Raw genomic sequence first — 72,089 nt, forward strand, 5'->3', positions numbered from 1 at the left:
CATGTTCTGCCATGAGCCTGGCTACAGGCTGGAACCATAACATTCCCCTCGCGGGTTACAACGGGGGGGATCGCGCATCGCGCATGACCTGACCGTTTTTCCCCACAGGAAACAGATTCGGAGATATAGGCGTTTCAAAGTAGGAAATAGACAGGAAGCGGATGGGGGGGAAAAAAGTGTTTCCGGTGAGTGATCTGGCACTTCCTTCGCAGGATTACAATGGGTGCTCCCAGAGCTGCTCTAGCCCCGCCCGCGCGGAGAAAAACGAAAAAAAAACAAAAAGACTGAAATCACGGTTCAGACCGTGTTCGGCACCGAAGCTTCGGAACCGCCACTATGTAAACACACGGTTCAGACCGTGTTTGGCACCCGATGTGTTAGTTAACATTGAAAAATTCACATCATTTTGGCATTTAACTACAGTAGGTCTGGGACTTGAACATGGAAACCCAGTGCAGTGAGTTTGAGCATTGTCCACTACACCATTACATCTTCAATGAATAGCAGTTGTCTTCTAGTTCTTTTAGATTGACCAGCAAAACCCAGCTTACCAGCTTGGCTTTGCTGGTCATTTCAGCCAACCAGCTTGCTGACCAGCTTGACCAGCAGAATCCAGCTTGGTGACCAGCTGACCAACTATACTGACAAACCAGCAAGACCAGCCTGACCAGTTTGACCAGCCTGGTAAACCAGCTAAACCAATGTAAGAGCAGCTAAAACCAGCTGAACCAGTGTCCTTGACCAGTACTTCTCTTACAAAGAGTCCCAATTGCTTTGGTGATAACTAAAATAATAATAATGTTGATATCTATGGCCTCTATTTGCTCTAAAAAAAAACATAATACATTATAATTTAATTATAACTAAAATAAAACATTAAAAACACCTTCAATATTGCATTTATTTTAGAAACGGTTCATCTTTTACTCAAGAGGGACAATGCCCGTCACGTTGATGATGTATTTGTCCACATGTGTGGTCCAGCCCAATGGAATGTATGGAATGCATGTGCAAATAAAACATATTTAAAATATTGATTTGATGCTCATATTAACCTTAGGAAGTATTAAGTTGGTTGGCAAATACTTTGAGCGCACACATCACCGGGTGTGGACTAGTTACTATGTGTTTAAGGGGGTGGCTTAGAATGTGTTCAGAATGGGAGGTCTGTTGTAATATACTGTAGCTGTACCTACAGTACAGTATGTTTAGCAAATACGTATCATACTTAGATCATTGAATAAATATGTAAATGTGGAAAAATAAGATGCTTGGTCACATAAAACTAATATATAGGAAAAATATATATATTTCAATCTCTGCTGACCTCTGATCTGCTGTCTAATAGACAATAATTTGTTGTTATTTAGTGCCCACTAGTTCAGTTTGCCCATTCACAACTTTTTACCCAATATTTGCTAAGTCGAATGTGTGAACATGCAAACTCATACAGGTTGTATTCAGCTAAAGCAGGGGTCTTCAACAGGGGGTCCGGGACCCCTAGGGGGTCCTCAGAGTTACTACAGGGGGTCCGCCAAATCTTTGTGTGATATGATTTTTTGTTTCACATTAACCACTTGAACCCTAGAATTCCTTTTCTGAGGGGAACTTTAGCCAAAAATAGCAGATCTACAAGCTCACAACGCCTCGCGCTGCGAGGCGTTGTGAGCTTGTAGATCGGCTATTTTTGGCAAAGAGGTATAGGTGTAGAGGGAAAAAAGAACAGTAAACGTAAACAAAAAAAGTTGAATCCAAAACACAATTTTATACAATATAGAGGGGGTCCCTGCTTCATCTCTCTCTCAGCTAGGGGGTCCTTGGCCTGAAAACGTTGAAGACCCCTGAGCTAAAACAAATAGCAATTCTGCACTGGACTACACATACTGTTATATTTGAAATAATATTTATAGCCCTGAGGGACCGTGACAAGGGCGTTGAACTTTGAGGTGTCAAGTGTGGCTGTTGCCATCACTCACACTGCTGAACAATGAGGTGTAATCTGACCTTGCTTACTGCACATGGTGTCCTTCCCTTTGTCCTTGAATACAAAGATAACTTGCTGGGCGCCTTTTCTAACATGCTGCCCGCCTGGCATGCCCACTGGGTGCCTCTCTCTCTGTTTGCGGTTATAACAGATATGTAGGGTAAACATGCACACACGCATTCACTGCAATTCACAGCACAAATCTCTGGGGCATATGATGACAATGTTTTGTGTGTGTGTGTGTGTGTGTGTGTGTGTGTGTGTGTGTGTGTGTGTGTGTGTGTGTGTGTGTGTGTGTGTGTGTGTGTGTGTGTGTGTGTGCGTGTGTGCGCGTGCGTGCGTGCGTGCGTGCGTGTGTGTGTGTGAAAAGGCATGGGGCAATTGGGATTTAATAAATAACTGTCATCATTACATCATTACCGCACAAACACAGTGACAGGCAGTATGGAGACAAATCTTTGGACAGTAAAAACATCGAAAAGTAGTGTATGTCTCTCACTCATCACTATGACAAACATGATGTTGCAATGTTATTGCCTAATGTCTCACATCCCATTTACAGTTATACATGTGTAACACCAGGGATTCAAACCCAGGTCTCCCGCGTGGGAAACCAAACATCTGCCACGAGGCCAGGTGGGAATTCCCCAAGGGGAGGATATTAGGCTTTTGGGCTTCAGGCTTATCAGGCCCTCTGAATTTTGTTGGAACGAGGTCTGATGAGCTCCCTCTGGTGTTATATGCCCATGGGCATAACTCACTCAGAGAAGTGGGCACGGATCCTCTGAGTATCTTAAAGACCAGACCCATTGAAAGATAGTGCACTCTGTCTTCTACCCTGAGCCAACCAGTGTTGTAAAGTAAATAAGTTTACTCAAGCACTGTACTTAACTCATTCAGTGCCAAAAATATTTCTGGCTATATCACCCCTGTGCCAGAGCCAAAAATACATTGTAAAAAAAAAAGTGCTTAGGAAGCGAGATACAGCTTTTTTCAGTAAGATGTTAAACAAGAAGTGAATGGAGCAGCAAATCTTCAAACCATGATATCTTGGGTTCTGAACATTTTTTTTCAAAAAAAAAAAAAAAAAATGACGTCTCAGACGTCATTGGCACTCTGGGCTTATGAAAAACGTGACGTCTCAGACGTCATAGGCACTAAATGAGTTAAGTACAATTTTGAGGTATTTTTTACTTTCCTGGAGTATTTCCAGATCTGCTATTTTCAAACATTTTAGTACTATTACTTTTGGTACTTTAAGTATATTTTGAAGCCAATCCTTTTGTACTTTTACACAAGTAACATTTTGAGCACAGGCCTTTTACTTGTAACAGAGGTATTTCTATATTGTGGTATTGCTACTTTTACTTGAGTAAAATATCTGAGTACTTCTTCCACCACAGGAGCCAACCCAGACTGGCTGGCAAAGTGAGCTGGGATTAGGGGTGCTGGGGGGGGGGGGGGGGTGAGGTCTAGTAGTAGTCAAATGACATTGAATGAGAAATCCTCCTCAGTGCACTCTTGTTGATAAAAGAGGAGATCCGGCCCCAAAACCTTGTTCTTTGGTTGACTTTCACTTGTGTAGTCATTCTTTCACCTTGTATATACCTTATGTACTATATTTAATACATTCAAATATTTTATATCATACTAATTTGTCTTTTTTACAAAATATTTATTTTACTGGATGCATTTATGTGAAGGCAGCACCTCGATTCTGGCCGTTTGAGTGCAAACCTCTGGAACCATGATATCAGACAACATAACATGCCACTGTTTTCTTATCCAGTTTTATTTTCCATTAAACCAGGCTATAGTATTATTAACATAATTGCATCACTGTCATCATTTAATGGATCATCAGTGTTGTCAGACATCATATTACTATGGTCAAGTACTTACAATAATTAACAGTGTTAAGTATTAAGACTGGTCAAGTGCATTGTACAGAAAAAAAACTACCAAAGGCTTGACGTAAGGGGAAAGTCATCGGTGACAGCATTCCTCCATTGACCTTTCCTCTTCAAATGACACAAACTCACCTACCCTCAGCTCACTGTGGACTTTTGTGATTAGGAGAGGTCTGAACAGTTTGTAAACCCTGGCCAAAGTATTACCCAAGCACATTCTCATTCTGGAAAATGTTTTTTTTTAACGTGCTTGAGTAATTCGAAACCAAGTTTTAATGTCCTTTATAATGAATGCAATAGGATCCTAGGTTCCAGAATTGGATGTCAAAACGTTTTAATTTCTCTCCCATCACACCCAGTGCCACCAGTAGGAGACAGAGATGATCATATGGAGCTCTGGGGCCCTCTTCAGCTACGATTAAGTCTAAATTACCCCATTTACACTGAATTCACACCAACAGCAGAAAGTGGAATTCCACTAACTGGGCGTGTCTGAGTTATGAGTGACGCCCTTGTAAATAAGCGAGTTGTGGCTCCAGGAGGCTCAATCCAGCAGCTGTGCCCGGTAGGAGAGCTCACAGGCAGGAAGGGGAAGTACAGACCTGGCATCTTATTTGTAAATTATAGGCAAGAAATAGGCCATGCAGTTGCTCAAACTTGATTCATTTCACGTTGACAAATTTGTGAGTTTAAAACTTGGTTCAAATAGTCACTACTGTCCATACAGTATATATGCCTAGTCCACGCCTATTACGCCTATACCACAGCACGTTTCTGGTTGAATGCCACTCTTATCTCACCACACTGCCCCCTGCCACAGTGGGAGTAGAGGCAGGACCTCGCAATAAACAATGCATTGAACATCACATGTTTTCACTTTAAGCGGAATGCAGCTGCTGGTGTGAATTCAGCGTTCCACATACTGTAATATTCTCATGCAATCTGTATCTGGATGAGCGATCTAATCACACACTTGAGCTTTACACCTATGCAATCTTTCTGTCTGCGTTACAAGATCGAAATAGTGTTTGGCACTGTGTTATTTAAAGGCCCCCCAATGTGTGATAAATGTTTGGGGCAGATTGGATCGGTTCATGATTTGTGACAGGCCCGCCTGCAAATGTAGGAAATTAATTATTGAAAATCGGAATGGAATATGAAAAATCTGACTGATACATCTTGATCACATGACTCCAGAGATAATGAGTACCGATTTGTGTGAGCTGGAGGAGTAGTTGCAAAGTGTTGTTGGAAGAAAAAGCATGGAAAATCTAGCCAGGCACAAATGGGTGGGGTCTACATGGGGAGCTGCATCATGATCCAAATAAATTCTTTGAAAGAATCCAGGGAAAACTAATTTTGAATGTGCGGAAATTGGGCATGACGGTTCTTCCTTTACTGGGTGTGTGCGTGCAAAGTTTCACATCAATTGGTCCAACGGTGCTTAGCTGTTCACAGTCACACCGACAGAGAAACAAACAGACGGACAGGGACAAAAACATAATCTACGGCCTTCGGCTGTCCAGCCTGCCGGAGATTTTGGTTAAAAGAAAGTGTATAAAAATCTCATCAGCTTCAAGTATGGTCTGGTAGGTCCAATCATAGATATATATAAAGGCTAGATGACTCACCCGCGCTGCTGGCCAATGGAGTACGACGTCGCCACATGGCGGCCATCTTGGGACGGTCATTCATAACATTATGTCTATGGTGCATATACTTTGAAATAACCATAGCGTGCTCAATTTTCATCCGATTTTCAAACGGTTTGGTATTTTGTAAACACCAATGATGTAGTTATGATATTATTGTATTAAAAAAAAAAACATGATTATAATTATAAGTATGCAGTATCATAACTACATCTTTGGTGTTTACAAAACGTTTGAAAATCGGATGAAAATTGAGCACGCTATGGTTATTTCAAAGTATATGCACCATAGACATAATGTTATGAGTGACCGTCGCAAGATGGCCGCGGTTGAGCTACGCTTGCGCCGCCCCCTTGAGCCATCTAGCCTTTATATATATCTATGGGTCCAATAGGCTCTATGCACAGCAGCCATATTATCATTTATTTTACAGGTGTTACCAATGATACTAATGAAGGCTCTGTTCCATTTAGTCTACAGTGATTTCCACGACCCCCATAACTCTGAGAGAGTACAAATGGAACCAATTTGGTTCCATTTGTACACTCTCAGAGTTACACACCTGTAAGGGGCCATTTGGAAGCCCATGAGGGTCCCTGGACCCCAACTGTAGACCCACTGGTGTAACAGAGTGTTTCCAGTGGGCCAACATGCACAATATCAGCACCCTGACTCTGTTTGACCAGAATGGAACAGAGCCTTCATTAGTATCATTGGTAACACCTGTGAATGTTTTCATAATATGGCTGCTGTGAATAGAGCCTATCACGTAACATCTGGAGACAGATCGCATGTTAATACCAGGGGTAAATGGGGCCTATCATACCCTCATTCATGGTGGCTAATCATAGGGCCCTGTCTCTATCAATAACCTCTCAGTTGACTCCTGTTAAATGTGTAAATAGCACACACCAAATCCTGAAAACAACATAGGCATTTGGTTAGGTAAGTCACAATTTCTACTACATTAAGACCACTAACTCATCTAGTCTCTCTCAGTGGAGATTGGTCTTCTAGTGAGTGTTGTGTATCTATAAGCTTCTCAGGAGATACACAAATGCAAGATTTTTTCTGCTTCCACACATGCAGGGATTAGCAGAAAGGAATGTTGTGACAGTCAATATTATTCGCTCCCCAGATTGCTTTCTATCTGCTATTGCAACCGTATTTAATATCACTCAATTTAATACTTTAAAAGTGAGGTCTCTAACTAGAGGGCCTCTAGTTAGGCAGATCTGGCAGACCAGACAATTATGCTTAATTATGACATAAATAGGACATAAATAATGCTGGCTCCAGGCCAGATTTAGTAACATATTGCACATGAACACTTTACCACATTTCAAGGCTATTCTGTGTTTTGTTTTGTTTTGTTTTTCTCTCCTTTAACTGAATTAACAGAGGGTTCACTAATTGCAAAATGAGAATAAGAATATCTAATATAATCAAACAACTCTGTCCTGTGTGTTTTCTAGAAAGATACATTTGAAGTGTTATGTCATGTCAACTTTGCACCATACACTTGCACTTAATTCATACTTCATCATACTGTACGACAATGTTGCCCAGAGAACAGATCAGTTATTTTCTGTGAGCAGACCCTGTCATACAACGAAGTATAATTTAGGCTTTACACAACATAGCGTACCTTTTATTCTGCCTCAGAGTCAGCTTTAACAACACTCCTCTTATCACCCCAAACGATCCCCTCACAAGTTAAAGAAGTCTAAGTCTAAAGTATTTACAATACAAAGTCCCACTCAAATAAACCCTTACGTCTCTGTGCATGTCTTCTTCTAGGGGTATCTGTCACATCAGTGACAAAACACCTGTTTTAACAGAGGGCATCTGGAGCAGACCTGGATCAAATACTAACTGTAGTGTTTGCTTTAAATCTCTTGGACTGCCAGAGGGTTGGGGTTTACCACACCGTGTGAGCTAAGCTTACTTTCACATGCTTGCCGTGCTTGCATTCTCTAAACTTTCTCACAATCAATTCATTTCTCTTTGTGTTAGGAAGCCCCAAGCCTCCCAGCACTCCAAACGAGCTAAAAACATTCACTATGAATTTGTTAATCTTCATATTTAACCCCAAGTTTGGCCTGCTGTGTAGTAAGCAGCTGGTGTCTTATCAGACGGACACACTGGGACCAGCAGGACAGGGCGCGGCAATGCTGGTGTTTTGCATGTCTCTAAGTGTGTGGGGGCACCCGCCACCTGATCCTGACGAGATGACGCAACAAAATGTCACTGCACTTGGTAGTGCACACATACTGTACGTTTGAACGACAAAATGGAAACCTACGACGTCAAAAGGCCCTATGCACAGCAGCCATATTGTAAGACATTCACAGGTGTTATCAATGATACTAATGAAGGCTCTGTTCCATTCTGGTCAGACGGAGTCAGGGGGCTGATATTGTGCATGTTGGCTCACTCGAAACACTCCAAAATGGCCCTTTACGGGTGTGTAACTCTGAGAGTGTACAAATGGAACCAAATGGACCCGTAAGGGTCCATTTGGTTCCATTTGTACACTCAGAGTTATGGGTGTTGTGGAAATCTGAAATTCAAAAATCTGAGAACTACTGTGCTACACTAAATGGAACAGAGCCTTCATTAGTATCACTGGTAACACCTGTGAAGGAAGTGATAATGGAAGTGATAATATGGCTGCTGTGCATAGAGCCTAATGGCGGGCAACCAAGCCTGCTGCGTTAGGAATGACTGGAGGGTGATTATGCTCAGGAAAGCTGCGTGTCGTCACCTTGCTTCTTTTGTCTCTACACAACCAGTCGGACTGTTTTTCCTCCTCCCTCTCGCTCTCTTTCTCTCTCTCTGCCCACCTTTCTTTAGAGTCTGCTTCGTCTCTCCATCAATCTGTGTTTATGATCTCGGCTGAATGGACATGAATAGGCTCTATGCACAGCAGCCATATTGGAAAGAAATTGGGCCTCTTCTTACTTCCTTCACAGGTGTTACCAATGATACTAATGAAGGCTCTGTTCCATTCTGGTCAGGGTGCTGATATCGTGCATGTTGGCTCACTAGAAACACTCCATTTTGGTTCCCAAATGGCCCCTTATGGTGGGTGTGTAACTTACAGGTAACCTTACGGGTCCATTTGGTTCTATTTGTACACTCTCAGAGTTATGGGGGTCCTTGAAAATAAGACAACCACTATGCCACACTAAATGGAACAGAGCCTTGATTAGTATCATTGGTAACACCTGTGAAGGAAGTAAGGGGCCCAATTCATTCCCAATATGGCTGCTGTGCATAGAGCCTATTGATGGTGCGGCTCTGGCTGTGCGGCAGGTCGAACAGGTTAGGGGGAGTGACATCATAATGATTCGAAACGCATGACCCCAGCCAGCCCTTTTAAGGTCGCCGGGGGGTCCTTTACGTCTCTGGGTTGGGCGTGGCCAGCAGGGGCACGTTGTCCCGCCTCCTCCGGCCCAGCGGGGGGCGTCGGTACTGCTCCCCATCGGCCAGCGTCTGGGGCAGCGGCTTCCTCTTGCTCTCCGGGAGCAGCAGGATGGAGAGAACGGCCAGCAGGGCCAGGGACGAGTAGACCACATGGTGCAGGAAGTAGCCGTAGTGGTTCCTCAGGTCCATGATGGGAGAGCTGAGGCGTCCGACGCATCCCAGGGCCAGCACCACCCCCACACCACTGCCCCTGAAGAGACGGAGACGTTCACCTCAGTTTATAACAGTGGTTCTCAAACGTTTTCATGTCAAGGACCCCCAAAATTATATGTATTTGGCCGCGGACCCCCATCTCAAATATTTTGTTCTGGGGACCCCCAGCAAAGATTTGAGTTACAAATGTTCGCTTTAAAAATAATATATTCAAAGGTTTGCACAAATCTTCACGATTTTTCAAAAATAGCAGATCTACAAGCTCATACTCGGTGCCGCGCTATGAGCTTGTATATCTGCTATTTTTGAATAGCCAAAGTATAAAATATGGTTAAAAGTGGTTAAAATGATTGTGACAGTATATTAACACATTTTGCTGGGGACCCCCTGGAACGCCCCCACGGACCCCTGGGGGTCCCCGGATCCCACTTTGAGAACCAAAGGTTTATGACCTGTAGTCTCTGGAGACAGACTGTTGACTCACTGTACAATACAACAGACGCACTGAAACGGTTCAAGGCTGTAAAAAGTGCAGTCCCGTAAAAAAAAAGTCCTACTGTAAATCAAATTAGTTTAAGCTTATCTATAAGTTGCTCCTTAGTAGAAATGGCCATTTTCCTGAATGGAAATGAGGAACGATGACTTCCTTTGTACCACTTTCAGGGGGGGGAGTAATTCCAGACTATAACATTCGGGCAAGCATATATATAGCAGGCTGGACATTTTAGCAGAAGCTGTTCTGATGGGTAAACACAGCTGATGGTAATAACGTTAATTGTGGTTGTGTTTCACTTCCACAGTTAATGGGTTACTGGTCAAAATGTCTGCTGTGAAAAGGATAAAAGGAATAATAAACATTGTTTTAACCCCCTTACATGTCCAGTTTGACCTCTACCTAATGCCGTGCTGTAGTTATGCAGTTTATTACATCACGTGGACCATCTTGCAAAATTACGTGAGCTGCACCCACCCCTGTTACACCATATACCATTCAGTACTACACCTGGGTCCTGGTACGTATACCATTTATTACTACTCCTGGTACCATTTAATCCTGGTACACTGGACACCAGCACTCATTACTTGTTACATAAATTCTGAAATAATTCAAATGAACAAAACCGCTGTATAGGAGGAACTGTGATGTCGACTCCCATTCATTACTTATGAAGATTGATGGATTCCTCTTCTGCCCCTCCTCCATCAAGTCCTGCATTTTTCATGTTGTTCTGATTCCTTTGGGTAAAGTTGTGCTTCCTTTTTCTAAACGCAAATTGTTAATCCCACCGTATCAGCATGAATGTGAAAGAGGGGAGAGCGGCCGGTTACCCTCAGGCTGTACAGGTGTTATCTTACCTGACAATGGTGGGCATGATCTCAGCGGTGAAGAGGATGCAGAGGGAGGCAGTAGCCTGCGAGGAGAAGAGGCCCATGACGGAGAACACCGTGATGGCTGCTTCGCTTAGATCTAGAGGGGAGGAAGGCAGCACGGTAAAGCCTTATTGCAGCACATGCGCAATTCTTTTTAAATGATTTATTTTTACCGACAGCAGCTGAAGTCCTTGTCATGTCTTGTCTGTCTAGCAGTCCCTCCTGGTACACACGACAACACCACTGACCACTTTCTTAACACACTGAGGAAGGCTTGACGCCGAAACGCTATTAACCCATTAAGACCTGAAGCCAATTCTACATGTCTCCTAAATCCCAACAGTATTCTGAAAAACGTATGTTTCTATATCAGTGGTGCTCAATATTTTTCATGTCAAGGACCCCCAGAATTATATGTATTTGGCCGCAGACCCCCATCTCAAAATGTTTTGCTCCAGGGACCCCCAGAAACAAAGATTTTAGTTAAAATGTTTGCTTTAAAAATATATATATTCAAAGATTTGCACACATTTGCACTATTTTTCAAAAATAGCCAAAGTGTAAAATAATGCTTTTTAGCTCAAATAAAAAAACGACAGAGGCGTTCCAGGTCTTAATGGGTTAATTAAAAAAGCACCAGAAGGTTCGTTTTTTTTACTCTTGACGGAGGGGGAGAGATGGTCCGGTTGAGGGGGGCACCACCCCCCCCAAGAACACATTGACGTGACGCGTTATTAGCTTGTAGATCAGGTATTTTTGGCAAACGACACCCTCGTGCGATGGAGGATATAAATTCAGATATGAGTATGACACATTAACAGTGTATTCGTCTTTTTCTGATGTCATGCCCCCTTAGTGATAATTTGTAAACAAGGTAACATAATGACTACAGTTCCTACAGAGCCATCTTAGCACTGCCTACAGTTGCTGCCAACAGTCTTTGGTGCTGGATTAAAGTTTACTACCTGACACGGCTTTGACTTTACTGCCACTGCAGTGCCCTATATAAAGTGGGGTGCCATACCCAGTTTCAGCCACAAGAGGGACTCAGTGACACGGACAACAGCAGGGCAGAGGTAGGCAAGGTTGCTTATGGGCAGAAAGTTGCCTGTTTCATCCCCCGGACTGGTGGGGGAGTGAACACATCATTCCCTGAGCAAGGCACAATATCAGCACCCTGACTCTGTTTGACCAGAATGGAACAGAGCCTTCATTAGTATCATTGGTAACACCTGTGAATGTCTTCATAATAATATGCACCTATTTTTGCCAAATGTTCATTCATTTTTGCTGAATGTTCTGCCTATTACGACATACCCAAATCAGTTAAAGAATGTCAGCTTCATGTCAACAAACTCAGTTTGGACAATATTCTCTCAGAGTCAGCATTAACGGTCAAATCGTAGCCCTAACATAAACTAATTGGTGAGTAATCTTTGTGAGATCAACAATGTTATTCTGTGACCCTTTGTCCATAAAGTTAACCTCCACAATACTGAATTCTAACATACATACGGACACAAATGAGTGAACTAGCCTTGTAATCATCCACCAGGCTTCCACAACAGATGATGGATCTACAATTACTAACAGGTGTTCATTTGAGGAGATCACAAGCTCAGGGGGGATCACAAGCTTGTGAGCTTGTAGATCGGCTATTTTCAAAAGATTTTTTTATACATTCAAAAAAGAAAAAATGGGACATTCTACATAATGAGTAGGCTACTTTCTACTTTTGGTACTTTAAGTACATTTTGATACCAATACTTTTGTACTTTTACTCGAGTCATTTTTTATTCCGGACTTTTACTCGTAACAGAGTATCGCAGTATTGATACTTTTAATTAAGTAAAACATGCGAATACTTTTTTTCCAGCCACTGTTGCCTGCATCTTTTTTTGACTTACACTCCATCAGCCCCAGGAGGATCAGCGACGCCAGTCCCGTCATCGTCATGCCGAGGAGCAGGATGCCGCGGCGCCCGCACCGGTCCACGGTCGCCCACAGCAACAGCCAGGCGCAGCCCCCTGCGCAGACGGACAGCAGGTACGTCCAATAGAAGCTGGGGGCCTGGCCTCTGACGTCACCGCGGAACGAGCTGTAACAGTGACTGATGCCATGGGAGATGAACCTGAGGGGGAGAGAGAGAGAGAGAGAGAGAGAGAGAGAGAGAGAGAGAGAGAGAGAAAGCGAGAGAAATAAAAAAGGGAGGGCTTGTGTAAACGTGTCATCGCTGTCGGGCGGAAACCTTGTATGTATAAAACCGTTCGTTTTCAGGAAATGGGAAAAAGAACATGTGTTCCAATCAGCGGTGTAAAGTGACTATATAAGTACATGTACTCAAGTACTGCACTTCAGTGTTTACCATTTTCAATACTTTTACGTCTACCCCAGTAACCCCACTACATCTCAGAGGAACATATTGTACTTTTACTCCACTACAATTACCTGAAAACTTTAGTTACTAGTTACTTTTTTTTTTGATTATTATTACAAAACACACTAACCACTTCAGCCGTATATATATATATATATATATATATATATATATATATATATATATATATATATATATATATATATATATATTTCGGCCATTTGAAAATAGCAGATCTACAAGCTCACGATGCGTCGCGATGCGACGCATCGTGATTTGTACACATTTGCACACATTTTGAATTTGTGAAATGGGACATTCTGCACAATGAGTACTTTTACTTTTGGTACTGTAAGTATATTTTGATGCAGATACTTTTGTACTTTTACTCAAGTACATTTTGAATACAGCACAGAGTATTTTCTACATTGCAGTATTGATACTTTTAAAAAATTAGAGTTCTTTTTCCATCACTGGATCCAATGTAGTTATTATTTAGTCACAAGCTCTTGTAAATACTTTCCCTTGGTTAAATATTTATAACCACAGACTGCTTTCAGCAAAGTGGGGTATTCATTTACAAAACATAAAAAGATGAAATATAGCGATGCAAGGTTTCTGCCTGACAGCAACAATATCTACAGTACGCACGCGCACGCACACACACACACACACACACACACACACACACACACACACACACACACACACACACACACACACACACACACACACACACACACACACACACACACACACACACACACACACACACACACACACACACACACACGACAGGTGTATTACTGAGGACCCAAAGAGGTGCAGTTGATCGGATGAGTGGTTCTCCAGAACCGGCCCTGCTCCATGCATGTCTTGTGAACCATTCATCCGATCGACTTCACACTTGGTGGGTTATATAGCTGAGGATCCAAGATAGTGCAGTGTCAAGTGTGTGGATTCGATCTGCGGTCTCGAAACAGGCTACTGGCAAAACTGCAGCAGGTTCCGTGCAGGGACGTCACGGCCATTCACTGTGCATACGACGCGACACTCTCACAGATCCGTGATTTCATACCCCCCACTTTTTGAAAAAAAAACAAATAAAATATTTTTTTTGATAATAAATTGGTAAAATCTGGCAAAAATAAGAATTAAATAACCTAACCCTAACCCTAAAACCGAAATAAAGTAACCAAAACACGAAAAAAACGCAAAATTTTGAAAATACAGAATTTGCTTACATTTGGTTACAAATGTTTTTCACGTTTTTTCAAAAATAGCAGATCTACAAGCTAATAGCGCGGCACTCGGCACTATGAGCTTGTATATCTGCTATTTTTGAATAGCCAAAGTGTAAAGTAAGGGGTATAGTCCACCGAAAGTCCACCCCGCCACCTTCTGAGAGCCTGTGACGTCCCTGGTTCCGTGTCTGTACAGGAAGTGTGACTCAAGGCCAGAGGGGCGACTACTCCTCGGCAGTGTTGCGGAATAAGTGTCAGCACTCGTGTTGACTTACGAGGTGAAGCCAAGCACGCAAATGTTCTTCCAGATGTTCCTGCTATGAAAGAGCTCCGGGTAGGACAGGTGTGGACGAGAGGATGAGGCTGGCTCTGAATCCAGCTCTGCAGGTATAAGGAAAACAAGACAAATGTTTCCTCAAACAGGGTTTTGCCATTTTAGTTCACTATTTGGTTTCAGGTTATTGGTTTGTGAAAGGCTGGACATAACCTTTTCAGAACTCTAGTGAAGTAGCAGGCAGACACTATCAAAATAAACTTGAATCCTTCTTTAAACAAGAGCAAATATACAAAACTAACGTCACACATCTGATCCTCTATCTTGACCAAAATAAAAACACACACACATCCCTCTGAATAGACATACCAGTGAAGCTTTCATCATCCCGTATGTCTCTGTTGGAATTCCTTCTCTCGCTGAAAGAGTTCATGTCCGCACATCTCTCGGACAGCAGGAGCCAACGTGGAGACTCTGGAAACACCCCTGGAATACTGCAGGTATGGAACCACAAAACACAAGTAAGGAAAAAAACAAATCCCAGACTTAGATCTTTAGAGACTTTTCCCACGGCAGGTTATATCCACAGAATAACACCCATCACAACAAATGGAGACGGGATGCGTAAACATCAGACGTTTTCGTTTCTTTGAAAATCAAATCTTATTGAACTCAAGCCACTACAGCTTTTTAATTTGCAGTTCATTTGTTTTTGTAAACTACAAAAAAAATAATCTTGGAACAGGTCTTGCATGAACAGCGGACCTTAAACAAAGCAGCCTTTAATGCATTCTGACACAAGCTAAAAGGCTGGCTGTGACGGGGGGATTGCAATCAATACGATTCAGCAAAGCTCTCAGCAAGTCAGTTTGCATCTGGGGCACTTTAATCAAATGATCATCAACTTTCCTGCATTCTCTTGTCCTCTCCGGTTTGTCCGTGTCCATGCATACAGCACACACACAGACAAACACAATCACATATGCAGGCCTTTCAACACCCCGACGGTGAGAATTAAGGATTTCTTTCTTTTAGGAGGGCACTGACCTGACCACCCCCCCCCCCCCAAGCGGGGGGTTTGGGGCCTGTGTCTCTTTTTGATATAAACTAAAAAGCATTTTTTTACACTTTGGCTATTCAAAAATAGCAGATATACAAGCTCATCTATGAGCTTGTAGATCTGCTATTTTTGAAAAATCGTGAAAATATGTTCAAATGTTTGAATATATATTGTTTTAAAGCGAACTTTTTAACTCAAATCTTTGCTTCTGGGGGTCCCTGGAACAAGATATTTTGAGATGGGGGTCCGCGGCCAAACACATATAATTTTGGGGTCCTTGACATGAAAATGTCAAGGACCTTTTCTTAGAATCGGAACCTCAGGCCTTAATGGATTAACAGAGTAGATGTCATTTCCTGTGTTCTGGTGAATTTTGAGAGTTTGATACTTATTTGCTTAAAGGCTTGCTTTACTAGCATTGGAAAATGATGGGTACATTTAGAAATTTCAAACGTTAAAACGCAAAGCGTAGGCCTACAGATATTGATTTGCTTAGAAGTGAATATCTCTGGGGCGTCCGCTGCATACCACACATAGGCTGGTGATTCAGTCTTACAGCGTGTCGCGAGTTCGACTCCCGATTCCGACGGCCTTTGCTGTGTGTCACCCCGCCCCCCTCCCCATCCCCATCTCCTGTCAGACTACTTTCCTCTCAAATAAAGGCAGAAAAAAAGCCCCAAAAATATATCTAAAAAAAAAGTGAATGTCTCTGTTTGTTTGATTGCATGCACTGACCATACCCCCAAGCCTGTGGGAACCAAATGGACCCGTACACTCTCAGAGTTACACACCCACCATAAGGGGCCATTTGGGAACCAAAATGGAGTGTTTCTAGTGAGCCAACATGCACAATATCAGCACCCTGACCAGAATGGAACAGAGCCTTCATTAGTATCATTGGTAACACCTGTGAAGGAAGTAAGAAGAGGCCCAATTTCTTTCCAATATGGCTGCTGTGCATAGAGCCTATTTTGGGAGACAATCAAGTAGAAATGACAATCAAGGAGTCCTCAAGGAGACGTGGCTCAAATCAAGGAGACTCCTGCAGAATCCAGGAGGGTTGGCAGCCCTGCATATGCAGACACACATTTTGCACACGCACGCACGCACGCACGCACACACACGCACACGCACACACACACAGTCAACCTCACCTGTAACTGAGGAAGAGCGTGAGCGGGGCAGCCCCAGTGCCCAGCACCCCCCTCCAGGACTGACAGCCCAACGCCACGGGCAACAGCAGCAGCTCCCCGGCCACAGTCACCAAACCCGCCAGCATGGTCACCAACATCCTCATAGACGGGTCACACAGCTCCAGACCTAACAGTCAGACACAGAGCAGCAAACAAGACGAGAGCAATCAATCTCAGAGCATTTCACTTGATGTAGACTTTAGCTATAGCCATTATTTTATAAAACAAAATAGCAGATATACAAGCTCATAGCGCGGCACCGAGTGCCGCGCTATGAGCTTGTAGATCTGCTATTTTTGAAAAATCATGAAAATGTGTGCAAATCTTTGAATATATATATATTTTTTAAAGCGAACATTTGTAACTCAAATCTTTGCTTCTGGGTGTCCCTGGAACAATATGTTTCCACAACGAAATACATATAATTTTGGGGGTCCTTGACATGAAAACGTTTGAGAGCCACTGATAACATAGCAACATACGGTTTTCAGAAAACTCGATGCGTTCCCGGATTGAATGGGTTAATTTAGCAGCACTAGCCACCAGCCAGACGCTAAGAATCCTCGAGCCACGGTGGCATCTTGGTTTCAGGTCCTGGTCAAAAATATCACAACCTCGCGTTAATTCTCTTAACTCTCTTTTTGGCAGGCACAGCATCACGTGTTTGAGAAGTGAGTGCAAAGATAATCCACCCGTAATCCATTCCAGTCCCTCTGAGTTTTTTTTTTAGTTATAATCACTCCAAGTAGAATCATCGTGTCGCCGTCACACCTCTTTGTCTTTTCTAACAACTCATCCATTAGAGCTACTCCACACGACTAGAAAAAAAACATCCTTCAAAAGTTACTCACGGGTGATATACAGAGTGAGGTAGACTCCAGCACTCGCAGCGGCCAGACAGAAGCGCATGGCGATGAAGACGGAGGGCTTAGGAGAGACGCAGACCAGCACCCCGAACACCACAGACAGAGTCAGGGAGATGAGCAGGGTCTTGGACCGGCCGAGCCTATATAACAGAGAACAGAGAGAGTCACACACCATGACAAAAAGTAGTATATCGTCACGGTCAGGCAGAAACCTTGTATCTCCGTATTTCATCTTTTTATGTTTTTTCTAAACCCATTAAGACCTGAGGCCGATTCAAAAAATGTTTTCTAAATCCAAAAAGTTTTTTGAAAAAAAATATATAAAAAATATTTTTTCACGATAGCCAAAGAAATCTAAAATGACACACGTTTTCACCTATAATGGCATGCCCAAAATAGGGATGCTGGGCTGAAAGTGGTTAAATCTGTTTTTATAAATATTTAACCAATGAAAAATATTAACAAGAGCGTGTGTCTAAATAATAACTACATTGGATCCATTGGAACACAGGTTATTTTTTCCAATTCCTGAAAAGTAACATACAAGGTTTCCGGGCCGTCAGCGATGATATAGTATATACTCAATACTGCTTATATATTCATTAGAATCATGTCAAAGCATTATCATTCAATAATACTCTTTCATCAGTATATGTTAATAATGGATGGACTATTATAGTGGATACGGCACTGATCAAAAATAAGTACAAATCATTTTACAAAAGATATCACTTAGAACTATGTTCTTGGATAGACACACCTCCAACTACACTTAACAAAACCAGTTCTATGTAAAAAGCAAGTTTATATGAATGAATCTGTTTCAGAATTTATGTCCAATGTATAGAGAGAAGATTATGATGATTTATAACGTTACGTTACCATAATTTGTCATGGTCGATTTGTCAAACTTGCACTTTTTTTTCCACACACACACACACACACACACACACACACACACACACACACACACACACACACACACACACACACACACACACACACACACACACACACACACACACACACACACACACACACACACACACACACACACACAGTATTTTCCACACAGACAGACTGTGTGTGAAATGAGCCTTCAAGGAGCTGAGGTGATCACACAGCTGACATCTCAGCTGGAGGAGAGCACTGCAGTGCTGACAACAAGCCTCCAGCTTGGCAATGGTTCCCTTTTTTTCCTTCAACGTTCCCTTGCTGTATATTCACTAGTCTTAGCAAAAAGAGGATAGGCCCAATTGATCGGCAAATTCATGATGGTTGTTATTTAATTCAATTGGAAGGAAATTGGGCCTCTTCCTTACTTCCTTCACAGGTGTTAACAATGATTCTAATGAAGGCTCTGTTCCATTCTGGTCAAACAGAGTCAGGGTGCTGATATTGTGCATGTTGGCTCACTGGAAACACTCTGTTACACCAGTGGGTCCAGGGACCCTCATGGTTCCTTGAGGGGGTTCCAAATGGCTCCTTACGGGTCTGTAACTCTGAGAGTTATGGGAGTCCTTGAAATTAAAACGTTTGAGAACCACTGTGCTACACTAAATGGAACAGAGCCTTCATTAGAATCATTGGTAACAGCTGTGTAGGAAGTAAGGAAGAAGCCCAATTTCTTTCCAATATGGCTGCCGTGCATAGAGCCTCTTCTGACTTGCAATTCTGTCAATAAACTAAGCTTTTTTTCCGGCGCTACCCACGGCTAGATGGATTGATTGTCAATGACCTAGAAAGAGAGATCAGAAGCAAGCGATCAGGATAAGCCCGGTTCAGCGCGCTGTGCCCTCGCAACATCTAGCACGCAAAGGTAAACAGGGTGCCATTGTCTTGCATCCGCCATTAAATTACTTACTGGCTTTGTACGCTACATTTTATGTCATACACTATAAAGCTATTGAAAGCAACTCCTTGCAGGGGCGGTAGCAGTTCCTCTAGGCAGTGTGGGCTACACCGGCTATTGATTGGTAGAAGAAACACCGGCAGAGTGGCAGAAATCTATGACTGATTTGATCTGAGGTATTAAAGCTATACAGCTTCTGATACTGTATACGTGTGTATGCGTTTGTGTGTTGTTCATTGTGACATGTGTGTGTCCACTGAGTCAGAGAACAAGACGATGGCGGAACTTGATAGTCATTTCATTAGAGGGCAGCTCGATGCAAACTAACTTGCTGCCTTGTGTTGATCCTTCAGGATGAATACAGCGCTGTGGTGGAGGGGGAGCGCAAGGGAATGACACTCCCTCACTTCTATAAATAGGAGTTTGTTTGTTTTTTCTCAATGAATTCAGTTTTAGTTTTCATATTGACACAGCGACTTGACACCAAACAACTTGCAGCGTCTCCTCTCAACCATGTGATGTCACCTTGACAACCAATCAATGGCCGATAAATCCACAGCATATCTGTCCACTGTCAGCGGAACATGCTCACCTGACCATCCCCTCGAGCTATTGGATCCGTAGCCCCTTTCGGGACCCTGTTTACCTTTTTAGCGGTGCCAACCGCTCTACATTTGACTTTGTCTCCGTGTCCGTCCGTCCGTCCGTCCGTCCGTCCGTCCGTCCGTATGAGCGCGGGATGAGCACGGCAAAGAGGAAACACATACAAACACACGCGCACACACACACACACACACACACACACACACACGGACTTGGAGATTGCCTATGCCATCTCACACGTGCCACTGGTTATCAAAGAGCGCATGTTATGTCCGTCCGGCCGTATGAGCACGGGATGAGCACGGGACTTTAAACAGCTATAACTCCAGTGTGCTGCATGCCACCAACTCCAATTTTGGTATGTGGACTTTGACCACCAATAGGGACGAGCATGAATTGCTGAAGTTATCAAAGAGGGGTCCAGGGACCCCCAGCGTATGTTATGTCCGTCAGCCCGTATGAGCACGGGATGAGCACGGGATTTTAAACAGCTATAACTCCAGTTTGCAGCATGCCACCAAGTCCACATTTGGTATGTGGACTTAGACCACCAATAGGGACGAGCATGAATTGCTGAAGCCCCGCCCCAGGGTCCCAGGGACCCCCAGCGTATGTTATGTCCGTCCGCCCGTATGAGCACGGGATGAGCACGGGATTTTAAACAGCTATAACTCCAGTTTGCGGCATGCCACCAAGTCCACATTTGGTATGTGGACTTAGACCACCAATAGGGACCAGCATGAATTGCTGAAGCCCCGCCCCCTCTGTCTTCCCATTGGCTGGCCTTCAAACAGCCATAACTCAAGTTCGCAGCATGCTACGGAGTACAAATTTTGTACATGGACTAAAGCCAGCAATAGGGACTAACTGTCATTACTTAAGCCCTGCCCCCTCTGTCTGCCCATTGGCTGGCCTTTAAACAGCCATCATTCCAGTTTGCAGCATGCTACCAAGTACAAATTTGGTAAGTGGACTCAGACCACCAATAGGGACGAACTGAAATGAGTTAAGGCCCGCCCCAAAGGCACCGCTTCCTTCACACAGGGTGTGATTTTTTATATTTGGGAAGGCGGTATCCAGGGTCCCTTGACGCTCAAACCACTCTCTCTCGTACTCGCGGCTACCACTGTCTGGTCTCGGGCTAATAGCTCGTCGCTTAGAAGTTGCAGAGATTTCTCAAAGGTACCCAGAAAAGCAATAGTAACGCGCCCGAAAGCTGCATTAATCCGCACGGATCGGCGATGCCGTTTAACATTTTTAATAATTTAGTAAAACTTGAGCTCCTCTCTCACACTCTGCTCCACTGCCCATGTCCCGCCTCCCCGCGGTGACTGACAAGCTGCACGTCCTACGTTACTGCCTCTAATTGGCGAGCTAGTACATGCTTGCATGACAATCGCAACGCGGGGAGGCGGGACATGGGCAGTTCCCAAATATAAAAAAGGTAAAAAACAGGGTCCCGAAAGGGGCTATTATTGGATCCGGTACATAAGACTCATGGTCTGGTAAGAGAAATTCATGTGCTCATATTTCAATTATGCAAACATGTTTATTTTCATGTCGATTGACAAATGGCCCAAAGTGAGAGTAATCATTTACACACCAGTTTGTTTGTTGAAAAGAACCCCCATCTGATGAGCTTGTCAGCACTCAGACGTCTGATATCCTAGTTTAAAATTCTGGTCAGAGCAGTTGAAGCATTTAATTCATTCAGCAGTTTTTATTAGCAGTAGTAGCACGTTTCACATCCAGGCTTCTAAAAGACAAAAACTAAAAATGTAGTTTTTTCAAATAGCACTCTTGTTCAGGCTGTCATTCCATATTCCATCCATATATTCTGCTCCCCCACTTCTAAAAATACACCAGATAGATGAATATACACACAAACTGCAGTTGTGTTGGTACGTTCATGCGCCTCCTGTGTCTATTCACCTCACCTCTGCGTTTTCCACGACCAACCACAAATACGTGTAGACTATCCAAACTGACACGACAGCGTTAAGCTTCTTGTGTTGCATATACAGAGACGTTCCCACCGCTAATTACCACGCTTCGTACCCAGCTGATCCTCTCCACCACAATTCACTCAAGTACCCATGGGAGAAACACTGCGTGTGTGTGTGTGTGTGTGTGTGTGTGTGTGTGTGCGTGTGCGTGCGTGCGTGCGTGCGTGCGTGCGTGCGTGCGTGCGTGCGTGCGTGCGTGCGTGCGTGCGCTTACCTGTCGGCAGTGTAACCAAGACCCAGACAGCCAGTGAGGACCCCAAGAATGAAACAGACTTCCTCCACAGGGACCAACCAGTACTGACCACACACCAGGTCCCACTGCACAGAAGGAGAGGAAAATATTGTATTGTTGTTGTTTTTTGAGGGGTTCGGTTCAATACATTTCTTGTCAGAACATTAGTCGGCCGATGTCTGTCAGGAACAGAAGGGTAGAGGGCGGGAGGGAGGAATAGGCTCTATGCACAGCAGCCATATTGGAAAGAAATTGGGCCTCTTCTTACTTCCTTCACAGGTGTTACCAATGATACTAAAGAAAGCTCTGTTCCATTCTGGTCAGGGTGCTGATATTGTGCATGTTGGCTCACTATAAACACTCCATTTTGGTTCCCAAATGGCCCCTTATGGTGGGTGTGTAACTCTGAGAGTTATGGGGGTCCTTGAAAATAAGACAACCACTATGCCACACTAAATGGAACAGAGCCTTAATTAGTATCATTGGTAACACCTGTGAAGGTAAGTAAGGAAGGGACCCAATTCATTCCCAATATGGCTGCTGTGCATAGAGCCTATCGTGACACACTGAGGAACTGTAAAAGACAGAAAATACACATGGATGAATGTTAAAGAGTGAAAATAAGACGGGAGTTTGTTGTGTAGCGGTCTGCACTGAACTGTGCAACTGCGACCGCACTATGTGTGCTTGTCTTCTGGGGTTTAGTTGCTTTAGCAGCGTGCACGACTCCATGGTTTCCATGAATGCATTTATTCAGCGGTTTATATAATATGAGCACCTGCAGCCTCAAAATATATGTGAGGCTCCGGTTTACTTGAAACCCACAGTCAGTCCTTGTATCTCAAAACTGAAAAGCATTGTCTGCAAGGCCAGCAGTGGCTCAAAACCCCAAATTAAATGCACTCAAATGTAGTTGGTCCAGATCAGTTCTTAGTAGTGTGGTACTTGAGAGAATCAGTTTTCAGGGGCACTCTGGTAGCTCATCTTGTTAGTGACATGTCTTACAAAATCATTGTAATGTCATAGTATTAATTGTATCAGTGATAGCATGTCCATCTTATAAAAGCAGGAGAGCAAAGAATGACAGGTACTGTAAACAACAGAGTAGCTACAGTACAGGGGAATTTATTTCTCTCATCCAAAGAGAAATTCTGTATTTGTTCTCAGATCCGAGGGCTTTTTATCATATTAACCCATTATGACCGGGAACGCATCTGTGTCATTTTTAGATTTATTTGGCTATTCAAAAATAGCAGATATACAAGCTACAAGCTTGTACATCTGCTATTTTAGAAAAATCGTGAAAATGTGTGCAAATCTTTCAATATATATATTTTTTAAAACATATTTTTTAACATTTGTAACTCAAATCTTATTGCTTCTGAGGGATTCTACAAATGTATTTTTTTATCATATTTTCCTCCTCCCAAAATGTTGTCCCAGGGACCCCCAGAACAAAGATTTGAATAAAAAATGTATATATATATTCAAAGATTTGCACACATTTTCAAGATTCTTTAAAGGCATTGTAGGGAACATTAAGCCTAAATTTAAAAAATATTTATATATATATTTTTTGCATTTTTCCCCCTCTATCAGCCACTATATAATGATGCTGGGGTGTTTTCCTGCATTGAAACACAGTACTCTTTCTGAAAACCGTATTTTCCCTGCATTGTTTATGTTTGTGCAGTTCGTTTCCCGGCCACCAGGGGGTGATGCCTCCATAGACTTCCATAGACTTCCTTACGTCCGGACAAACATAACAACAACAACAACAATAGGGAAAATAGGGTTTTCAGAAAGAGGCCTGTGTTTCAATGCAGGAAAACACCCCAGCATCATTATATAGTGGCTGATAGAGGGGAAAAAATGCAAAAAATATGTATATAAATATTTTTTAAATTTAGGCTTAATGTTCCCTACAATGCCTTTAAAGGAGACACACCATGAATTTAAAAAAAATATTTGATATTTAATATCATATGGTGTATGTCCCTCAAACCATTTTCAAAAGGTTTGAGCCTAAATCAACACTCAAGATATACTCATCCCAAGTCAATTCTCTCAGGCTTATAAAGCACTTTCAGCTGCAATACCAAAACGTCCTGTTGGGCAGAGGGGTGCTACTGAGCAATTCTGTCTGTCAAAATACATGGGCTGAAAGTTTCGTGATGTAAGCAAACTTGCCATTTCTGAGATGGCCTGTTCAGACACGCCCATTCTGAAAATCTCTGAAATGAGAATGAATGACTGAATGTTAAAAAAAAAAATGTTTTGGGGTACAAGAGACACTGGGGAGCCCAAAAAATACCCAAAAAATAAAAAAAAGTGAAATTCATGGTGTGTCTCCTTTAAAAAAAAAAGAGCTTGTATATCTGCTATTTTTGAATAGCCGAAGAAATCTAAAAATCACAGTCAGATGCTTTCCCGGTCTAAATGGGTTAAGCGAAGCCACTGATTTGCGTCAACAGCTGAGCTCTGCTAACGTCGCTGATGACTGCTGAAAGCAAAGTGATTTTAATGATGCAGGGAGGAGGACTCAAGTGCCCTTTCTGGGTACAGGCTGGGGGCTGATGCGAACAGTGCCTCATGTAATTGGAGTCCATGCATATAGACACATGAAAGCCTGTCACACACTATCACTCATTCTATCGCTGGGCCATGCTCTAGGCTCTAGGCTAGTCTGGTAAAATGGACAGCACAGTTACCCATACAGGCCCTACGGGTGATGTGTGTGCGACAACAATAGTGGAGCTAAAATGCATCCAAACAAGTTCATAAACTCCCCAGACTGGTTTTGTGAGTGAGTACAATAAGCACCATAAGGCGTATTGGAGCCAGGCCCGGATTGGCCGTCGGGAGGACCGGGACTATTCCCGGTGGCCTGCCCTCTAGTGACCTGCCTGAAAAAAAAAAAAAAAAAAGAAAAAATTCCCATCAAAAACAAATATCAGGTCAGGTCAGTCATCCACAGCCAGCGCGGCGCTTAAGTGATGCAGCAAAAAAAAATCTCTCCTAAGCTCAGGCCAGGCCAACCACAGTCAATTTCAATTCAATGCAGTCAGTGTTGCTTGCAGCTCAGTGCAGCTGCGGGCCTCCCCCCTACCTTTAACCCCCAAAAAGGCCCCCCTTTTGTAAGGCCCCCCAAAAATAAGGCCCCCAAAAAAAAAGGGCCCCCCAAAAAAAAAAGGGTGGCCTGGGTGGGCGTGTATCTCCCGGCCAGATTTGGAGTTCCACTCCGGCCCTGATTGGAGCACCGTGTGGACAGCTTGAAACTCTGTCTGTGTACTGCTGACCCAACTGTGCACTATACATACACTTGAACCTTGAACTACGCAAAACTCACATATTCTATTTATCAGTTGACGAGGAGTTAAACTATAAAGTTTGTGTTTTTAGATTGTTTTGTAATATTGTTTTCATGGCATTTTCCTTTGATAATATACAGTGTGCTGACTGCTCTGACAATAGGCTCTATGCACAGCAGCCATATTATCACTTCCTTCACAGGTGTTACCAATGCTACTAATGAAGGCTCTGTTCCATTTAGTCCAGCACAGTGGTTTCCACGACCCCCATAACTCTGAGAGTGTACAAATGGAACCATTACACACCCGTAAGGGGCCATTTGGAAGCCCATGAGGGTCCCTGGACCCCAACTGTAGACCCACTGGTGTAACAGAGTGTTTCCAGTGGGCCAACATGCACAATATCAGCACCCTGACTCTGTTTGACCAGAATGGAACAGAGCCTTCATTAGTATCGTTGGTAACACCTGTGAATTTCTTCATAATATGGCTGCTGTGAATAGAGCCTATCCTATACAGTCATGTACTGGATTCAAACCTACAGTAGAGGAAGTATAATGCTTAGCTCATTGATCCATTGATCAGAGATGTTCGTCAGAGTACGCTTCTGGCTTAAGTGACACATTACTATTGATCAGTGGTAGAGAGGCCACTGGTCAGCTAACTTCCTGCTTCCTGCTTGGGAGACCGCAGACTCAGCAAATGGGCAGTGCGGGATTGGATTGTCACAACTTGAGTAATACTCTCTGAGCTAAAACTGAGCTGGGGCCTGAGTATGCTTGTCTCTGTGTCTTTCTCTCTGTCTGTCTGTCTGTCTGTCTGTCTGTCTGTTCTGTCTGTCTGTCTGTCTGTCTGTCTGTCTGTCTGTCTGTCTGTCTGTCTGTCTGTCTGTCTGTCTGTCTGTTCTGTCTTTCTCTCTGTCTGTCTGTCTGTTCTGTCTGTCTGTCTGTCTGTCTGTCTGTCTGTCTGTCTGTCTGTAGGTCTCTCTCAGCTTCTTAAAAGTGGCAATTCTCTATTTCTGTCTCTGCGTCTCTGTCTCATTTTCCTCTTGAGTGGAAACTGCGAGATGGAAGAAACTGACCTCTCTATGTGCAGACTCACCAAAATACATCTGCACAGCCTCCCTAAAAAAGTGTTTATATTCACTTAACCACAGTGCAGCGGAGGATTAGTGGAGACCTGCCCAAAGGCCAATGTAGTCAAGGACTGGGTGTGGTTCTGGCATCAGTGTGCAATGAATTCAGACACGTTCAGCCCATAGAGGAGGCAAAACTCTGACGACAAGGCTGGGTGGAGTGGGCAAATCTCCTGCCGAAGCCATTAGTCATACAGTAGCTAATCATTAGTGTCAGAGTTCACCTTAAAGAATCTGTGATCGTCAGTTCAGTGTTAAAAGCATGTTAATGCATACTGCATGTCTCTAAGGCCTTTTTATACTCCATCTCATGAGGGTGCCGCTTGCCAAAAAGAATAGATCTACAAGCCAATTTAGCTTGTAGATCAGTGGTTTCAGAATAGCGACACGTCATATTGCAGTTTATAAATTAGGCTTCACTGCCACGGAGCTTCTAGGTCCTCTGTTACATGATCTGTGTATCCTACTGTATCGTTCCTGATCTGGTATCACCACAGTTGATCAGAGAACCCGTGGGGAAACATGGACGTACTGTTCTGCACTGCACAGGGGGGCAGGGGCACTTCAATCAACGTGATCATGTTGGGAAGAGAGTCAAGCCCTTCCTGAGGTGAGGAATCGGAGAACAGGGATCCCTCATCAATGAAGAAACAGGATACTGTACACTGTGTACAGGATACTCTACACTGTCAGTCTAAATGGACACTTTTATATGGAGTACAAAATCAATACATTAGTTAACATTTCTTCCTAAGGAAAGTTCCACTCTCCCTTTGTTCTTGTTTTTTACTAAAGCAGGCTCTAGTGGGATTAGGTCCGAGGCCTGCCTGCGTTTTTGGAAGTGAGTGATTTAAGCACTACGCACAGCAGCATGAACAATAATTTGGTGTAGCCTAATCAAAACAGCCATAATTTAACTCTAGCATATCACTGCTGTCCAAAAACTTTTCAGGAAATGGAAAAAAGAACCTGTGTTCCAATAGATCTACTGTAGTTATTATTTAGTCACAAGCTCTTGTTAATACTATTTAGTGGCTAAGTATTTTGAATACCCTCAGACTCAAACACTTTCAATCTGGTGTGAAGTGAAAACTTTCAAAACTAATTCTGTATTTTTCTACTTTGAGGGACACTGTCATTCAACGAAATATAACACAGGCCATTAATTTATGGGGGGAAAAAAATTAAAAGATGAAATATGGAGATACACGGCTTCTGCCCGACAGCCACGATATATGAACATACAGTATACTGTCGCTGGGACTTTAGAAACAGCCATCAGTTGAATGAACCCTGGATGCTTGACAATATTCCTGCTTACAATAAGAGTCTCTGTACCATTTAAGGACAACACAGCTTAACACCTCAAGCTATTTTACCAAACACATTGCATCCTGTATTCAATGACTTGTTCCACTGTATCTAACTACAGTATTAGGCTTGACTTCTTGCCTTTTGAAAAACAACAAACAATCAAGAAACCAATTTGACCACAGCCGGTTAGAGACATGGGCTGGTGATCAGAAGAACGTTCCGGTCAGATACTAATCTCATATCAGATGGGAAAATCTGGGCAAATAAAGTGACTGAATAACACTCCCTGTCCCTTTGAATCTGTTGTTGACGTGCCCTTGAGGAGCAAAGGTCCCTATCGAACTACTCAACCAGTGGTGGGAAAAGAAAAAGTACTAAATTGTTTGACTTAAGTAAAAGTATCAATACTGCAATGTAGAAATACTCTGTTACAAGTAGATAGTCCTGTATTCAAAATTGAGTATTGGCATCAAAATATATACGTAAAGTACCAAAAGTAAAAGTACTCATTGTGCAGAATGTCCCATTTCACACGTTCAAAATGTATAAAAAGAAAATTTGAAAATAGCTGATCTTCAAGTGCACAATACGTCGTATCGCGACGCATTGTGCGCTTGTAGATCTGCTATTCAAATGGCCGAAATAGATATTGTCCTGAAGTGGTCAGTGTGTTTTGTAATAATAATTTTGTAATAATAATAATAATGTAGTAACTAAGTTACTACTTACTACAAAGTAACTAGTAACTGAAGTTTTCATATAATTGTAGTGGTGTAAAAGTACAATATTGGTGCAGTGTAGAAGTAAAAGTATTGACATTTTTAAATACTGGAGAAAGTAAAAAATACCTTAAAACTGTACAGTACTTAACATCTCTGTCAATCACCAACAGCAGAAATAAACAGCCGCAAATTAAGTTTAACTGTACACAAATGTTAAATAAAAATAAATAAAAACAAAACCCTTCCCAGGAAAAATGAAGAGTAAACAGACAAACTTTGTCAGGCATAACCCATATGTAGACGAATCCTTCCTACAGAAAGCCAAAACACACCCGGTGGTTATGGCTCTATGCACAGCAGCCATATTATCACTTCCTTCACAGGTGTTACCAATGATACTAATGAAGGCTCTGTTCCATTTAGTGTAGCACAGTGGTTTCCACGACCCCCATAACTCTGAGAGTGTACAAATGGAACCAAATGGACCCTTACGGGTCCATTTGGTTCCATTTGTACACTCTCAGAGTTAGTTACACACCTGTAAGGGGCCATTTGGAAGCCCATGAGGGTCCCTGGACCCCAACTGTAGACCCACCGGTGTAACAGAGTGTTTCCAGTGAGCCAACATGCACAATATCAGCACCCTGACTCTGTTTGACCAGAATGGAACAGAGCCTTCATTAGTATCATTGGTAACACCTGTGAATGTCTTCATAATATGGCTGCTGTGAATAGAGCCTATTACATATGCTGCTCAACGTCATGATCTGAAGACAGTTACCTCGGTGACAATGTTGTTCCTCAGGCCTTCGGTGACGTTGTAGTCCCAGCCCGCCTCGCACTCCACCACCGCGGCGGACTGGCTCCCGTTGGCGTACTGCTTGCACTGGGACAGCCTCCAGCCGTCCCCCGGCCTCTCCCCCTTCTCCCAGGGCAGCGAGGCGTTCAGGACCTGGGGGGGGGTCGGCGTGGGGCCCGGCAGGTGGCAGTGGTGGGGCGGGGACAGGGTGATGAGGGGGTCCGAGGACAGGAGGAACGCCAGGAAGAGGTTGGGCAGGATGGACAGAGCGATGAGCACCTTCTGCTTCTTCCGCCCCAGGGCCAGCACCATCACCTCCCCCGTGGGAGGCAGCGACGGCGGCGGAGGAGGGGGCAGCGAGGAAGAGGAGGGCGCAGGCGAGGAGGGAGTCGGGGAGGACGGGAGGGACGGAGGGGGCGCCGGGCAAGGGGACGGGGAGACCAGAGGGGGCGAGTCCGGTGATGTCATCATCGGGGTGTGTGTGGGGTGGGTGTGGTGGTCACTCCTGGGCACAGAGGGAGGGAGATATGAGGACCCGACGATATTAGTATTGTTTTTTTGTTTTTTTAACCCTTTAAGACCTGAAGCCGATGATACAAATGTCTTCTAAATCCTAACAGTATTCTGAAAAACGTATGATGCTATATCAGTGGTGCTCAAACTTTTTCATGTCAAGGACCCCCAAAATGATATGTATTTGGCTGCCGACCCCCGTCTCAAAATATTTTGTTCCACGGACCCCCCAGAAGTAAAGATTTGAGTTATAAATGTTCGCTTTAAAATAATATATATTCAAAGATTTGCACACATTTTCGCGATTTTTCAAAAATAGCAGATCTACAAGCTGATAGCGCGGCACTCGGTGCCGCGCTATGAGCTTGTATATCTGCTATTTTTTGAAATCTAAAATGACAGAGATGCGTCCCCGGATTGAATGGGTTGAGCAGATATTACTACCGTAATCTATACAGATGGTTGGATGATTGGCTAAATCACTTATGGAACTGCTCACGATTTATTGAAGACTTCTAAATTATATTACACCGATTTATTTTCTTAAGTTGCATAGTGTGAGCTTTTGATACAGGGACTGACAGTATGTGAAAGCTAAACAGTTTGACCTTTTTTAGCTAAACACAACTCAAACACTTGAGAACACTACATTCCCGCCTACACATAATTTTAATTTGAAATGAAGATGACACTTCTTGAGATGCTTTGCGCCTTGATCAACTGAAAGATTCATGATGTGTACCTGATAACCACTCACATGCACTGCAGTCAAACATTTCCCATTATAGAATGCCTTCTAAGCCAGAGCGCTTGAACCATACTGGCTAAGCCGGTTTTTATATCAGATCATGTGTATTGTCAAATACACTGGGCTAACATCCATGAGGTCATCCTGTTCAGTAGGCTACACAGCACCTTACTCTATCTGCTTGGTATGTAATCTGAGTTCCCAGAAGTTTTCGCCAGCTCTGGCGAGGAACTTCTGGGCCAGAGCCCTGGTATTTGTGGGCGGGATGTACCTTACGCTCTGAATCTGAGCGGACACGCCTCTTACCGGTCTGAGAGCTGTGCAACTCGTCTAAAAAGTCAGACGAGAGGCAAACAGCAGTACACAACAATGGCGGCCGAAATTTCTCAAGGGGAAATTGCTTCCCGTCGATCCTATTTAGATGCAACACCCACTGCATGTGGATCCCGCCCCCTTTTCTTCATTGGCTGTTGATTTGAATCACAACGCAGTGGCCGCGCCCTGCTGAAAACCCACCTCTTCAGGAAACACTATCCTTCCTCTTTGCCTGGCCTACTTGTTGTTAACTAGTTGTACGAACTCTTGTTTTATTTTTGTATTGTTTTATTGGATCTTGTTTAGTCAATACACTTATTTGTTTTAGCTCGTGCTCATTTGATTTTGCCATTTTTGTCTCATCTGTTTAAGAAAGTAGGTAGCTGATATATTGCACTTTTACCTTAGCGCTAGGTATACTCTTGGTTGCTTGTTTTTGCAGGAAATGTACTTAAAACTTCTGGTGATTAGTAGTTTTCGTTCCCTACCTATGTTGAATACACTTATTGTAAGTCGCTTTGGATAAAAGCGTCTGCTAAATGACTGTAATGTAATGTAATGTAATGTCCAAGCTCCGACGCTAACCCTCCCAGACTACTTGGTATGTGGTTTGCAGAATTTCAGTTATGTGACTAGTAATAATAGATTATTACACACAGCAGCAGGTGTGCCATGCAATTCCATGACTAACTTGTGTCAGCTATGATACTATTCCAGAGACTGAACATACTACCTGAATGAATTGTTTAAAAAAAAGACCTCTTCACAAATGTCTTCATCTAATTTGTCCTCACTAATGCTCGTTACAAGATGGCATTTCTCTCTATTCAGTCTGTGTCTCAGAGGAGGGCTGTGTACAGCTCAGATACCTGCCTACCAGTGACGTCATCAGGCAGGTTGTCATTTAAAAGATTTTAAACTGTGAGCAGACACAAATGGTGCCATCTTATAATGAGCATTACACACGCACGCGCGCGCGCACACACACACACACACACACACACACACACACACACACACACACACACACACACACACAGGAATGATACAAGTTCTACGATTGTATCAAAGTTTTTGTACTCATGTCATTTGGATACCTGCCCAATCCCCATCACAAACAGACCAGTGACCTATTTGGGGCAAGTAGTAGTAGCATATGTAAAATATACAATATACAATGCTCACATGGCACAACAAAGCATGTGGAGGTAATGTCTATATTTGTATAAACTTTATAATATTCAATAGGCTCTATGCACAGCAGCCATATTATCACTTCCTTCACAGGTGTTACTAATGATACTAATGAAGGCTCTGTTCCATTTAGTCTATCACAGTGGTTTCCACGACCCCCATAACTCTGAGAGTTATACAAATGGAACCAAATGGACCCGTTCCATTTGTACACTCTCAGAGTTACACACCTGTAAGGGGCCATTTGGAAGCCCATGAGGGTCCCTGGACTCCAACTGTAGACCCACTGGTGTAACAGAGTGTTTCCAGTGGGCCAACATGCACAATATCAGCACCCTGACTCTGTTTGACTAGAATGGAACAGAGCCTTCATTAGTATCATTGGTAACACCTGTGAATGTTTTCATAATATAGCTGCTGTGAATAGAGCCTATTATATGATATTGGAAGGGCAGCTACTGTACCTTGTTGTGTTATTTGAATTGATAAGTTGGATCATTAAAGGCTAAAGGCTACTTTAAAAGAGCATGTTATTTAATCATATTATTGTGTATTCTGCGTAATAGTAAAACCATCAGGATTCATGGGCTGACTCCTCTTTGTTGTCTCCGCCAGCCCGAAGGCGTGGCAGAGACTATGTCCGTACGTCTGTGTGTGTGTGTGTGTGTGTGTGTGTGTGTGTGTGTGTGTGTGTGTGTGTGTGTGTGTGTGTGTGTGTGTGTGTGTGTGTGTGTGTGTGTGTGTGTGTGTGTGTGTGTGTGTGTGTGTGTGTGTGTGTGTGTGTGTGTGTGTGTGTGCACCGTTGGGCCGGTGGCAGTGAAACTGTGCATGCAAACTCCTTGGATGCCAGAGCAGAACCTCTGCCCCGAATTTTTCAGATTGGCCTGTTATCACGCAAATGGGTACACAGTAGTATCTCTATAGTCATTACACAAAACCGGTCTTTCAGATTCTTCATATACCATCCTGATTGGCTCAGATTGGCTCCCAAAGTTTGCAGGAGTGCTCTCTATAGTCATGTGATCAAGTCAAAGCTGTTTGATTTTTCATATTCTATCCTGATTGGCTAAGATTGACCTAGATCTTAAGTTGGTGGTCTTGAAAGGAGTGGCCCATTTTGAACAAAATGCCTCAAATCATGAATGCAGGGTCCGATTGCGATGAAACTTTGCACTCACATTCGCACCACATTGAGGAACAAATGCCTCCCTTTTGACATTGCCCTATTATAGCGCCACCAGCAGGTCGCTTTTTGCAAAACACATTTTTTAATATTACTCCTACAGATGTCCCATTCCCAATCTGTCCCATTCTTCATAATCCGTCAACATTGCTGGCCCACAATAATCTACCTGCCCTGGCGGAGACCTAGTGCTCAGAGGAGCACTTTTTCCAGCTGTACATGTAGCCTAACACACCCAACGCGGCCCATGCTGAACACTCTGTGCTTTACCTATCAGGCCATAATAATATGTGCACATTGTGCTGCTATGGCAGCCAGAGAGTGTGGTGTGTGTGTGCGTGTGTGTGTGTGTGTGTGTGTGTGTGTGTGTGTGTGTGTGTGTGTGTGTGTGTGTGTGTGTGTGTGTGCGTGCGTGCGTGCGTGCGTGTGCGTGTGCGTGTGCGTGTGTTCCCTTGCAGAGCAGAGGCCCAGGAAGTCTGCAAAAGGAATTCCACAGCCAGGGTTACGTAAGAGATTTCTCACACCGAGGGGAAAGTAAGTGCGTGGAGGGAATAGAGAGTCAGTCAGTCTGTCTGTCTGTCTGTCTGTCTGTCTGTCTGTCTGTCTGTCTGACTGGATGCCCTGGTTTTATTAGCAAATGAAATATTAAGATAACATAGCTGTGTTAGCCTTGAATTAAGACTACAACAATAAATGTATTTTATTGAGTCTGACTTTCACTTTCGTATACAGAAATGTCAAAATAGACAAAAATACATCTATGATAGTCATGATCCAAGGCTATAGTGTGTGTGTGTGTGTGTGTGTGTGTGTGTGTGTGTGTGTGTGTGTGTGTGTGTGTGTGTGTGTGTGTGTGTGTGTGTGTGTGTGTGTGTGTGTGTGTGTGTGTGTGTGTGTGAAATAAATAAAGTGATGATGACGTGAATAAATAATAACAACTAAAGCATGGTGTCCATTCTGACAGACGCGCACCTGCCCCCCCCCCCCCCATCCCACACACACACACACACACACACACACACACACACACACACACACATCGGGCGATCGGTGCTTTGGACAGGACAAAATGTGTCCTGTCCAAAGCCCCGATCGCCTGATGTGTGTGTGTGTGTGTGTGTGTGTGTGTGTGCGGGGCAGGTGCGCGACATCTGCCAATGTTGCTGTGCATGAAAAGAGAGAGAGAGAGAGAGAGAGAGAGTGGTGTCAGTGTCACTTACCCCCTGTCAAAGACCTTCTCTATGTGTGATGGTGACGGGATCTCTCTTCTTTGTCACCCTCAAACGTCCAAAACATTGCGGATCGGGGACAGAGAGGATGATGACCGTAGTTCACATGCAAATGCACCGCATTTGCCTTTGATCACCGTGTCTGTCTATCTGTCTATCTGTCAGTCTTGTCGTCTGTCTGATCGTCTATCTATCTATGCGTCTCCTTTCCAATCGACCGTGTCTCTTAATATTCCAGTTCCCAGTGACATCCTGCCTGTGAGACGTGGTGTGTTGTGTGTGTGACGATGCCGTGCCGTGGACACACAGCAAGGACACACACAGACAGACAGACCCTTTTATTCCACTTGAGAGATGCGATCACGATGCGATGCGTAGCCTAGGCTACAAAGGACTGGATGATCGGTGCTGCTGGATGTTGGTGCTTTTTTTTTGGTCCAAGTTTGTGTCTGCCGACATTACACGAAATAATTAAATAATGGCTATAATTGTTGCCGACATCATCTTAAAGGGAAAGGCGGCGATCGTCGGTTCGCTAGAGGAGCCACATTGTTGGAACAAAGACGGCTGGCTGGGTGGAAAACTGCATCGGCAGAAGCCTGGTGGAGAGAGAGAGCTAGAGAGAGAGCTACTGAGAGAGAGAGAGAAAGAGAGAGTGAGTGAGAAAAAAAGAAAACCCGACGATCCTGCTCGGGAAATTGCCTCGTGAAAAATCGGCTGAATTCGTTGCCATATTTTGTGAGATAAATAAGCAGCCAGGTCTAGGAAAACAAGCCCAAATGAAGCAACACATGATGAGCACTTGAAACCTAAAATACTGTATGTGTGCGCGTTGGGAGCTTGTAGATCTGCTATTTTCAAAGAAATCTTGAAATAAAGTCTGGAATATTTGGAAGATTTTTTACTACATTTTTATCCCACGATTTTGCAGCCCCGTTTTCACACAGTGCGAATTGTCTAAGACTTAGACAATTCGCACTATTACTTAGACTCTTTAAGTAATCCTGGACGCTGTACTCCCTCTGCCAGCCTAGAGAGAGCCCAGAGCCGAGCTCATGCCTCCTTCAATGCAAAGCAAGCCACTTCATATCACCCAACGGGGGAGTTTCCCCGGAAGGAACACATAATTCCAACCAGTTCCTTTCCCCTCCATCAGGCGCCCCTATTGACCAGGGGGAGGCAGTATAGAGACCAGGATTACTGCATTTAAAAAAAAAAAAACATTCTAACACAAGTCTGGTACGGGGCTCCCTGGCACAAAACATTTTCAGATGGGGGTTAGGTTAGGGAGGGAAAATACATAATCATTTGTGGGTCCATGATATGAAAATATTTGAGAACCACTGGTTAAAATAATTTTAAAATTGTGAAGCAACTATACATTAGAAACAAGCCCAAAAAAACGCAACTCGCAACTACCAATATTTAGAAGCAACTTCACAGAAGAATAAGCCCAAAGTCGCTTTTAATAAGCGAACATGGCAACGCTGATAAGGAGAGGAGACGTCCCCTTTTTGTACTGCTGCACCTTAGCCTGGTGACGCAAGGTTAGCTGCACCTTGGGCTCTCTGCCACATGGTGGCGCCATGAATCACCGGCCCAGTCTCTTCTGACTCAAGATTGAAAGAGTCAGTCAAGAGTCAAAGTCTAGGCTCTAGGGCAGTGGTTCTCAACCTGTGGGTCGGGGGTCCACAAATGATTTCTGGGGTGTCGTCAGATGATGCTTAAAGTGCAACATTGGTTTCCAATCAACAGTAAAAAAAACAAAAAAAAAACAGACAACATAAGTACAAGTGTTTACAGAGTATCTGCACATTTCTAAAGTGACAATTTAATGTATTTTAAGACCTTTTTAACTTCCTCTAAAATGAAAAAAATAAGAAGAAGAAAATTAAAAAAGATCATTACTGCCTCAAACGTAACAAACTATATAAAAATGGTCAAACATTGGCCAAATTATCAAATATTACCTAAGAAAGAGGCCAACATTTTGAAAATAGCAGATCTACAATCTTTCAGATTGTAGATTTGCTATTTTTGAGGGTCACGGCCTGAAAAGGTCGAGAACTACTGGTCTAGGGCAGTGTTTCTTCTCAAACATTTTAATCTCAAGGACCCCAACAACGTACACAAACCCCCAGTAACTCTGAGAGTGTACAAATGGAACCAACCGAATTTGGTTCCATTTGTACACTCGCAGAGTTACAGAACTGTAAGTGTAAGGGTCCATTTGGAACCCCCTCCAGATAGATAGATAGATAGATAGATAGATAGATAGATAGATAGATAGATAGATAGATAGATAGATAGATAGATAGATAGATAGATAGATAGATAGATAGATAGACACACAGCCACTCATATCAGCTGAGAGATGCATACAGTATAGACTACACAGCTACAGTACGTCCTGCACAGCAGTTAAGAGTTACTGAATTTAATTACAGATACAGAGTAAGGAAAGTACTGTCAGACACAGCAATAGCGAAAGGTAAAACAATAGGAAGCACCATCAATAACAGTAATCAAAAGTATACACATACAAGTATCCTGCACTATGCAGAAAAACAACAACAACACCAGGTTACAGTCCTCATAGTATCCCACGCAAAAAAATAAAGATGTTGGTGACAAACTGACAGGTTGACACATGACAGGTTGTATCAAATGTTCATGTTCATTAATAATTAAGTCATTATGTGAGCTGTTATACTTAGGCTATTTTCAAATAGCCTAAGTATAACATAGGACTAACGTGGTTAATGTTTGTTTTATAATGTGATAATTTACATCTGCAAAGTAACTAGTAACTAAAGTTTTCAAATAATTGCAGTGGAGTAAAAGTACAATATTTGCAATATTTGTAAATTGAAATTACTCAAGTAAAGTACAAATACCTCAAAATTGTACTTAAGTACAGTACTTGAGTACATGTACTTAGTTACTTTCCACTACTGGTTCTGATCAATAACATACAGTATGTGTGAGGGAAGAGAATGGATACTGGAATTCCTTCCTATCGCTCACTCGCTCTTCAACCTCCATGTGAAGGGGGTAGGAGGGGTTGGCCCTGATGACCTCCAGCTTCCTCAGTGCACGCACCTTCGCCACATCCTCCACCCGGTCCAGTGTAACCCCAACGACAGAGCCATGCACCCTTCCTCAGTCACCAGCCTGTTCAGGCTGTGTCCACAGCCTTTATGTGAACCCCCATGCAGCAGGCAATAGGCTCTATTCACACTACACAGCAGCCATATTATGAAGACATTCACAGGTGTTACCAATGATACTAATGAAGGCTCTGTTCCATTCTGGTCAAACAGAGTCAGGGTGCTGATATTGTGCATGTTGGCCCGCTGGAAACACTCTGTTACACCAGTGGGTCTACAGTTGGGGTCCAGGGACCCTCATGGGCTTCCAAATGGCCCCTTACAGGTGTGTAACTCTGAGAGTGTACAAATGGAACCAAATGGACCCGTAACGGTCCATTTGGTTACATTTGTACACTCTCAGAGTTATGGGGGTCGTGGAAACCACTGTGCTAGACTAAATGGAACAGAGCCTTCATTAGTATCATTGGTAACATCTGTGTAGGAAGTGATAATATGGCTGCTGTGAATAGAGCCTATGACAATCCTATTACACAGGCCAAAGGACCTGACACCAGACAACAAAGTGTATTTTAAGGGGTTAATGTAATAGTTATGTGAGGGAACAGAATGGATACTGGTTCTGTTCATAGACTGTATCAAATACGTGACTCATTGGTTTCTACAGACCAATTTTGAAGCCTGTTTTTCAGTGAACTCAAATAACAGGGCTCTGATTACAGTAATAACATCTGTGTGAGTGAGGGAAGAGAATGGCTAATGGTCTCCCCTTTTCTCAGTAACAGCCATTCAATTGCCACTGTGCATGGTAGCCCACAATTAATTACGCACTGTACTTAAGACTGAGCAGCTGTAATTGAGTTTCTCACGGCCAATAAGCGGAAAATGTGAAACTACCATCATAAGGGTCAGGAGGAGGGAATAATAATGAGTTAAAGATATATACAGAACAACAGGTTTGTGTTCCCTAAACGTTGATGGTACCCTTGGATATTAGCATACTTACTGTCTGTCTGTCTGTCTGTCTGTCTGTCTGTCTGTCTGTCTGTCTGTCTGTCTGTCTGTCTGTCTGTCTGTCTGTCTGTCTGTCTGTCTGTCTGTCTCTCTTTCTTTCTTTCTTTCTTTCTTTCTTTCTTTCTTTCTCTCTCTCTCTCTCTCTCTCTCTCTCTCTCTCTCTCTCTCTCTCTCTCTCTCACACACACACACACACACACACACACACACACACACACACACACACACACACACACACACACACACACACACACACACACACACACACACACACACACACACATATATGTACATGTATATACTCATAGGCCTATATATATACATATATTTGTCATTTTCATTTACTAATTATGACTGTTCGTAAAGGAGGTGCTACGGTGTGTGAATGTGTTTGCTGTTGTGTAACTTGGTGGGGACAAGGTGAAATACTCTCTTTCTTCACTCTGTGGAGATGTCGCAGTCCTGGGGCCGCAGATTGCCCCACAGAACATCGTGGGCCATTTCAACAGACATGGTCACACAGGCGAACATCAAATGCATTTGTGTCGAAAACACAAAATCTGTTTTGTTTTTGTGCCATTGAGCCATACTGTATGTCGTTAGAGAACCAAACCACGTTTCAAATGAAACTGATATCAGAGACCGGGGAAATTTGTGACGTAATTATAGGTCTACCACACAGAATTAGATCTTTATACTCAGAGAGACAGAGATGGATGAATACATCCATGCGTAAATAGATACATATTTTACATAGCTTGGATATACAGGATGGTTTTGTTTAATTTGTCAACCATTACAGTTGTGTTTATCTAATTTAAAGAGTATAATTCAAATAGTGTCATTATAATTATCATCCTATTTCAAGCTGTTATTTTATGGGATGTAAGAGCGTATATATATGTGTGTGTGTGTGTGTGTGTGTGTGTGTGTGTGTGTGTGTGTGTGTGTGTGTGTGTGTGTGTGTGTGTGTGTGTGTGTGTGTGTGTGTGTGTGTGTGTGTGTATATATATATATATATATATACTGTATATATATTCTGTGTCTGACAGCGACAACATGATGTCCCCTCCTCTCCTCCCTTCCCCCTCTCTCTGTCCCTATCTCTGCGTCCCCTCGCTGCCATCACAGCCACAGGAAGGCCCTGGCAGGCCTAAACGCTGATACTATCTCTGGGCTCTCTTCATCTTCGTCCTATGCTGTGTTGAAATCTAACCCTATCCCACAAAAAGGGAAACCGCTGGTGCCCAACGGTCCATGGCACGATGTCCGTTTCTGTGGCTAGCCGACTTAAGGCATGTAGAATGGTCGTGGTACCACCTGGTGAGGGACACAATGGAGAACAGACTACAGACAAATGAGTTTTATATACAGTGGTGGAAAGTAACTAAGTACATTTACTTAAGTACTGCACTTAAGTACAATTTTGAGGTATTTGTACTTTCCTTGAGTATTTCCAATTTCCAATACTTTTACTTTTACTCCACTACATTTACTTGAAAACTTTAGTTACTACTTACTTTTCAGATATAAATTATGATATAATGAAACATATAGCATTAACCACTTTAAACCTATTTTATACATAGGCTATTTGAAAATAGCCGATCTATAAGCTCACAACGCGTCACAACGCGTCACAACGCGTCGCATCGCGGCGCGTTGTGAGCTTGTAGATCTGCTATTTTCAAATATTTAGTACTTTTACTTTTGGTACTTTAAGTACATTTTGATGCCAATACTTTTGTACTTTTACTCAAGTACATTTTTAATTCTGGACTTTTACTTGTAACAGAGTATTTTTACTTTGCAGCATTGGTACTTTTACTTAAGTAAAGAATTTGAGTACTTTTTCCACCACTCTATATATATATATATGATTTATAGTTTCAATCTATGAATAGAAATAATTAGGTCAAAGGAAGAGAATTAGACCCTAAAAGGGGAATTGTGCTTTCACATTTTCTTTTTTACCTTTATTCTACCACTGTAGTTTAAATGAAATACATTTTTCTATACCGGTATAGTCTTGGCATTCAAAGAATCAGTATGCTATAATCAAAGGCTAGATTCTGTCATTTGTCATGTGGCTGTTTTAGAGCAACCCATAGGATATTCATCACTAAACTGTTATAGGTTCACTCTTTAGACTTAGACAGTCCTTTGTGCTTTGTTAGTTATGAAGATGTAATACGAAGGACACGATGGTCGCTCATCTCGCTCAGCGGGCTAATTGTTCGCAAACAAACAGTCTAGTGGGTTATGCTTTTGTGTGTTCACTTGCACTTTTACTTTGTCTTGTACTATGCTAGCACTGGTCAAGGTGTATAGTGTTGTATGTTGCATAACCTATATTTATAAAAAAAGAAATTGGCCACTTTACTGATGGTGTTACTGTGATGTCTTTCCATCCATGCTGTATCTACATGGTACTTTTTTCTTTGCCCTGTAATCCCTTTTTAACTGCTGTACTGTCTTTGGCGACTGATTTGCCCCAGCAGGATCAATTAAGGTCTTATCTTATCTGATCTGATCTTATCTTAGGCAACTGTACACAGAGGCCCTTGTGTCCTAACCGTTAGATAACAGGAATAAAGAAGAGTTGGTACATGTACAATATGTAGTCTTTATTAAAGAAAACAATGGCAGTATCTCCAACATGACAACACTGGCATAAAACACCATAACACAACAAGATAATTCTTAACAAAATCATTGAAAGCTACACTACATTTATTTCAAGTAATTCCACATTTAGTAACAAGTGACAGTGTTAGATAGATAAAGGCACATAGATGCATGATCATACAGTCCTTGCCAAACCACAGACAGGCTATTGTGTAATCCTCATTGAGCAACTCTTACCATAACTTCTACAGAAAAATGACAAGACGTGTAGATAAGGATGGAATCTTTTTTCAATCTCACCCAATAATAAATCTATTACAGTAAAGCAATTACTTATTTTTTTCCCTTCCCTTTGGCATATGGAAATTTTGTATTTGTTACATGAACTGAGTAAAGTGAGGAGGAGGATTCAATATGGGCCCCAAAACAGATTTAAATGCTTGTGTACATTTTCTGAACAAGAGTTCAAATCTGCTTTTTCTATATTTTTGACCCGCTGTTTCCACTTCGTCTTCTGAGTGTATGGAAACCATTTATTTTACAGTACATCACCAGTGTAATAGTCGCAGGGCTGGAAAACAATATCCAGCCCTGCGACTATTTCAACTCTTGTTTAAATGTCACCTGAGGATATACATGGGGTGAAGTTTCTATCATGGCACTTTAACAACTGCCATTAATCACTTGAACCCTAGCATCCCTATGGGGGGACATTCGCCAAAAATAGCAGATGTACAAGCTCACAACACGTCTTAACCGGACGTGTTGTGAGCTTGTAGATTGGCTATTTTTGGCAAAGAGATTTCCCCAGCAAAATGATGGAGAGTTGTTAACCATATGGACCCTTATTAAATCATTAACTCTTGAGAGTGTAAAATGAAACTAAATGGACCATTTACGGGTCCATTTGGTTTCATTTTACGCTCTCAAGAGTTAAATTATTATTGTTAAACATTTGTTTATTTTGGTTCAAATGGTGGTCCGTGGCTCAAATACCGAATAAATAATGGACCTCGATATGAAACGGGTTGAAAACCACAGGTATAGAGGGTGTAAGTGGTTAGCCTGGTTCTACATTCAGCTCAGCAGCCAGCCTGCCCGGTAGCTCCGTCTTCCTTGACCTGTAAGTGGCGCTGCGAGAGGATGTGTTTGAGTGTGTCCAGCTCCTGTGTTAGCTGTCCTATCCGTATCTGCAGCCTCTGGTTCTCCTCCTGGAGCTGTGTGGCCCTCTGCTGGGTCAGCACGATGCGCCGGCGGGCCTTGTCCCGGCTCTTTCTCACGGCGACGTTGTTCCTCTCGCGTCGCATGCGGTACTCCATGCTGTCCTTGCTGAGGGACCTCTTTGTCACCGGGGGGCGCAGAGGCATGGGGGGCGACGGCAGGACGAAGTGAGAGAAATCCTGGGGTCAGAATCAGAAATGGACAGAAATTAGGTTTATTCACCGCCAAGCGCACACGTGCACGCGCACACACACCACCCTTACTCCAAAAAAACAAGATGACAACTCAGTCTGTACAGAGGCAACGTCATTTCAGAAAACACTCGAGGGACACAAGAAAAGCTACCACTTTTCAATAGCGAAAATAATCCATCTATAATCTGGCGTTCGATTTTCGCTGTTTAAAAATATATATAGGCTACTGTGGTGTGGATTGAGATGCAATATCTGATAAATCTAAATAAAAACGTTCAGAGAGAATATGCATGAAATAACTGAATTTGAGGCTAAATGCAAACGCTAGTGAGTGGAAATGATCATCTTCTGCGACTCCAAATGACGGCCCTGAGTCTGTCACTGGAATCCCCTGCAGTGTGTCCATCAGATCAGACCCATAAGCAAGAGTGTGAGGAGTCATTATTCATGGCCAACTTGGTATAGATGTCGAGCCCTGTTGCTTTCATACTCTATATCTCCATCTCTCTTTCTAAGTAGACATAAGACACACACACAAACCTGCTGGGCTGTGGCCTGGTTCTGGTGATGGTTGGTGCCCATTGTGTTATTGAGACAAGACGGCGGGTAGGAGAGGTACGACAGGCCTGTCATCTGCTCGGCCATTCTGTCTCCACCACTACCTCTGACCAGTCCTTGAGACTGGCTGTACGCCATCATGTCCATCTGTGTGATCTGACCGGCCGATACAGCTGGGTTGGAGGAGATGGGGTTCAGAGCCTGGTTGTGAACTTGCCCTGGATAGGGACTGTTCCATTCCTGGATGACAGTGGACGTCCTGGAGTCAGACATCTGTGTGTGGAGTTCAGAATCACAATTAGGATCTCTCTAACCACTTAGACCCTAAATGCTTCCATTCAGTGGTGGAAAAAGTACTCAAATGTTTTACTTACGTGAAAGTATCAATACTGCAATGTAGAAGTAGTCAAAGTACCAAAAGTAAAAGTACTAAAATGTTTGAAAATAGCAGATCTACAAGCTCACAACGCGTCGTGTTGTGAGCTTTATAAAATAGAGCTGAAGTGGTTAATGTATGTTTTATAATGTAATAATTTATATCTGCAAAGTAACTAGTAACTTAAGTTTTCAAATAATTGTAGTGGAGTAAAAGTACAATATTTGCCTCTGAGATGTAGTGGAGTAGAAGTAAAAGCATAGACAATTGGAAATACTCCAGTAAAGTAAAAGTACCTCAAAATTGTACTTAAGTACAGTACTTGAGTAAATGTACTTAGTTACTTTACACCACTGCTTCCATTGACCCAGGTCAATGGTATAGACCCCCCCCCCCTTCAGGAGTCTATACTTAAGATAGACAGATAGATAGCTTTATAGTCATTCAGCAATATAAAATGCATGATTGATCAAAATTCTGTTCCACTGGCTTACTAAAATCCAAAACTACTCCTATATAAAATACTAAAAACACCACTAATAAAAAAAACAGTCAGTTCTTGTCCCTCTCCTTTTTTCACTCTACACAAAATCTCTTTGCCGAAAATAGACGATCTACAAGCCCACAAGCGCCACGCCGTGACACGTTGCAGGCTTGTAGACCGGCAATTTTCACAGAATATTCACATATTTTTGCTGAATGTTCACCTATTATGACATGCCCAGAATCGGGACGCTAGGGTTCATGTGGTTAATTGCTCTTATTAAATCACCTTAATTACAATTTGATTGAAATAAATGTGCAAGAGCCCTCTTGTATTGATAACCTACACATTTTCTATTCACACGACGGCCATGTTTCTATGAAGTCAATGAAAGTAGCCACCCCGGGTGGCGGCACTTTCAATGTTAAATTCCAATATGGCCGCCGTGTGAATATGGTCTATAGGCTCTATGCACAGCAGCCATATTATCACTTATTACCAATGATACTAATGAAGGCTCTGTTCCATTTAGTGTAGCACAGTGGTTCTCAGATATTTCAATTTCCACGACCCCAATAACTCTGAGAGTGTACAAATGGAACCAAATGGACCCTTATGGGTCCATTTGGTTCTATTTGTACACTCTCAGAGTTACACACCCGTAAAGGGCCATTTCGGAGTGTTTCCAGTGAGCCAACATGCACAATATCAGCACCCTGACTCTGTCTGACCAGAATGGAACAGAGCCTTCATTAGTATCAATGGTAACACCTGTGAATGTCTTACAATATGGCTGCTCTGCATAGAGCCTATTACTGTTACACATGGTGCAAAAAGAGACCTCACAGTGCATAGACAGAACAGGACATGGACTGTATACGGTCGCTGTCAGACAGAAATCTGTATCTCCATTTTTCATCTGTTCAAGTTTTTCCTAAATAAATGCACTATTTCATACTTTGTCGTGTAACAGTGTCATACAAAAGTGGTGAAGAACAGATAATCTACAAGCTCACAACACGTAGAAAACGTCACGTGTCGTGAGCTTGTATATCTGCTGTTTTGCTAAGAATGTTGAACATTTTCACCTATAATGGCATGCCCAAAATAGGGACGCCAGGCTGAACGTGGTTATGTCTCTCTGTGGGTTTTATAAATATGTAACCAATGAAAAGTATTAACAAGAGCTTGTGACTAAATAATAACTACATTGGATCTTTTTCTCCATTTCCTGAAAAGTAACGGTTTGGGACATATGAGGTTTCTGCCAAACAGCAACAATATACAACAGAAAGATAAAGATAAGGAGGAGCTCTTAATATGGTTTGAATCTGACTTAAGCACTATGTGACCTTTCATAGCAGAGCTGTTGTCTCTTTCAAAATTCAATATTTTTTTAAGTATAAGAAAGTACAATTCTTTGGGTTTCAGCTCCTCAAAAAAATAATAGTTGTAAAAATAGTGTTCAAATGTAACACAATAACAACTGTACAAGTTTCTTTCCAACTATTGGCTGGTTTAATTCATATATATTTTATAGTGACTGTCAAACCCATAACCACAATAAGTAGCCTATCAAATTGACCTGTAGATTACATTGTGTTGCAGTTAAATTCTTAGGCTATACTGTAGATATTGTCAGTGGTTGAGGTATATTTACTTTACTTGAGTGTTTCCAATTTTCAGTACTTTTACTTCTACTCATCTCAGAGGCAAATATTGTACTTTTTACTTGAATTATTTGAAATCTTTAGTTACTAGTTACTTAGATTTGAATTATCATTACAAAACATACATTAACCACTTCAGCCGAATATTTAAACTTTGGCTACTTGAAAATAGCAGATCCACAAGCTCACAACGTGTGATGTGTTGTGAACTTGTAGATCTGCTCTTTTCAAAAGATTTTAATACATTTTATACATATTCTGCATAATGAGTACTTTCTACTTTTGGTTCTTCAAGTACATTTTGATACCGATACTTTTTAACTCAAGTACATTTTTTATTCCGGGCTTTAACTTGTAACAGAGTATTTTCTTAAGTAAAACAATTGAGTACTTTTCCCACCACTGGATATTGTAATATTAGATAAATAAAATGTATTCTGAATTGACTTACCATGATGACTTCCCCTCTGTGCACTACCAACAATATAATAGTAGCCTACTGAATGTTCCTCCAAGTTCCTCTATCTGCTGTCTGACTTGAAATGAGCTGAGGAGAAAGAGAGAGACAGGTAGGCTCCTGTGATGATGCTCCCCATGCCATCACTTCCTCAAACAGAACACACACCACTGGTGGAAAAAGTACTCACATGTTTTACTTAAGTAAAAGTATCAATAACGCAATGTAGAAGAAGTCAGTTACAAGTGAAAGTCCAGTGTTCAAAATGTACTCGAAAAGTACCAAAAGTAGAAAGTACTCATTATGCAGAATGTCCCATTTCGCAAGTTTTCAAATGTATAAAATGTATGCAAATCTTTTGAAAATAGCAGATCTACAAGCACACAACGTGTTGCAAGCTTGTAGATCTGCTATTTTCAACTGGCCTATAAATGTAGGCTATATAGGGCTAAAGTGGGTAACGTATGTTTTGTAATAATAATCAAAATCCACAACTTCACTACTTACTAAAGTTTTCAAATAATTGTATTGGAGTAAAAGACAATAGTTGTCTCTGAGATGTAGTGGAGTAGAAGAAAAAAGACTGAAAATTGGAAATAGCAAAGTAAAAATACCTCAAAGTCGTACTTAAAGTACAGTAGTCCTACTTGAGTAATGTAGTTACTTACACCACTGGAGGAAAGGCAGGATGAGGTCCGGGGACCCCCAGGGGTCCTTGAGGGGGTTCCAGGGGGTCTTAATGCGCTGTGAGCTTGTACCCCCCCCCCCCCCCCCCCCCCCCCCGTTTTTCTTGAAAAAAATGTGAAAAATTAGGAATGTTATAGCCTACATTCAGGGGTCTTCAACAGATCTACAAGCTCGTTGAGAGCTTGTAGATCTGCTATTTTTGGCAAAGAGTTATAGGCGTAGCAGGAAAAGTTGATCTGAAACACAATGTTATACAATATAGAGGGGGTCCCTGCTGCATCTCTCTCTCAGGTAGGGGGTCCTTGGCCTGAAAACGTTGAAGACCCCTGGCTTACATATTAAATTGAGCGGGTAGATGACCACTGGTGTTGGAGAGTAGTGTAGTAGCATTGGATAAAGACTATCATAGATGTATTTTTTCATCTAGTCTGACTAGATGTACAATCAGACGCGTCGCTAGGTCTCTACTAGGTCGGGGGCTTAGCCCCGCAGGCAACGGGCACATGCATGTGCGCGATTTTTTCCGCGGATTTCGCGGATTAGGGTGCTTTTTTCCCCGTTTTTTGTTACTTTATTTCGGTTTTAGGGTTAGGGGTAGGGTTAGGTTAGGGTGATAGATATATAATTCCAAAAAAAAAAAAAAACTTTTAATTTTTTAATTTTTCATTTTTTTTTATTGGTGGCTTTGGACAAAACATTGGTGGCTATAGCCACCGAAGCCCACCCCTAACGACGCCACTGTGTACAATACAATAAAATAAAGTGCTGACCATGTAGCCACGGATGTTAACTCGACATTAGGAACACGTGTGCACTGACACTATATTAGCCCGTGTTTTTCCAATAGATATGTGTTGTAATCCCGTCTGTGTCGGATTCTGTCGGAAATTCCCTGTATTCCTCAATGGGCGGTAGTGACGACGCGCATCCGGTGAAAGCCGGTATTACACTCAATGTAAACCAGGAAGTAAACGAGGGGGTGTGGAAATGGCGTTCGGCCACAAACGGGATTAAAACACATATCTATTTAAAAATACGGACTAATACATTGCACAAAGATTCCGAACGCCGAGTTAATGTCCGGTACTACCGGGTAAGCACCTTATATTATGTATTTGTACGTGTTCGGAGATATACAGATCTTACGGGCGGATGTCCAGTGACAATTGGGGGGTACGTAAAGCCCAAGACGATCATAAATATGCAAATGTGAAAAAAAACATAAAATACATCTATGATGATAGTCTTGATCCAAGGCTAGTGAAGGCTAATTAAACAAATAGTTGAACTACATTTAGCTGGTTCAAGGGCCTACATTATATATCTATTTGCATATAAGTGCTTCAAATTGTGACGCAACGCGTCGTGAGCTTGTAGATCGGCTATTTTCAGAACGCGACAGAGCCAGCGTTGCCATGTCCGCTTATTATAAGCAACTTTGTGCTTGTTTTTCTGTAAAGTAAAGTTGCTTGCAAATATTGGTTAGTTGCGGGTTGCGTTTTTTTGGCCTTGTTTCTTAAGTGTAGTTGCTTATTTAGGCTTGTTTTTTTGTTTGTTTTTAAGTGAGCATTTGTGTCGAATGTTTCAGAAATATTCCAAATATTCCACATTTTATTGCAAGGGTTTTTGAAAATAGCAGATCTACAAGCTCTATCTAGCATATCTATCTAGCTGTAAACTTGTAGATTGTATGACTATTTTCAAATAGCCGACATAGCTAGGTTTAATTCAAGTGCTCATGTGTCCTAAGTTGCTTTTTTTTGGGCTTGTTTTGGTAGACCTAGTTGCTTATTTCTCTGACAAAGTATGGCAACAGTGCCATCGTCCCCCTGCGGCTTCCGTACTGAACACACGAGCGTGACTTCAAAATGGCCGCCTCCATAGACAGCGTGAGTGAACCTTTAATGAAAAAAAATGTATTAAATGTAATCATTTAAGATTGATCTGAGATACCAGATCAATTACTATATTTTTCGCGTTCGCGAGTTTATTTTGAATATGTTTGTGTTAATGTTTTATTATACTAAAGGACGTGTTACTGAGCCTGTTGTTAGCCCACCGTTAGCCTTGTTTTCTTCAATATGGTCTATGCACAGCAGCCATATTATTACTTCCTTCACAGGTGTTACCAATGATACTAATGAAGGTTCTGTTCCATTTAGTGTAGCACAGTGGTTTCCACAACCCCCATAACTCTGAGAGTGTACAAATGGAACCAAATGGACCCGTTACACACCTGTAAGGGGCCATTTGGAAGGTTTCCAGTGAGCCAACATGCACAACATCAGCACCCTGACTCTGTTTGACCAGAATGGAACAGAGCCTTCATTAGTATCATTGGTAACACCTGTGAATGTCTTCATAATATGGCTGCTGTGAATAGAGCCTATTACAGTGGTGGGAAATCATAGCGTTTCCATTTAGTTTGCCACATTAATGTTTGCAGTGGTGGAAAAAGTACAACTTTTTTTAAAAAAAAGTAAAAGTATCAATACTGCAATGTAGAAATACTCTGTTACAAGAAAAAAAACGGTATTCAAAAAAGTACAAAAGTTTTGGTATCAAAATGCACTTAAAGTACCTAAAGCAAGAAAGTACTCATTATTTAGACTGTATAAATGTATACAAATCTTTTGAAAGTAGCAGATCTACAAGCTCACGAACGCATTGTGAGCTTGTAGATCGGCTATTTTCAAATGGCCGAAATGTATATAGGGCTGAAGTGGTTAATGTATGTTTTGTAATAATAATCAACATTGACAAAGTAACTAGTAACTAAAGTTGTCAAATAATTTTTGTGGAGTAAAATAATATGAAATTATTAAATATTAAATATTTGCCTCTGAGATGTAGTGGAGTAGAAGTAAAATACTGTAAATACTCCAGTAAAGCAAAAAATACCTCAAAATTGTACTTAAGTACAGTACTTTAGTACACTGCCATTTAGTTTGCCACATTATTAATGTTTGTTTATTTTCCACAGGATCTAATTGACAGTGATTTGCCTAAAGCCGTAAATCTATTAAACAATCTCACAGAACAGGTAATGTGTGGGTGTGGTTTTTATAATTTTTCAGTATCCCCCAAAAAGTATTACACTAAACGATGTGTACACCATAGGCTTACTGTGGATTAGGTCTTTCTTTATTAAGTATAATAGAAGTATAATATTGGGAGAAACAGAATAATGGAGTCAGACTGAGTGCAAATGTTCCAAGTAGTCCCTGGAACGAACATATTTAACTCAAATCTTTGCTTCAGAAGCAAAGATTTGAGTTAAATATGTTCGCTTTAAAGAATATATATTCAAAGATTTGCACAAACTGTCATGATTTTTCAAAAATAGCATATCTACAAGCTCGTAGCACGGCACGAAGTGACTCGCTATGAGGTTGTATATCTGCAATGTTTAATAGCCAAAGTATAAAAGAATCCTTTTTAGCTCAAATCTGAAATTACACAGATGCTTTCCCAGTTTTAATGGGTTAAAATCTTGTATCTCAGTGGGATTTTTACCTGTATAAATACAGGGGGGTTGTTTGAATTATTGTATGATGACTTGACTGACTGTTATACATCGCCTCTTAGGTCGTTTCAGTTACAGCTCATGTCCGTGAGCTACTAAAGAAGGTCCAAGATGGAGCATTTAGGACGACAAAGGTGAGGGAACCATTTGTCAGAAGACATTCTTCAATGGAATGAAACTTTGAATCAGATTAGAGTGTGTATTTAGAGAGTGTGAGTCTGAGTGAGTCTGTATCAAATTCGTTTTGTAAAGTACTTGTGCGATTAGCAACTTCAACTACGGTATCACTGTCATTGTCCAGTAAAGCCCACTTTATGAAATGTCTGTAAAATTCTACTTGACTTAATCTGAATGCATTTCTGTCACCCCCTCTCATTTTCTTCTCTCTGCCTCAGGGTTTGTCTTTTCTGGATCTTAGGTACCACCTCCTGCTGTTCTACCTGCAAGACCTCACTCACCTCATCAGCATCAAAACAGAAGGAGGCAAAATCAAGGAGAGTGGAGCCCTGGACAGACTTGTCACCATTAGAACGGTGAGATTTCCTGCGTAGTTCTCTTATCTCTCTCTTATTACAGGCTCACTAGAGAAACCTTTCACTTCATTTCCATTGCAGTTGTTACGATAGAGTTATGAATGTACAATTTAGATCAAAATCATTAAACGAATCATGTCTCTTGTTTCCAGGTGCTGGAGAAGTTGCGGCCCCTCGATCACAAGCTGAAATATCAGATTGATAAACTGGTGCGCACAGCTATTACTGGCAGCCTAGGTGAGTTGAAGATAGAACATCAATTCATCATTAAAACACTGTTGTGTGTGTGTGTGTGTGTGTGTGTGTGTGTGTGTGTATGTGTATATATGTATGTATATATATATATATATATATATATATATATATATATATATATACATAATATCATTCAAAAAGTGAAACTTTCATATATTCCAGAATCATTGTGCATAAAGTGAAATATTTGAAACCTTTATCTGTTTTAATCTTGATGATTATTGCATACAACTCATAAAAATCTAAAATCCATATCAAAATATTTGAATATTACATGATATAATATTACACTCAAAAAATATATATAATACAGAAATGTCGACCATCTGAAAAGTATGTTAATTTATGCACTCAATACTTGGTCTGAGCTACTTTTGAATTTATTTTCCCTTTTCAATACATTAGCTGAAAACGACCCACTGCAGCTGCGTCCTAATCCTGAGAACCTTATCAGCAAAGTAAGATTCTGCCTTTTTACTTTCGATTATATCTCATACTGTAACTGTTAGGTTTCTGTTTCAACTATCAGGCTTTTGTGGGTTTTGGTTGTAATTCATTCTACATAATTATTTTTGCACAGGCTACTTTATTCAGGAAATTGTTAATGGCCGATTCTAAAAATAGTGTTTAAATGTTTCATTGTCATTCCTCTATTTTTAAAGATTCTATCAAAGTCAGGGTGCCATTATTAATTCTTGACGTAGCAGCTCAACGTCACTGCATGACTTTGAAAGTTATACAGGCCGTTAATGTCTCCTTTGCTGTGTCAATCTCACAGCTCAGTGAATCGGAAGAGTCTGAAGAGGATGAAGATGGGAACCAGCCAGCCTCTAAGAAGACGCCTGCACCCTCTAGTGGCAGGAAATATGTACCGCCGAGGATTGCCCCAATGCACTATGGTAATGTCTGCATTACAATGCAATTAATTTTCTGGTGCCCTTCTCAGAATGTCTGATCTGGATAATCCTATGGGTTTGAAATTGAGCCACCATTGTTTCATTCAGCAGTGACAGCTGCTGTGGTGATGGTCCTCTCACACTGCTGCTGGAGACGGATCCAGAACACTGCCGTTTTGGTTCTCCAGTGGGATCTTTGTGCACATACTTTATACTCTTTTTCTGCTCGCCTGTATATTGCTTGACACATTTCCGTTACGTTGTGGACACCCACGTCAGTGTTTCCCCTACCATTAACCTTGGAGGGGGACCTCCCCAAGGCAAAATTGTATTTCACAAAGCGGGATTAGAAAGTCGGCCAGATTGTGTAAACGATAGTTTCCTGGCAATACTGACATATCTGTGAAACAAAATAGAAAAAACGTGGGTTTACGATTTAATCACATGATTGCTAATATAAAATATTACCTAGCTCACCTGATAATAGGCTCTATTCACAGCAGCCATATTATGAAAACATTCACAGGTGTTACCAATGATACTAATGAAGGCTCTGTTCCATTCTGGTCAAACAGAGTCAGGGTGCTGATATTGTGCATGTTGGCTCACTGGAAACACTCTGTTACACCAGTGGGTCTACAGTTGGGGTCCAGGGACCCTCATGGGCTTCCAAATGGCCCCTTACAGGTGTGTAACTCTGAGAGTGTACAAATGGAACCAAATGGACAGGTTCCATTTGTACACTCTCAGAGTTATGGGGGTCGTGGAAACCACTGTGCTAAATGGAACAGAGCCTTCATTAGTATCATTGGTAACACCTGTGAAGGAAGTGATAATATGGCTGCTGTGCATAGAGCCTATCCTGCTTTGTGAAATAAATGGGAGTGTAAATGGTGCATTCATATAGCGTCTTTATCCAAAGTGCATTACATTCACCCATTCATTCACACATCGAGGGTGGAAGAAACCATGTAAGGCACCAACCTGCGCACCGGGAGCAGTTGGGGGTTCTGTGTCTTGCTCAAGGACACTTTGACAGATTTGACACTAACCCGGGGGGGCTGGGATCTACCTGGTAACCTTCCGTTTCCAAAGTAGCCACTTGGGAAACGAGTGGCCACAGCATTGGCACCGAGTCCAGAGCCACTGCTGCCATGGCCTGTGAAATACTTCTCAGATATTGATTTGACAAGCATTTCAGTTCAATCTGTCATCAGGCTTATGGTTCATTCATTATATTTGTAACATAAACAAATGTTAAACATTACTGCAACAATCCAATATAAAAATGTGAAGACCAAAGTAGCAAGTGAAATAGATTTGTGGATTCTCAGTAGCTCAGCGCATGTCATTCGTTTCCTTAAGTCATATTAAACACTGAAAATGTAAATGTAATGTTTGCAGTAGTTGTGATCAAAAATAAACCCCAAAATTGGTTTCAAAAATCTGTGCCCCCCCCCCCATTGGCTTCTAGCCCAGGCACACCCATTCATTCATTCTCTCCTCTCCGCCCAGACGGTGACCTAACGGAAGCGGACAAGAAGAAGGAGCAGGTGGACAGGCAGCGTCGGGTGGCATTGCGGAGCTCCCTCATCCAGGAGCTGAGACAGCAGTACAGCGATGCCCCCGAGGAGATCAGGGACAGGCGTGACTTCCAGACTGACAAGGAGAGCCGTGATGACCAGCACAGGTGCCATTTTTAATTTGTAGACCACCTCTGAAGTGTTGGATCCGACCCTGTTCTATTAGACAAACCAATAGGGTTGATTTTGGTCATTCAATTGATTTAGTAATATATATATATATATATATATATATATATATATATATATATATATATATATATATATATATATATATATATATATATATATATATATATATATATATATATATATATATATATATATATATATAAGCGCAATGTAGTAAACTGTAAAGGTATGTTATAATCACATTCAAGATTTCATGCGTTACATCTTCGTGCACTAGAGTAAAATTCTTTGGTTTCAGTTCCTCAAAACTGTAGCAACATTAACAAAAGAAATGATTTAGAAATACAACAGGTAGTAATGTAAGAAATAGCTGAGTGTGTATAGTAATCATAGCACACTAAAAACAAACGGCACCACATGAATAATACTTTATTAGGCACTCTGTCATTTCCATTTGTTCCAGCGGTATGACCTGAGCTATAATGATCTTTGCCTCTTCACAGGAAAAAGTATGAGGAGTCGATGATGATTCGTCTGAACATGCCCAAGAGTCAGAAGACCGCTAAGAAGAGAGGCTTGATGGGAATGTCCAGTCAGCTCAATGCCATCACACACTTCAGTGACATCACAGCCCTGACGGGTGGTGAGGGAGGACAGGTGAGTTGAGCCAATCAGCTGCACAGGCTGACGCTAACTAGCTGTTGATTAGTGTTGGGATCCGGAACCAGAGAAACCAAATCCAACATTGATGAACCGGAATCGGTTCCATCACACTTGGAGCGGTTTCTGGAACCGGTTTTATTACACATTTCATTCCATTTGTACTTGGTAAACTAGCGCTCGAAGGGTCCCAGTGTGCACATCTTCTGATTTATGTGTAGTTTGTATGATGACACAGTATTATTTTGACAACATGCTGAATGTCTCTGCAGGATGGGGATAATCCCCGTTCCAAGAAAAAGAAGCAACCCATGAAGAAGAAAACCAAACGGAAAGGTGATTACAAAATCTAAACTGTAAACACATTGCTGCTCAGTGCTCACTATTATTTACCAGACCTTCATGGTCGAATGTGTATTTGTGTATTTTGTGTAAATACACTTATCAGCTTGTTGAAGTTAATAATCATCCCCTGTTCTGTCCTTTTCAGCTTTCAAGAAAGGCAGATAGAAATAAAAACCACTGATGCTGGGGGGAGACGGAAGACAAAGAAAACAGCATTAGATTATACAAAATATAATTGTATTGGTTTTTTATTAAAAAGTGAAAAAGCAAGTTCTAGAATTGTTTTCCCAGGGGTATTTGAAATGGGTGTTGTTTGTATTTCTATTGTTTTGGGAAATAGCAAAACAAAGTAAAAATTACAATATGGAGACTAATGAATAAAATATTTTCTGGAATGTCTTAATTTGTGTGACATGTTATTTAAACATAGCTTAGTAATGTCTTCATACATCACTTATTGATCACAGGTGCTTTACTTTATATTGTATTGGAAATGTCAAAATGCCAATCAGCGGACCAATGTAATGCTCAGCTGCGATGGAAGTATAGTCAGTACTACTATAATGACTATCCATGTTGCTTACTAATTGGTGGTGGTGGGGTAATATTTTTTATATAAATAAATTTACTACGCTAGTACGAAAAGTCCAAACATAACTCAAGGAAATGTATTTCAATTAAAAAAAAACAGTTCAAACATTGGTGTGTGTGGGAGTAAAACTATGATAGTGAATGCATGAGAAATTAGCTTTGCGGCATAGGACAAAGATTTATTTTGAGTCTGACATTTCGGACTATAAAATAAGTCTTGGTCCAAGGCTACATGAGATATGTTGTGGACATGTTGAAGGGTGCACAAACCAAAACGCAGAACAGTCAATGTCGTCTGTAGAAGGGAAGAGGGAGATCTTCGTGCACTAGAGTAAAATTCTTTGGTTTCAGTTCCTCAAAACTGTAGCAACATTAACAAAAGAAATGATTTAGAAATACAACAGGTAGTAATGTAAGAAATAGCTGAGTGTGTATAGTAATCATAGCACACTAAAAACAAACGGCACCACATGAATAATACTTTATTAGGCACTCTGTCATTTCCATTTGTTCCAGCGGTATGACCTGAGCTATAATGATCTTTGCCTCTTCACAGGAAAAAGTATGAGGAGTCGATGATGATTCGTCTGAACATGCCCAAGAGTCAGAAGACCGCTAAGAAGAGAGGCTTGATGGGAATGTCCAGTCAGCTCAATGCCATCACACACTTCAGTGACATCACAGCCCTGACGGGTGGTGAGGGAGGACAGGTGAGTTGAGCCAATCAGCTGCACAGGCTGACGCTAACTAGCTGTTGATTAGTGTTGGGATCCGGAACCAGAGAAACCAAATCCAACATTGATGAACCGGAATCGGTTCCATCACACTTGGAGCGGTTTCTGGAACCGGTTTTATTACACATTTCATTCCATTTGTACTTGGTAAACTAGCGCTCGAAGGGTCCCAGTGTGCACATCTTCTGATTTATGTGTAGTTTGTATGATGACACAGTATTATTTTGACAACATGCTGAATGTCTCTGCAGGATGGGGATAATCCCCGTTCCAAGAAAAAGAAGCAACCCATGAAGAAGAAAACCAAACGGAAAGGTGATTACAAAATCTAAACTGTAAACACATTGCTGCTCAGTGCTCACTATTATTTACCAGACCTTCATGGTCGAATGTGTATTTGTGTATTTTGTGTAAATACACTTATCAGCTTGTTGAAGTTAATAATCATCCCCTGTTCTGTCCTTTTCAGCTTTCAAGAAAGGCAGATAGAAATAAAAACCACTGATGCTGGGGGGAGACGGAAGACAAAGAAAACAGCATTAGATTATACAAAATATAATTGTATTGGTTTTTTATTAAAAAGTGAAAAAGCAAGTTCTAGAATTGTTTTCCCAGGGGTATTTGAAATGGGTGTTGTTTGTATTTCTATTGTTTTGGGAAATAGCAAAACAAAGTAAAAATTACAATATGGAGACTAATGAATAAAATATTTTCTGGAATGTCTTAATTTGTGTGACATGTTATTTAAACATAGCTTAGTAATGTCTTCATACATCACTTATTGATCACAGGTGCTTTACTTTATATTGTATTGGAAATGTCAAAATGCCAATCAGCGGACCAATGTAATGCTCAGCTGCGATGGAAGTATAGTCAGTACTACTATAATGACTATCCATGTTGCTTACTAATTGGTGGTGGTGGGGTAATATTTTTTATATAAATAAATTTACTACGCTAGTACGAAAAGTCCAAACATAACTCAAGGAAATGTATTTCAATTAAAAAAAAACAGTTCAAACATTGGTGTGTGTGGGAGTAAAACTATGATAGTGAATGCATGAGAAATTAGCTTTGCGGCATAGGACAAAGATTTATTTTGAGTCTGACATTTCGGACTATAAAATAAGTCTTGGTCCAAGGCTACATGAGATATGTTGTGGACATGTTGAAGGGTGCACAAACCAAAACGCAGAACAGTCAATGTCGTCTGTAGAAGGGAAGAGGGAGAGTTTGCTGATGAGGTCAACTTTTGTAAGCCTGGTAAGCCCTCAGCACCTAGGCTGACCAGACGTGTCATGTGCTGTATCAGCTGATGACTCTCCCAACTCTGCAGCAGGGGAACAGGAACAACCAGGACATCCCATCACACAGCTGGAGGGGTGTCGCCTAAAGGTCAAACTAGTCTTTGTGAAGCATTTTATTAAGGGCCATGATGCCAACTTCCACCTTAACAAGCTCTGAATCGTCTTAGTTTGAGCTGCTTTGTGATATGACAAAAATATTGTATGTGTTGGTATGGGGCTGTTTGAGTAAGTAGGGAATTTCCAGGCCGATGCTCTGCTGACTGCTGTCAACTGGGATCATCGGGATTTATCAAACAAATGTATCTCTGCAAATTTGCACAATAGGCTAATAGTGACATGCCATATTGAGAATGTAAGAATACATTTGTCTATATTCTCTGTCCAGAGAATATATAATACAAATCATTGGTTTATTGCCCATGTTTGATGACTAGACACGTCCAGAGCATAAAACACACCCACCCCAAAGAAAATGTTTATTCCCCCCTAAACATGTATAACACGGCTACAATATACCGTATATTTCCATGATTTCAAATTATTGGTATCAGAAGATTAAATAACCAACTCAACATAGAACCAACTAGCACTATGGAAACTGATGTTAGACTGAATTTTGTGACCCCAAAAGTCACCAGTGTACCTCATTCTGAGAAACATTTGAGAAATCAATGGCAAGAGGAGAGACCATTTGCCACCTTAAGTAAAAAATAAATATAAAAAGTAAAACTAACTGACCTCACATGGCCAGGCTCTGCAAAGAGATGAGCCACAGCTTTGAAGGACATAAATTAATCTGACCTATGCCACAGATGACCAGATCCATGAATATCTGAAACATTACCGAGTTAGCTTTTTTTAAATTAAAGTAAGTTTAAATGTCCAGTATTTTCAAAAATGCTGATATTTTTAGACCATGAAATATAAAATGACAAAATAAATATTTCAAATACATCACAAATTACCCCCATCCTGTCATGTCCCCATAAAAATGGCATGCTACCATGAGGCTTAACAAAAACACCATACTATGCTTTTGCCCCATAGGTCACACTTGTCCCAAAGGTCATCCAAACAATATATGAAGTTACAAAAAAGAAAAATGCTGTGAAAATGTTAAGTCTTGTAAAAAATATTTTAAATATTTTAAATATGTACATGGCTGATAACCTGTCAAAAATTACAACAAAGTCAGAAGCAAAGAAACTATAATGGTCTATAATTATGTGACCTAGATTCTGAAGCCACAACCCCTGGCATAAGATAATCGCCAATTCACCATCATAAAAACATGTTTCTACTCTAACCAGTTCCAGCATTAGACATTCAAATCAGAACAGACTCACACGTACAACACATTTCATTTTTACACAATGTCTTTATTTTTTTCTAATTACAGACTCATGGGTTAAAAATAAAAATAAAAAAGCAAAACATCTTTTTTTTTGTTGTTCAAACCCACTCCCCTATTTCAAAAACAAAACGAAAACAAAACCTTGCCACACAAAACCCTCCCCTGACACCTCCCCCCCCCAAAATAAAATCTCCGCCCTGCTCCAGTATTAAATTAATAATCAAAGCCATTAGCCCCTCGGCCTTTCTCAGACCAGCCGTGGCTGCACTGCGCATAGTCAGAGAAAGGGGGTGCCCTCAGGTCCTAGATACCCCCAAAAAACACCCCATTCTCTGGTCCTGCCTTCCTCACTCATGTCAACTTGCCTGCCTGCCGCTCAGCTATCTTGGCTTCAGCTCTCTCTCTATAAATTATGTGTCGGGTGGTTTTGATTGTGTGAGTGCTGTCTGTAGTGTCCGTTTGCCTCAGGTGTGTTCATGTGTATGTGTATATGTGTGTGTGTGTGTGTGTGTGTATATGCAGGTGAGTGAGGTGTGTATTAAACGTAAAAGCGTCATCAGCGTTTGTTGTTGTAGTAAATGCCCCCCGCGGCAGGCCTGTGGTCACCCTGCCCCCCTCCCCCCCACACGGACAAGATGGGGTGAGTGTGCATAGCGGGAGCGGAGAGAGAGAGAGACGCTGCGGAGACAGTGGGGGGGGCCTGCGCCACCTGGGGAGGGGTAGTCAGCCTCCACTGGTCCTGAAACCTGAAACGACAAGAAGTGGTCTAATATACAGAGAGAGGAGGAAGGGGGGAGGACAGAGGAGAGGTGACGAGAAACAATTGAAGGAGGGAGGGAGGGGATGGGATGATAGGTAGGAGGGAAACGCAAGTAATAAAAAAGTACAAATTTTAAAAAGTAGGCGGCGCTCCAGCCATGAAGTAAGCTATAGACTTAAGGGAGAAACAAGGGAGGAGGGGGGGGGCAGTCTGAAAAAAGAAAAACGAACATGCATGTGGGAGCCTGCTAAACACTGACCCAACACTGTCCACAGAACAGTGGACAGAATAATACGTAATGTAGGCCACAAGTTGGAGGCAAACCGATAAAGCCAATGACGGATTAAATGGAGAGGGGAGGAGGTGATGGAGGGAAGGGGGTGTAGGGGGGGGGGCACTGATCAAAGAACAGTAAAGACAAAGAGGAGGTAGGAGGAAGGGGTGGTGATGTACTCCAATATCACAAACTAAAAAAAGAAAACAAAAAACACCAACATAGTTTGCTAAGGTACATTAAAAACAGATAATCATATAAACATCCTTTTCTTGTTGTTTGAAAGTTTCTTTTTTTTTTTTTTGTCTTCGCTTTGTTTTTGTTTTATGGTTGTGGGTGGAGTGGAGGTGGGGGTGAGTGGAGTAGGGCTGTTGTTGGTGGATGGTGTAAAAAGCAATAAGGTCACAGCCAGACTAAAAGGAGACACATCTGCAGCCTGAGATACCATCAACTTCCCTCTCTCTCTCTCTTTTTTTCTTTTTCTTTTTTTTCCCCCCCACACACCTCAAAACAAAAATAGAAAATAATAAATCATGATAATCATACGTAAAGCCACCAAATTCTCCAGCCCTCCCCTCCCCCACACGGCCAGCAGATACCTTACCAGCGGTGACCGCCTCACCCTCCGCACACGCACGCTCACACACAATCGCACACCGCGGCCAGTCAGTCTCTCTGTCCAGATGGAAGGGGGGTTTCTCTTTTTTTTTCCTTTTTTGTCTTTTTTTTTTCTTCTGGGGGGGAAGGGAGGGAGGGGGGGGGTCTTCCTTTATTGAGTAGGGGAAAAGGGATGGGAGACTTTTTTTTTTTCCTTTTTTTTCATTCATTTAGTATTTAAATGGGGAACCAATGGGGGGAAAAAGTTGGGGAGATAGTAAAGAGTGTGGTGGTGGTGGGGAGGGGGGGGGGTGTATTAGTAAGGGGAATACCACGATGTTGTTCGCCCTCGGCCCCTGGAAAAGAGAGAGAGAAAAAGAGGGTGAGTTTTTTTCTGGTTGGCTTAAGAAGACGGAACACCCATTTCCAGGTGTGTTGTAGCCATATATAAATATGTGTAGGTGTGTATGCACTTGCAGGGCAGAAGAAGGGTCTGTGGAAATTACAGTCCTTGAGGTAAACTGAGAAGGGGGAAATTAAAATGCATATTAAAGTACATAAGTGTTTAACAGGAAATGTTCACAAATCACTATTATAGACATTGATACCATTTTAACGGTATCGTGCCTTTAGTCTCAACAGGATGTTGCATAACAGCTCATATTGGAAGAATCATAGCCTAGAGTGCTGAAGAGAAGCTGAAAGCAGCTTTGCCAATGGTGGAGAAAAAAAAGTGTGTATAATTTTGCATAGATTAGGATATTGATTGGTGTGTGAGGGGACAGCAAAGGCACTCTCTCCCTCTTTCTCTCTCTCTGTCTCTCTCTCTGAGAGCCGCCTCTTGGGGGGGAGGGGGGGGGTCACTGTAAGGAGAGACCATGAGGACAAACAGCACCAAACATATATCCCCAGCAGGACATTGTGCACACACGCGCATAAACAAAATCACATAAGCACACACACACAGGGAATACAAGAAAATAATAAAATCACATGCATAACACAATAGGCTCTATTCACAGCAGCCATCTTATGAAGACATTCACAGGTGTTACCAATGATACTAATGAAGGCTCTGTTCCATTTAGTGTAGCACAGTGGTTTCCACGACCCCCACACCTGCAAGGGGCCATTTGGAAGCCCATGAGGGTCCCTGGACCCCAACTGTAGACCCACTGGTGTTTCCAGTGGGCCAACATGCACAATATCAGCACCCTGACTCTGTTTGACCAGAATGGAACAGAGCCTTCATCAGTATCATTGGTAACACCTGTGAATGTCTTCATAATATGGCTGCTGTGAATAGAGCCTATTTGGGGGACAGACTTAAGGACTGCACCACAACTTTCTTTTGCAAATACACTTCAAAAGTCAACGCGCATCCAGGCAGCACAACAACTCAAACATCATTCTCTGACATAGGCTCACATACAGTACATGGGCAAGCACACACACACACACACACACACACACACACACACACACACACACACACACACACACACACAAGGCATCAAGTGGCCACAAACACAAGAAGGGCTGAAACCAGTGGTTGGTTAGATTAGATGCTGAGGTCAGGCTGCAGGAATGAACCCTCATTTCTGGGAGTGAATGCTGTAGATGTAGATGAGATGTCAACACACATCTGTTGACGTCAAAATGTCTTTTTTTGAACAATTCCCCACAAGAATAAGAAAACCAGTCTGGCCCAAATCAATCCCGTATTCCTACATTAAATTGGTAAGATATGGTTTATATTAACAGACACCATATTAAGTAAAAACACTGTCCAGATCTATTTTTGCTTGTTAATGCCAATATGGTTTACAGTCGAGGTTTGAAATATTTTAGGCACACTAATTCAGCAACACTAGTTGGCAGCCCTCTCCCTGAGTCTAGACAGAAAATGCTTGCCACGGGAAAACGGCATCTAGATGCTATATGGAATCCTGTAATTAATTTAATTTATAAAAAGGGACCATGCAGTGTTAAACATGAATGTCACCATTTGATGCACTGTACCAGACTTAAGCTTATAGCTAATATTCATCTTTGTGACTCTGTATCTCCCAGTGCTCACAAGGGGGTCAATGATAAGCTCTTTATTATTTGCTAGGGACTAAGACAAAGCACCACATCAAACAGACAAAGCACCATGTCAAACAGGCCCCTCAACAAGTTTAGGTGTGGAACAGCTCTTTAACTACAAGAACCCCTTCTTAACTACCAGAACTACGGCCTCTGGTGACAGACTCCTCACATTGCAACAAGTAAGCTCTTCAGCTCTGCTGTGCAAGGGGGAAGTGCTAAAGGGACGAGAACAAAGCCAGACGAAATGGAGCAGCCTCTGGGCACCCATTTGTCGAGAATGCTTCTCAGGGTGCCATTTCCAGTGAGTGGGTAGAAGTGCTCAGTGGATGATGTGTTTACATGATTGGAGGGTGATGGATGACTGGCAGATACGCCACATCATTATCCCCAACTTTCCCTAAAGCACACCAATACGAGCCAGGAGGGCGTCTGCTGTGCTGGTGATGCAGTCACACCGTTATCACACCATTTGTAAACAAAGGAATAACCTTTGGGAACAGCAGTTAAAGAATGATTTTATGGGCCAACATTGGCCTATCACAATCACAAATGTGTCGTATCGGAGTATATGTTGAATATTATGCAACCTAGGAATTCAGTGCAGTGAACAACAACGCGCTAAAATCCAAGATGCAGATGTATATCCTGTGAATATAATAACTCACAGGATAGAGGTGCTATGAGGTTAAACTAATCCTTAGTTGACACAATGAACTCTGGGAGACTTGAATAAAATACCAGTCACTGAATTAAAATCCTTATTTTCCTCTCAGCTTCTCCTCAACACCAGGGGTGCCTTGTTCTGCTGCAAGACCAAATCCCAGTGAATAAATTGGCCGGGTTAGGGTTTCTTGGTATGTGTAGGAGTGGTTGGGGTAAGTACACAGAGTGATTAGAGAGACTGACCTTGAGGTTCAGACGCCTACATGCACAAAAGAATGACGGGAAAAGTCTAACACGTTCTGGCGGATATTATTTGATGGTGGGCACTCTGATTATCCTTTTGTGTTTCTTGGCTCAACAAATATTCTTCCATTGATTTCCAAACAAAGTATGAATAAAAGTGAACTGAATAGAAGTCTCAGTTTTAAGTACTTGAGCACAATGGAAAAGTAAAACAGTTGACATGGCTTTCAAGCCCTCAACCCCATTCCACAATTACTGCTGCTCTATCTTGCAACAGAAAAAAAAAATATCAGCTGTGCTCCAAAATCTTTATCGTGATTCAGAACGAAAAGTTCTAAGTGCTTTGCGGTGACTGGCATGATTTAGTCGGAATATCTCCAATCTCAAAGCTTGGTTGTGTGTGTGTGTGTGTGCGCACGCGTGTGCGAGTTGGCATGTTGATCACAGCTTCTGTCTGAATGTCTTACAACATGGCTCCACGGCTCCAACACAACCCACAAGAAGCTTATATGTTGAGACTCGAAGTAGCCCAGTCTCTCAACATATACACAGATTACTAGCCTGGGCCAGCACAATGCATGATCATTGTCACCCTAAACGCATGAAATTCTTTTAGAACCAAATTGTCTGCAGAAATACCATCCATTCTTTCAAAGAACAGATAATACATTTGATTACATGCCATTAGCATTTTCAGCTGGTCCCACTGAGAACCAGTTGGCCCTGTTGAGTTTCAGGCTACAGTGGAAGCTCAACGAGAAAGAGAGACAGAGTAACCTGGCAGTGAGACCCACTGACAGCCCCATTACTGATGTGTGCAGTGAAGCAAACGCACCTTTCCGTTCCAATCTGACCAGGCAGTCATTTTAGAAGACTGTCTCATCAGCTCACAATACAACAAACATTATGGGCAAAGCCAATAGACTCCCTGTGCACAGCACTCTGAGCTTCACCAGGTTTTATGTCAACATATAGGGGCACAAAAGGGGGAAAATGCTCTCCAATGGTTTATATAGGGTAAGAGCGGTTGCTTTCTAGGCAACTATAGAAACCAATCAACAGCATATCACTAATAAAAAGGAATCATAAACTTAAAAAAAAAACATCCATAGTCAAATTACCAGCAACAGGATGACATTGATGGAATAGAGAGGGAGACAGGAAGTGCCTAACACAAACGTCACAATTATCAAGTTTCACTGCACTGGATCACAGCCATCACATCATCTGCAGCTGACAGAGTTGACCAAATCACATCAAGTGGCAGCATCTTAGAAGTAGGGGGGGGGGGGTATGACAGTATGATCATTCAAAAGTTGTTTTTTTTACTTACAGAACAGCATAAAAAACTGTCCATCGTGGCATTTGTGACATTAAGTCGTCTTGTTATACATATACTCAAACAGACGCCTGACATTTCAAACAGGCATTGAAAGTTGTTTATGTAGTATGACCTGGGGAAGAGCATGTTGCTGTGCACCGAGAGCCTGCTTTGACTTCAGTGAAAGAGTTGTGGTTGGTGATGTTACATGCAAAAAGCCCCGTCAACCACAACACTGGTGCGATTCTAAACCACTTAAACTCTATACTTATTTGACCGGAGTCCCCCAGTGGTCTATAGCCTACTATGGCCCCTACGTCTACACCAAATGTCTTTGCCGAAGATGGCCAATCTACTAGCTCACTATACAAAGTGTTGTGAGCTTGTAGATCTGCCATTTTCACAAAATGTTCACCCCCAGATTATTAGTGACATTAGAGTTCATGTGGCTAACACAGCTAACCTGTGAAAATAAGCTTGCATTATCGATTAAGCATATAAAAAGGCATTTAAATCCAAAATGAACCTTTTTACAAGGGTAAATACATACTGATCAGGATGATTACTTAAGTAATGATCTTTAAAGCCTCTTTTATATGACTAACATCTGAGAAATGTAATAATTAGCCTAATGGCGGAACAGTCTTGTTAATGTTCTTGACCCTTCACATACTTGCCCTCTCTTGCCTTTACATATGAACCCTCTTCTCTGCCCTCCTTGTGACAAAACTCTCTCACTCTTCAGAGGCCCAAATATGATACTTATCACATTTCTAACTTCATACTATTGGCATTTTTCCATTGCATAGAACTGGCTCGGCTCAACTAGCCTTTTTTGGTTTTCTATAAGGTAAAAGTACCTGGTACTTTTTTGGTATCACTTCCATCGAGGTTCCAAGTGAGCCGAGGCATTACCAAAAGGTGATGTGAAAATGTCAGAAAGAATCGTTACTAGAGTCAATACATAATTGTGACAGTATGGACTCCGATACTGAATAGAACCTCCCAAATACTGTTAAACCTTTAAAGTACTCATCGTAAGTCTAAAATGAATTAATATTAAGTAACTGCATTCCCCATTTCTCACCTAAAATGTTAAAGACGTTTTTTTTAACTGTACAGGACAAATAGATTATGTGCAGACATCATTAGCTTTTACATTGTTTAAGACTCTCCTTTGCAGAAGGCTGGACGTCGTTGTGACAACCAGCTACGTTGAGGGGGTTCTATCTGCAGTGGAAAACCAAGCTAGTCAAGTCAAGCCGGTTCTATGCAATGGAAAAGCCACTAGTTGGCATACCCTATGCTGCCTCCTCCAAGGCTGTTCATTCCTTTCCATTTTCCTCCATAGCTCCATCCCTGCAATTTCCTGGTAGAGCAATAAAGGGGAGACAACATGGGTCAGTCTGTTAGAAAAGTGTTTACCTGCAACACTACTGTGTCTGCACTTGACTGTGTGATCCAATTCACACAATGTCAATATTTCACAACTCTATGGGCAATATGAATGGCTCCTCTTCTTCATGCTGGCCCTTTCCTCTTTCTCTCTCTGGTGTCAGAGACAGTGTGTGAGCAGGTGTTGTGTGTGTGTGTGTGTGCGTGTCTTGTGCTCCCCAGGGTGTGCTGTATGTAAAGTGGGTCGTCTCGGCGTTGACTCACCTGAAGGCCCGTCCTCTGCCCCTGGGTGGCGTATAGCCGCTGTAGTAGCGTGCACGCGACGAAGAAAAGTTTCCTCCCCGTGAACGGAAACGTGCCCGGGGGAAGCCGCGGTCTGTGGTGCTAATGCCTGGCCTGTTTGTTCTCTTAGCGCCGACCTGAGGATGAAGAGCAAAGGAGGTTAATTAGGCCCATAGGCGACACCATTATCAACATGAAGACAGTGGGCCTGGACCGCTGGCGTAGCTGTCCAGGCACCTAGGCTCGCACGCCGCAGGTTCGCTGCATGTCACTCCCCATTTCCTGTCAGACTACTATCCTATCAATAAAGGCATAAAAGCCAAAAGAAAATCTTTATAAAAAAACAACGACATGGAGACGGGGACTACAGCAGCCTTTGATTCTCTCTCCCGAAAGGGGTTCTGTGCTGCTCCATTAAGAATTGGCCATATAAAGGTTTGAGAGGTCCAACTAAAAAAAGATCAAAAAGATCCATAAACCTTCACTCGTCTTCACGCTGCTGACAAATTTAAATAATCCCCATAGTAATTAAATCAAATTGCCTGACAGATGCCAACGACGGGTGATGTGGATTGGTCTGTGGTCCGTACATTTTTACTTGAAAGTACCTCAACGGATGGTTGCCTGTTGCAGCATCATCTCTACTGTCAAAACTAAGTATGACAAAACCACTATTTCTCAACATTGGATGAGTACTTATTTGTGCTTTTTATAATGGCTTTTTCATGTGAGGAAAGAAAGTGTGATAATGTATTAATACCTCATAAATAAACTCTCACCTTAATCTGCCTTCCTCTGAACAGGGACTCATCCAAAGCCATGGCCGTCCTAACAGACTCCTTGTCTGCAAACTCAATATAGGCAAACCTGAAGAAAGAGTAATCGTTTTAATGCTTTTTTTTAACACATCCTTCAACAATGCAATAAAATTCACCAAAACTTTTTCAAAGGTTTCATTTCTGTAACATAAAAAAAACGCAGGACATGGAGGTGCACTTGTTGAATAACTTCATTAAGGAACAACAATACCAAGACCTTGGACCAAACACGAATGCATTTTTGTGTCATTAACGAGTATAGAGTTAGTCATAATAATTGGATGGGGTAAGACCAGTGTAAAATCAATACAACAAACAAAGTCAGTCTTTCCTGAACTTCCAATAGCACCACAATAATCTGTGAATTGCTGATGAAAACCTGTTATTTTAATTAAAACTAATCAAATACAGCCTAGATGTCATAACTACTAGGGATGATGCATCTTTGTTGGGGTAACCAAAGCCCTTTGAGGACTGAAATGCTACCCTTGGTAACAAGGCCATTTGAGAACATTTTCTCTGCTGTCCTAAAAATAATGAAAAAAAAGATATAAGGTGGAACTGACATTATCCAAAACTAGCAATTGACTTGGAGAAACTGAGGGACAGCATATCATTTCATTATACTGCATTTGTATGATTGCAGTGGAAAAGTCATTGTCACACAAGGACAGAGAGCTTGACTTTCTTCCCTCCTGATTGCTTTGCAAATGCTCAATTCACACCAGCAGCGGTATGCTGCTTCCACGTTCTAAGAAAGCAGCGAGGTTCAATGCATTGTCAATGGAGAGGAGCAAGCACTGCCTGCCCTGCTGTGGCAGGAGGCGATGCCAGCAAAAGCGTTGCAAAGTTCCACTTTGCCAATGCCACCCTGCAACGGGAAGTGCACCCGAGGTTTGAATTAGACGAGCTAGGTTTACCCATGAATGTCTATGTCAGCTTTGTTGGCCGTTTCAAATGTTTTGTACACCCCCATACAGCAGAAATGAGCTTGTATATCTGCTATTTTTGAATAGCCAAAGTGTAAAATAATGCTTTTTTAGCTCAAATCAAAAAGTGACACAGATGCGTCCCAGGTCTTAAGGGTTAATAACTGTGGACCTGAGACGAAGGCGTGACTGTACGCTACCGAGCTGGACATCTGATGATGACACACAAAAGAGGAGAACTGTGAATCCATCCAGAGCACCAGGAACATGATGGTAATTGTCTTCTTTGACTGGAAAGTTTGTGTGCCATTTTGACAGATAACTCATCATTATTTTACATGCTCTGCTTGAGCATGGCTGGCAATTTGTTTTGGATTTGCTAGCTAATGTGCTCCTGCGGACAAACCGTTTCCTGGAAGGATGCAGGACAGATGATTTATTAATATTTACCCTTTGGGATGCCCTGTAAATTTGTCACACAGGATGGTGACTCTGTTGACCGAACCGCAGCCATGGAAATGAGCCTCCAGCTCCTCTGCTGTGGCACCATAGTCCACCTGAAGATGGGAGAGATTAAAGGTCATACACAACTAAACACTCATGTGAGTAGCAAATCACTTTAACACACAAGCAGATCCATTTACTTTGCATATAATGTGATAACTTTAAAAGCTGGTGTGTTCGGATGGCATGCTTGGATTTTACACACCCACAGAAAGGCTGATTCATTGAGACATGCAATGTGTCAATGAAAACTATATTGGAAAAAGACCATCGTTCTTTCATCTATATTGTGAGAAATTGTCTCAAATTATGCCTTACACAAATGTGATCAAAACACAATAGGGGAAATGTAGCTAAACCTGACCTGAACCTGTAATGAAATCATTACACCTGGAACAAAAACTAAGATAAGTGAGAGTAGTGACCTACATTTCCAACGTAAATTGATCTGCCGTCTGCCTCCATCTTTTCCTCGATTGACATTATGACAGGACCGGCTGGACAAAAGGGAGAAATGTTTTTATACATTTATGATCAATGCCAATAACCCTGTCATCATGACAGCTATTTAATTTTAAATAAAAATCAAGCAAAAATGAACATCACATCAATCATCTGTGACTCCTCCAGTGAGCCATATCCTGAGTGGGCTACATGGTAGCTTGCCTACTCTGTCTCCAGAGAAGCCTCTTTCACAATTAATTTGCTTGTCGACAGATTCTAGCACACTTGTCAATTTAACCGAAAATATGAAATCCAATAATTGGTGCATTGCCAGTGTTACATTAATCGTCTGTGGACCAAAACCCAGAAATCAATAAATCCTGCAATCCTACCTAGTAACTGGCATATTGGTAGGTTTCCATAACATCCACCCTGACAGACCTACATATATACCTAGGGATGGGTATCGTTAGGATTTTTACGAGTCCGGTTCCGGTTCCGCTTACAGTTCCATATTTCGGTTCCAAAATGGTAAAAAAAAAAAAGAGGTCAAATGTCTATTTAATAGGGATGCACCGAATGGAAAATACTTGCCCAAAAACGAATATAGTTAACACTTTGCCGACGGCCGAATACCAAATGGCCTTAAAGTATTATTTTTTTTAAATATATATGCATTTTTAAAAACATTTTGTTGTACCATTGCTGTCATGGCTATGCCTCTCTTGTAGAGCTACATGATTATGGCAAAACCCTCATATCATAACTATAATGGGTCCATATTGAGATCAGTTATTTAAAACTTATTTATTTATTGTGTAGAATTATTTATTTACTATTGTGTAGTAATAAAATACAATGTCTCAAAACATTGAATAGCCTAACAAAAGGCAATATACTGTAATGTCTGCAGTTACATTATTGCACACAGCCAAAATGCATTAATAATATTAGGCCATTCCTTCCTTTTGGAGAAGTCACTTAAGTTTCATTTCAGACAGACAGAGAGAGACACACACACACAATCAAGGAGAAGCGTTTACAGCTGGTGTTATTGTTTTGCTCTGCGCAGGCTGAGGCTCTTAACTAGCGCTGGTTATTCTGTTAATGTTACACCCTCTGACATGGATTCTAGTTTTCAAGGTGACAACAGCAACGTTTGGTACAAAGCTTGCAGGACGGGCTAATTCCTTCCTCACTACTTCAGTTGAGAGACGGACATGGTGGTGTCACTGAGGGGCAGCGGGGAGTGGAGGGGGGGGGGGGCGTGTGCGGGGAGGAATGTGGCTCAGGGAGAAGCAGCAGCTCCGCAACTGATGTATACTTCTCCATACAGCTGTGTTTTACCGGATTTGTGATTTTGTGCTGCCTTTGTTTTAACGGCTTTTAGTGCGTCTAGGAACCGATATGCAGAACCGAAATTACATATTGTTTATGGGTACCCGGTACCGACAATTTCTTTATCGGTTCCTGCTTGGAACCGAATTTCGGTACCCAACCCTATACCCAAACCTTTTATTGGCACCTTTTCTCCAGACTCTTACCTGGTGGAGGGCTAAGGTTCATCTGTTTCTCCACCTCGTTCTGAAGCTCCTTTAGTTTCTCCGCCTCTTCCTCCATCTCTCTGACCCGGGCTTTGATAGCCTCCAGCTCCTGAACAAAGAAAACGACAGCACAATAGTATGATCAATACCTACTGTACAGTCGTGGACATGGTCAAAAACTAGGGTTGCTGCGGTGTCTGGTGTTACATGGCGTGCGGGCTTACACCGATATACAACTCAATTGCAGAGAGAAACTGTCTCACTGTGAATGAGAGGCGAGGCTGCGCCATGCGAGCACAGGGGTGGGTGTGTGTTCGCCACTCTCAGAGCAGTTCCTCTTGTCTAAGTAGAGACAAGAGTCGTAAGAACACAGGGCTGGCATATTGAATGAATTTTTAATATTCAGAATCAATATGTTAGCGTATTGAGAAATGCATTACAGGGCTCCAAACATTTCTTTTTACTTGGTAGCACCGGTGCTACCAGTTTAACCCATTAAGACCTGGAACGCATCTGTGTCACTTTAGATTTCTTTGGCTATTCAAAAATAGCAGATATACAAGCTCATAGCGCGGCACCGAGTGCCGCGCTATGAGCTTGTAGATCTGCTATTTTTGAAAAATCTTGAAAAACTTTCTTTTTAGATTTTTTTCAAAAAACTATTAGAATTTAGAAAACATTTTTAAGAATCGCCTCAGGTCTTAATGGGTTAAACATGTAGGAGCATCAGAATGTTTTGAGGAGGACTAAATTTAAAGGTGCACCAATATGTAATCGATAACAGCGCGGTTTACTTTACAATGTGCATTACATTCACCAACACACATTCATACAGCAAACCATGCAAGGCACGGCTCATCGGGAGCAATTAGGGGCTCAGTGTCTGCTCAAGGACACCAACTCTGGGGGAGTCCGGGATCGATCTGGGGACCTTCCGTTTCCCAAGCGGCCGCTCTACAGAGTCCTGAACCACTGCCGCCCCTGGCAATGGCGAAAGTAGCCTTAAAAGACACATGGTAGACCACCACTGGGACTTCATGCAATGACCTGGGGCCAGGATTTAAAATGTAGTGTCCTTGCTGTCTGTCCCTCATCCATTGATCTATAAGACAACTCCAGAGGACGACCCTACACTGATTCACATCACATCGTCAGCTGTGGTTTTTGTTCACCTTTATAG

General features: G+C 42.0%; 4 protein-coding genes and 2 long non-coding RNA genes across 8 annotated transcripts in view; 3 read left to right on the top strand and 3 right to left on the bottom strand.

Annotated features, from left to right (window-relative positions):
- Positions 1–8,089: 8,089 nt before the first annotated feature.
- slc22a17 (solute carrier family 22 member 17) lies at positions 8,090–34,859 on the bottom strand. The gene is made up of 10 exons (XM_084048007.1): positions 34,721–34,859; positions 29,530–30,052; positions 22,249–22,352; positions 17,559–17,713; positions 16,669–16,834; positions 14,824–14,948; positions 14,456–14,561; positions 12,467–12,690; positions 10,545–10,656; positions 8,090–9,225 (listed from the first exon to the last, which is right to left on the bottom strand). The coding sequence occupies exons 2-10, from the start codon at positions 30,016–30,018 to the stop codon at positions 8,949–8,951; spliced, it is 1,758 nt and encodes a 585-aa protein (XP_083904133.1). The 5' UTR covers positions 30,019–30,052; positions 34,721–34,859; the 3' UTR covers positions 8,090–8,948.
- On the top strand, positions 29,975–35,385 carry LOC311038470. The gene is made up of 2 exons (XR_014600056.1): positions 29,975–30,094; positions 34,733–35,385. It is a non-coding gene; the product is annotated as an uncharacterized lncRNA (long non-coding RNA).
- Positions 35,386–42,419: 7,034 nt separating this feature from the next.
- cebp1 (CCAAT/enhancer binding protein (C/EBP) 1) lies at positions 42,420–46,514 on the bottom strand. The gene is made up of 3 exons (XM_084048624.1): positions 46,436–46,514; positions 43,437–43,727; positions 42,420–42,881 (listed from the first exon to the last, which is right to left on the bottom strand). The coding sequence occupies exons 1-3, from the start codon at positions 46,436–46,438 to the stop codon at positions 42,564–42,566; spliced, it is 612 nt and encodes a 203-aa protein (XP_083904750.1). The 5' UTR covers positions 46,439–46,514; the 3' UTR covers positions 42,420–42,563.
- Positions 46,515–48,991: 2,477 nt separating this feature from the next.
- ngdn (neuroguidin, EIF4E binding protein) lies at positions 48,992–55,457 on the top strand. The gene is made up of 11 exons (XM_084048879.1): positions 48,992–49,017; positions 50,112–50,171; positions 50,717–50,788; positions 51,050–51,187; positions 51,340–51,424; positions 51,848–51,900; positions 52,221–52,341; positions 53,854–54,028; positions 54,557–54,710; positions 54,986–55,049; positions 55,204–55,457. Exons 1-11 carry the CDS (start codon positions 48,997–48,999, stop codon positions 55,221–55,223), a joined length of 963 nt encoding a protein of 320 aa, XP_083905005.1. The 5' UTR covers positions 48,992–48,996; the 3' UTR covers positions 55,224–55,457.
- A 737-nt stretch (positions 55,458–56,194) lies between these two features.
- LOC311038923 lies at positions 56,195–57,106 on the top strand. The gene is made up of 3 exons (XR_014600104.1): positions 56,195–56,359; positions 56,635–56,698; positions 56,853–57,106. It is a non-coding gene; the product is annotated as an uncharacterized lncRNA (long non-coding RNA).
- A 1,964-nt stretch (positions 57,107–59,070) lies between these two features.
- Positions 59,071–72,089, bottom strand: part of pabpn1 (poly(A) binding protein, nuclear 1) — a 24,852-nt gene continuing 11,833 nt past the window's right edge. The window contains exons 2-7 of one of the 3 annotated variants that reach the window (XM_084048640.1): positions 70,910–71,018; positions 69,351–69,418; positions 68,868–68,974; positions 67,450–67,537; positions 66,653–66,807; positions 59,071–59,790 (exon numbers count right to left, since the gene is read on the bottom strand). In XM_084048640.1, coding sequence (XP_083904766.1) covers positions 59,601–59,790; positions 66,653–66,807; positions 67,450–67,537; positions 68,868–68,974; positions 69,351–69,418; positions 70,910–70,985 — 684 coding nt within the window. In that variant the 5' untranslated portion in view covers positions 70,986–71,018 and the 3' untranslated portion in view covers positions 59,071–59,600. Of the gene's footprint in view, positions 59,791–60,573; positions 61,032–66,652; positions 66,808–67,449; positions 67,538–68,867; positions 68,975–69,350; positions 69,419–70,909; positions 71,019–72,089 lie in introns of those variants that run through there. The other 2 variants (XM_084048638.1, XM_084048639.1) reach the window with 2 other exon arrangements.

This window comes from Gymnoscopelus microlampas (genome assembly GCF_963454915.1).
Source record: "Gymnoscopelus microlampas genome assembly, chromosome: 22".
In the NCBI taxonomy this organism is placed as follows: Eukaryota; Metazoa; Chordata; class Actinopteri; order Myctophiformes; family Myctophidae; genus Gymnoscopelus; species Gymnoscopelus microlampas.

Bases quoted from the DNA above. Each gene is read 5' to 3' on its own strand.
- slc22a17 (XM_084048007.1), bottom strand. From the start codon at position 30,018: ATGATGACATCACCGGACTCGCCCCCTCTGGTCTCCCCGTCCCCTTGC. The intron at 16,835-17,558 runs GTGAGTAACTTT...TCTGACTGTTAG, and splicing joins CCTCACTCTGTATATCACCC to GTCTGGAGCTGTGTGACCCG. The intron at 14,562-14,823 runs GTATGTCTATTC...TTATACCTGCAG, and splicing joins GGATGATGAAAGCTTCACTG to AGCTGGATTCAGAGCCAGCC.
- cebp1 (XM_084048624.1), bottom strand. The intron at 42,882-43,436 runs GTTTGTGTGTGT...TTCTGACCCCAG, and splicing joins ACCAGGCCACAGCCCAGCAG to GATTTCTCTCACTTCGTCCT.
- ngdn (XM_084048879.1), top strand. From the start codon at position 48,997: ATGGCCGCCTCCATAGACAGC. The intron at 51,901-52,220 runs GTAAGATTCTGC...TCAATCTCACAG, and splicing joins CTGAGAACCTTATCAGCAAA to CTCAGTGAATCGGAAGAGTC. The intron at 54,029-54,556 runs GTGCCATTTTTA...GCCTCTTCACAG, and splicing joins AGCCGTGATGACCAGCACAG to GAAAAAGTATGAGGAGTCGA.